Raw genomic sequence first — 70,671 nt, forward strand, 5'->3', positions numbered from 1 at the left:
CTCTTTTTGGGAGGGATAGGGAGCTTTACTGCCTTATTCCAGCTTTTAAAAAACAGTTCATAAAATAAAATAAAATGAAATATTTTTGGGCACTTGAGCCCAGGGAAGGATAACCTTTGCGCACGCGTAGTTGCGGTTGCTCCTGGTAGCACACGGGCACGCGTTTGGCGAGAGTCCTGAACGACGGTAAAGTTTTCAAAAAAGATCAAAGAGCTCACGTCATGACTTTCAAATTAAAATCACATTTCTGTTTGAACGTGTATTTGTGTTTTTCACAATGAGCTTTATTCTGACAGTCCCAGGCGGATGTTATACCTGTGACGGTTGTTAACGTGACAGCAATGCGAGACGCAGCAACGCAGAAACAGCGTCGCGGTCTTTCGGAGGCAGGGACCGATGAGGCCGGCGGGTAACGTTAACAACGGACAGCGGTTTGACGGGAATTTTTTTCCCCTTGTTTGCTTATAAAAACCAGTCAAATCGCATTATGGGGGGATAATGACGGAGGGAAAACATGGAGAATCTTCCAAGGCAGCGCTGGAACAGCAGCCGCGGACAACGCAGCTCTCTTGACGTCTTGAATCCGACAATATAACCATAGCTAAAGAAAACACATCAAGCCACTCTTTCTCCATCTCCACCATTTTGGTTGTCAGTGATGGAGCACATCCGGACGCCCAAGGTAGGAACATGAAACATTTTCACCACTCGACCCTTTCCGTCTTTATTTCGCGGTTGTGTTCGGTTCTTCTTCGCGTTTCTTTCTCCACGGTCATTTTGATCTCTGCAACATAAACCGACTCTGGTATTTGGAAACAGAAGACGTCATTTGATGTCTCTGACATCAGACATCTCGCGTGCTGTACACTTGTGCATGCAGGTCAACGTCTCCATAGCTTATAATGGTGCCCATCTGGGTTACCAGTAAGCAGCACACCAGTCTGTCCGATAATGGACTCAGGTGGCAAATCCCTCACATGCAGCCAGAAACGCAGCGCGTGTCGCCTCTGGGAAGCTCGTGCGCATCCTCTGCCATACACATCCATTTATGTTTTCACTACTGATGCAGTCTGGACTAATCTGTCCTACCATGACGCAGCATTGTGCTGGTAACCTCCATTTTCCTCCAGACTTCATCACCATGATCAAATTCTTTATGAAGTATCAGGGCTTAGAAAGCCATCTTAAATCTGTCAGACATGCCATTAACTAGCTCATATCCCTGGTAAATAACCTCTGAGTGTGTTTCCTGTTATGTGGTGACATTATGTGTGAGGATGTGTGTGTGTGTGCTCTTCTCAGGTAGAAAATGTGGGTCTCCTGGACTGGTCATCAGGCCAGAGAAAAGCCAGCATTGGGACTCTCTACCTTTCTGCCACGCACACTATCTTTGTGGAGAACAACCCTGAGACACGTAAGGAGACTTGGGTAAGCTATGAGCACTTCATTAATGTTTCTGTACAAGTTAAAGACTCCCATTTGATTGATTCTCACTCTATTTTATGGTGACTAAAGAAGGTAAACAGTGTTAGCGATGAAAGCAAAATACAAGCATACTGAGGATTTTATTGAAGCCAGTGCATTATCAAACTCAGCTAGAGCTAGTCATTTTCATGTGTACGTGTGTATGTGTGTGAGCTGTCACGTGGTTAAAGTGTACACAGAAACAACATCCACCACTGAAACCATTAGAATGAGGATGCACATGTAGTTTTTTTTCCTGTTGATCCAATCATGAAGAGGTTTAAACCACTTCTCTCCATCGGATTGAAATTCTTTCTGATCAAAGCCGATTGAATAAGCAGAGGTACTTTCATCGGAGCCCTGCAGTGGGACTTGGACCCTGTGGGGCAAGAGGTCCTGAATTTGCTAGTTGATGGCGAGTGCAACTGAGGTTCATAGCAAAATTATGGCTGGAGAAAATTAAACTGAAGAAAGGAAAAGTCAGATAGATTTATTCCTTCTGCTTTTGTTTAAATTTAATGTGATATTTGTTTAATAGATTTGCTTGATTAATAATTGCATATATTTAGTCTTCTTGTAGTTTTTGCTCTCAGTTTACATTCATTCTCTATACCGCTTAGTCCAATTAAGGGTAGCTGGGATGTTGGCGCTTAGCCCAGCAATAATCAGGCTGGACGCAGGGTACACCCTGGACAGGTCACCAGTCCCTCACTGGGCCAACACAGAGGGACAAACAACCACTCACTTCATTCCTATGGTGAATTTAGAGTGATTAGTTCATCTAACCTGAAGCCAGAGTACCCGGAGAGAACCCGGACATACACAGGGAGAACATGTAAACTCCACACCAAAAGGCCACTGTTTGAATCTCCCCAGCTGAGTCTCAAACCAGCGACTTTCTTGCTATGAGTGCTAACTGTTATCCCACCTTGCCACCCATGTTTACATTCATCCATTTGCCTAACAGCTTAATCTGATGAAGGGTCGCAGGGAAGCTGGAGCCTATTCCAGCAGTGTTTGGGTGAAAGGCAGGGTACACCCTGGACAGCTCGCCTGTCCATCATAGCCGTGTTTATTAGTGGTGGGAAAATTGAATTGAAAAATCGAAAATCTGGATTTTTTTTGTTGGACAATTTTAAAATCGTTAAAATCATTTCTATTGTTTTTATTGATCTTTTTACTTGTCTTCTTGGGCATTATAGCAGCAGAATGATGGTCTGGCTACTGTGATGTTTTTTCCTCATTTAAATCAAGAAAAATGACGTACAAAAAAAAAAAGTTTTATACATTTGTTTTTAATCTACAAAAACAAGCAATATCGAAGAATCATGAGAATCACAATTTAAATCGAATTGGCACCCAAAAAATTGTAATCAAATCTGGACAAAAGCATATCGTCACAACCCTACTGTTTATATGAACATTTTTATTCAAAGCAGAGACTTTTTGTAAAACATTTGATTTATTCTTGCTATATATGCCATTTACAAAAAGTTAGGAATATTCGGCTTGTTGAATGATGTCAGAATCCGTCTAAAATACATAATAACCTTTACAGATTAACTTAACTTTCTCCAAAGTTTTGAATGCAAGTGTTTAATATTTACAAACTAACTGCACAACATGATGTTCTTTAACAAGGTGATTAACCTAAAAAAAAAAAAAAAAAAACCAAACAAACAAAAAGCATAATTAGTGTCTAAACCAGCGTTTCTCAGTTGCGGTCCTCAGGACCCCTGGCCCTGCATGTTTTATAGACAACCCTACTTTAACACACCTGGATGAAATAAAGGGCTTGTTATCAGGCTGCAAAGAACTTGATGAGGAAGTTCAATAGCCTGACTCAGGTGCTTTGGAGGAGGAACGTGTCAGAAACATGCAGGGCAGGAGGCCTGAGGACTGGAATTGAGAAACACTGGGTTAAACCATGCATCAATTTCTAAATATTCTGGTTCAGTTACAGCTTGTAGCAAAACTTTTCTCTTCATCATAATGATCTCATTTAGGCATCATCACACCAACACGACACGTTTTATGTTGTGGCATACTCACTGCTCTTGTTTGTTTTTGTTTTGATGGTCTGAAATGAAGAAACTACCACAACGTTACTCTGCGGTGGGAGTCGGGGTCCCAACAACATTCTTTCAAAGTGTTTTACTCCAATTCAGCCTTGGTCCTTAATTTCCGCCGTTCCAACAGTGTGTGTAGTAAGCTGCTCTACTGAGAACGGATTGTTTCTGTGTGTGAACCTTTAGATCAGGGATGCCCAAAGTTGGTCCTCGCAGTTTTGCACAATGTTCTACACAATGACCGATTAGTTTGAGTCAGGTGGTGCTGGAACAGGGATACATGGAAAACCTGCAGGATTGTCACCAACGAGAACTGGAGCTGGGCATGCCTGCTGTTCATGAGCGATGCCTATCCACGCACAGTCCACACCCCTCTCGGGGAGAGGATTTCACTGTTGCCCACTCAAGGCAGTGCCGTGCACCATGTATTTTTGTTTTCTCCAGATGGATATAGAATTTTATGTTGACTTGTTGATCTTTGACTGCACCCGATTGAGATTTGCCATCAACTTAAGCTATCTGGTGGGTGGAAAGTTTTTCAGGAAGTGGCTTCATGATCATTTCCAGGTCAACATAGAGGTCTCTTAGCAACATAGCAGTGATAATGATCTTTTCGTCATGATGAAAATGTGATAAATAAATGCTGTTGTCATGAATCACACATGGATGACTGAGTTTAACACACTCAATGTGGCTGAATTGTAAATGTCCCGGAAAGAAGAGATGACCCTCGAGGGGCATCAGCTACCTAGCAGAGTTTTAAAGAATATTTTCTTTCATGTAAAAAGTAAAATGAAACAAAATTAATCAAGTTGTGTTTCCATCTCCAATTCTTTATACTTCTGCTGAACTCGTGATTCAGCAGAATTCATTGTTTTCAGGCTCTTTTGAGGAAGTTTTTGCTTTTTTCAAAAGAAACCTGTGGTTAATATTGAAACATCAGAATATTCTGTAATAGACTACTTGACGGATCACATGATTCACTGCAGATTCACAGATTATGTTCAAATGTGTAAGTAAAAGCTAAACAGGTGAAAAGAAGGAGCATGAAAATCGATTACATGCAGAGATAGATAAAAAGCTGAACTGACTCAGGAACAAATGAGTGTTTAAATCTGTTTAACATGCATGACTCATGACCATGACGTCCCCGAGCCTCCTGCTGACCACCCAACACACACCAGTTTACCGTAGATATCTGTTTGCTTCAGACTTGCCTCACTTCCAAATTTTAGAGACAAATAAGAAAAAAACTTGCTTTCGGAAGCTGGTTGTGAAGTGGAGGATGTGAAACCCTCAGGGTGCAATTATAGCCACTTTCTCCTTCTTCATCCTGGAAGCGATTGGGTGCAGATGTCAGCTCTCATTTATACTCTGATGCTACGTTTTCTCTCATTTATTCACCTCATCACATGTTGTCTCCTCCACTTCCATCTGATGTTAGATTGATCCGAGGTAAAGAAGGTGAGGAGAGAATTTGTGAAGGACAAACCGAAAGAAGAGAAGAGAAGTCTGCTTCCAGAAACAGGAAGGAAAGCTGCTGCACACCTCCTGTTTAATCTTTTACAGGAAGTGGAGGAAGAGGTCCGCCTCCCACCGTTAGATTAACTGGATGATGAAAGCATCCAGAGGTGTCGGTTTTCCCCTAGCTGGCATCAGCTGTGCGGACTGGATCAGCACGGATAAAGAAAACAGATTCTATAGACTTCCATCATCAGCGTTCCTTCAAAAACAACTCATACTCGTCTGATTGGTGGAATAATGCCTCTTTTAATTGATTAACATCATCAATGAGGATGTCACCATTTTAGATTTTGTTGGTATGATTATTGTCAAAGGAACAAAAACAATTTTACAGTTAGCACAAGTATTGTGCTTAAATTATATTCCCAACACTCTTAATGTGTAAAATCACAAGAACATGCCTTAAATCTATCTTTTCATGCCAACATAACAATATAATATTTTTTAAAAAAGTAAAGGAATCAAGAACTCTCATTCGATCTACATCCTCTCAGCTATATAAAATCAATTCTACTTAATAAAACATATTTTTTTCTCAGAGAAAGCAGATTGGCAAAGGAAAGGAGATGTGTACTTGGACTTTAAAGGCTTCTTACTGAAAATGACATGATAAAAATGGTTTTGAACCTTTCTTTAGAAAGCCAGGACAAGCATCTACAGTTGCTAGCTTTGATTTCCACGTGTCCTTTAGAAGAATAGCTGCTGTTTGACACATGAATAATAATTCAAAGGGAGAAATAAAAAGAATAAAGACCACATTTCAGGAATTAAACACACTTTCTACTACAGACCACTGCACACTGACCAATTAAAAAAAAAAATATATATATCAACCTCACACCATGTCAGTTCAGGGAAGGCTGCTGAACATGTCACATTGCTCTAAGTCCAACTAGATTCATATATGATTATAAAACTTCAGGGTCATGCTAGTTAAATATTAACATAATTTAATCCAGTTACTAAACATTAACCTTTGTGCTGCACAGCTGCTCGTTTCCTGCAGGAGGTGAAACATATTGGATGCATTTCCTTTTTTATGTCATGCTAACCAGGCTGGTGTTCTCCACAATGAGGCTTCGCTCATTTTTTTATAGAAGTAAAGAAATCCTACTGTGAGGATTTAATCCAACAGCTTGGAATGAATATCTCATTCATTGTCGTACTTTCCCAAGAAAACACTGAAGGAAAACAACAACACAAGCGGTAACCGCGGGTGTTGTTCAACTTTGTTCTGGGTGTGAGTTGCTCTGATCTGCTGATTTGATTCAGACGTGATCTTCTAGTGAAAATGATGATATTGAGGGAATTTTACCTTCAATCAATCCTTATATTCTAATCCTGTGATTACTGTTGAAATGAAGTAAACATGACTTCCCTATTCACCAAACATCTGTTACAGTAAAACATCTGTGTGTGTTACAGCTGTTGCACAGTATGGTGAGCAGTGTGGAGAGGACTCCCAACCCACCCTCAGGAAGTCAGCTGATCCTGTGTTGTAAGGACTTCCGGGCCTTTCAGATCCTTTTCCCACAAGAGAGAGACTGTTTGGATGTCCACGCCTCCTTGGTCCGCCTCTCACGACCAGGTGTGTGTCTGTGTCAAGTGGTACGTCTTTGTGTGAATACTTCATATAAAATACTAATTCACAGTTTGCTTGAATTCTCAGAGAAGTACAGCGAGCTGTACTGTCTGTTCTTCAACCTCAACATGAACAAAGAGGAGCGAGAAGAGTCGTGGAACTTCATCGATCTCATGGCCGACTACAAGAGGATGGGAGTTCCTAATAACCTGTGGATCACTACAGCTGCCAACAGTGAATACAGGGTCAGTCAGCTTCTATATGAAGTAAAAGAAATAGTTTTATGAACTTAAAAAAAACATCAGACCAGGTCAAATTGGTCCAATCAGATGCCCCAGTTGAGCTCTTACTGGGCTGATCATGACTGTCCAGATATGTTGCAGTAGGTCGAAACAAGGAGAAGACGAGGTTACTCTTCACCACAATCCTCTCCAGTATTTTCTTGTGCAGTTTTATATCAGGGCAGTAAAAATGTTTTAACTCCGATCAAATCTTTTATTTCTTATCAGCATTTCTGCTGCGATGTGCTTCATGCAAACCTGCAGCCAAGTTTTATATTTATATATATGCTGAATATGTTTCATACAAACAGATTTTTGTGCAGTAACTTCAGACTTTACACTTGTGATTCCTTAAAAAATGTTAACTTTTGTTCTTTGTTTACAAAACATATAAGAGATAGCAGTAAGCTTAAAAAAAGTTGCACTTGTACCTGATATGTAACAACTGCAGACATGACCACATGCAGCAAAAGGAGAGCGCAGACCTTTTCAGCCAGTAAAACTCTGATGTTTCATTGCACAAGTTGGTAGGTAGATGGATGTTTCTGAGTGCTGAGATGTGCTGCTTAGTGAACAACACGGATAATCGTGCAGCCCTGTTACTAAAAACAGCTGCGGTCATACAGAGATATCCATCTACATATCCTGCAGATTTTTTTGCTTTCTGTTCCAACATTTTGCTAGTTTGTTGCTAAAATTATTGGCACCATTAATCAGTGAACAAAAACATCACCAACAGAATCTAACTCTGTGTTCCTGATGCTTCATTTGCTGCTGGGTGATTACACCTGTCTGTTTTTGGATATACAAGGTCTCCATTTACCCCACTTTGTACCCCAACAGGGTTCTCGCCCAAAAGTCTTGGTTCACAGGCTCAGAGGAGCCTGGGGGGCACACTTGCTCACCCACTTCTGTCTCAGTAGTAAAAGCCTGTCTGCTTTACCAACAGGAAGCTAAAGGTTGTCCACCCAGCTTTATAAATGGGTGTGTGCACAGAAAGCAACGTCACAACGTCAGCTCTCCAGACTCCTGTATGCCCCACTGGGCATCTCCAGGTTCTGTAACCTGTACCACATGCTCTGTGGTGTGTATGTCAATTCAATTCAGTTCAATTCAATTCAATTCAACAGGAAGTTGCAAATAAAGTATATGAACTAGTTTATGCAGATTTATAAAAACATGAAAGATTTTCAGGTACAATCAGAGAGGCTAAAAGTGTGTGTGTGTGTGTGTGTGTGTGTGTGTGTGTGTGTGTGTGTGTGTGTGTGTGTGTGTGTGTGCGCGCGCGCGCGCATGTGTGTGTGTGTGTGTGAGTATCAGGTCTTTCTTGTATGACTTCCAAGTAAATCCCTGAGGTGTAACCGTGTCATTTTCATTGCAACACCCAGTGTAGTGTGTCCAAAGTGCTTCAAGCACACTCCAGTTATAAACTTTGACTCAGATAATACTGAAAATACAAGAGACCTTTTTTAAAATTAATATTATATTAATATATTATACCTCACTTGCTCACCTGTCTCTGTTTTGTCATGTCAGTAATTTCAGATTATAATATTACTCTATCCACTAAAGTCTCTGTTCACCCTGCATGGTGGACGCTGGTTGAAATATCTTCACAGCTTTCAGCCTTTTAACAACATTGACTCATGAAGTTTACACCCTTTTCTAGCCATCATCATGTCTTCTGCTGGGGACTCGTATCAGCTATGTGCAGTTTTTCTTTAGAAAACCATAACAGCATGGATGGGTTTTTTTATTAATAGCTTTGACTGAAATAACCATCATAGTAGGCTTATGTAGTAACTATCAGTCCACGCAACTTTCCGTGGCTTCAAAGACTCCAAACAAAGAGTGTTTTTTCCTGCAGCTAAAACCTAAATCCCAGCTGATGAGTATCAAGTTATTTAAATATATTTATTTGTCACAGACAGGTCTTTTTCTCTGGTTTTGTCTCAGTCAAGATTATCTCCTCTGAGCTGCAGTGTGTTGAGTTGTGGTTAGCACGGTGTTATGTGGTACATGGTAAACCAGATGGTTTCTCTCTGGCTGTGTCTGTCAGGCAGAGATCTGCTGCGGATGTTCAGAAGCCTGCTTCCTGACAGGCTGACTGAGACGAGCTGCTGAATGACTCAGCTGGTTCTGTTCTGGTTCCGCTTTGCCTCCTCTGACTACAGCTATAACCAAACTCTGTCCGCTCTGCAGAGTCCTTGTCTACTGTTCAGAGCAAGCTGAAGACTCAGCTCTTCAAAGAGCACTTTCTCACTTAGTTTAGCTATATTTGTCGGGAAGGTTGGAGAACTTAGCAACAAACATTATGGTATGAATTCTTTGTATTTTAACATAGGTAATATTGTGGGGTGGGAAGGGAGAAAAACCAAAAAAAATAACAAAACAAAAAAAAAACCCACAAAAAAAAAGCGCCTGTAGTCCTTCATGTTAGGACCTGCATCCAACTGGACGGTCCACTAGCACCTTCCTACGATGTTCTCTACTGTTTGATTTCATGCTTGTGTTGTTCTCACTCATATGTAAGTCAATTTGGATAAAAGCTTCTGCTGAATGACTGTAAAATAGAATAGAATAGAACACATTGTTTGTAACACTGATTACATGCTTGTACAGCTGCACTGTGTATCTTTTTTTTTTTTTTATTGTAACAACTTTCACAGACGCATCAGAAGAAGGTTCAACAATTAACCACAACTTAACCAGAGCCGTGTGTTTCCAATCAGCAGGAACAGCTGGGAGGAATGGCTGACTGATAAATGATCACTTGTGACACATTCTCACTCCTTTTTTTTTTCTTTCAAGTGTTTTTCCTTATATAGTTGAGTGTTAACCCCTAAAAATATACCAAGCCAGCTTTTACTAGTTTTTCTTTCCTTTTTTTCTTTTAATTTAAAACTGCCTGCAGAAGCTTAACCTTTTCAATCCCAGTAAACAGCCTGACACTATTTTCCGAGCAGCCTTGGTTTTCAGATTATGAGGCTAAAATGATGTACAATGGATCTATCAATAGTTGTGGCACAATAAAGGCCAACCAAAATAACTAAACAGAGTTTAAACATAATCCTTTCCAACAAGTCCAACTCAGCTGGTTTTTGGCACCACCGAGCATCAAACATGTCCTCTTGGCTTTATTCCAGCCATTAGAGAACCATTATTTCTCTTCTTTTCAGACAGAAATAGAACTTTCTGCTGACTTGTTTATGTTTTTCTGCTCCTAATTGGATATTACCATCGACTTAAGCTATCTGATTGCTGTTAAGCTTGGCAGGAAGTGGCTTCATAACCATTTCTAGGTCAGAATAGAGATTTCTTAGCAACACTGTAGTGATAGTGATCTTTTTTTAATGATTAAAATGTGACAAATAATGGTTTCATAAAAACTCAACATGGATTTACCTAACAGCCTTTGAACAAACACTACAGTTTGCAGCCTGATTGCAGACCTCCTGGATGGGATTTAAACATCCATAGATCAGGTAACGTGTAAAATATCATCACAGTTTACCCCACAGAGTTACACTTTACCGTTCCTGAGGAACTGCTGACGAAAAATGTAATAGCGCTAAGGGGCGCCCGTGATCTAGTGTAGTTTTTGAAGTGTTAACCTGGACTGAAGCATATGTTTTCAGTCTAAATGGACCCAGAGAAACTTCAGTGGCTCCACAGATGTGCAGTATTTAGTCTTGATTCTTACCTCATAAACGGGCTGTGCAGGTCAGACAATCAGTGTTTTCAGTCTTCAGCATCACTGTGGTCTCCTCACACATCATTAAAATATTAGTTGATAATATAAAACGTGGTGCTCACCTGAAAGCCGTGCCATATGTTTGTGTCTCTGCAGGTGTGTGACACGTATCCCTCGGAGCTGTTTGTTCCCAAATCGGCCACGCCCGCCACGATTGTGGGCAGCTCGAGGTTCCGGAGCAGAGGACGATTTCCTGCTCTGTCCTACTTCCACCAGGACACACTGGTTAGTGTCAGATACACACACAGTCGTACAAGACGATGATGAAGATGATGATGAGTGTGTTTTGTTGCCCTTTAGGCGGCCGTGTGTAGGTGCAGTCAGCCGCTGTCGGGCTTCAGCGGTCGCTGTCAGGAGGACGAGATGATGCTGCAGGCTGTGATGAAGTCCAATCCCGGCAGTGAATTCATCTACGTTGTGGACACCAGGCCCAAGGTAACACGTCAACACACATGCAGTGGAGGTACGGCCACGCTGAAGGACATCAGTACCTGATCTACGTGTGTGTGTGTCCAGCTGAACGCCATGGCAAACCGAGCCGCAGGGAAAGGCTACGAGAACGAGAACCACTACACCAACATCAAGCTGCAGTTCATCGGCATCGAAAACATCCATGTGATGCGGAGCAGCCAGCAGAAGATCATTGATGGTTGGTACAGGAAATGTGTGTGTGTGTGTTTGCGTGTGTTCGTATTGGTGTGTAACCTACCGTTCACCTCCACGCAGTGGGAGAGATGCGCTCTGCGTCCGTGACTGACTTCCTGTGGGGGCTGGAGGACTCTGGTTGGCTCAAACACATTAAAGCCATTCTGGACGCCGGAGTCTTCATCGCCAGGGTGTGTATCCATTCAGATTGACATGAAAACACACACACGGCCGCCACACGTGAACTGACACTGCTTCAGTGTGAGGATGATGAAGCAGAACTCAACCCCAAGCAGAAGGTGGCGATAAAGATGAAGAAAGGGTCAATTTTAACTCCTTTGAATTTTCAACTTCATGTAACTCTTAAATTGAACCCTTTTGTCCTCTCATCCTTCATGACTAGGACCATTTTTGTCAAATTTGGAAAATTGAGATGTCTGTGATACAAAATGAAGGGATTGTTATCATTTACACATAGAATTGACAAAGAGGGTCATTTTGACCCCGTAGAAAACAATGTAAAACACTGCGATCGGCTGTGGCACCACAGGGTCAGCGTTACCGCGTGGTGGTGATGATAAATGACTCATGACAAGCAGAGCTCTGATTTAGCCTGCTGATTTTTACCAGGAAGATAAATTATAGAGCGATTTCATTAAAGTCTTTCTGTAACTCGGTTGGGTTATCAACCCCCCTGAAACCTGACGCCAGCAGCGATCTATATTTGCTCAGATAATCCTTTTTTCACTAAAGATGATGAAACGGTTTTAAAATATTCCCAGATTTCAGGTGGTGGGAAGGGACCGCCGTGCTAACTTTATCAGAGCCAACAGTAGATAAACTGACCGCTCAGCTCAGTGTAAAACTTTTTGTGTTGTTTGACTTTTTTTGTGGAAACTTCACAACAAGATGAACTGAAGCTAAAAATTTATGTTCAGATTACTGAAGTGCAAGTCGACGGCTTCCACATTCTTTCACACAAACTGTTGTGTCCCACAAACTGACTCCTAAACTCCCGACTCTGCTGTCTGTGTGTGTTTCCAGGCTGTGGCAGATGAAGGTGTGAGTGTTGTGGTCCACTGCTCGGACGGCTGGGACAGAACCGCCCAGGCCTGCTCTGTGGCCAGTATACTGCTGGACCCGTTCTACAGGACCATCAGGGGACTCATGGTAACACACACATACACACACACACACAGGATGTATCACCTGTTCCCTGAAAACTGTTTAAATCCTGATATCTTTACATCCTCTTCCTCTCATAAGTGCATTGACAGCGATGCTGTATGATCCGGTTTAAATGAGTCCTGGTCTGGTTTCATGGGTATTATGGTATTTCATTGCCAGTTTAATTGGCAATCCTTGTGGCCAGCCCAGTTCTGATTGGTAGCTTGTCAAGTTTATTCACTTGGAAACTAAAATATCCTTTAATTTTTTTTTTATCAGTATCAATGTAAATAATAATGATTTTTTTTTTTTTATGATTCTCTTTTTTAATCTATATTGTTGAAATTGTTTTATTTAAACAGTTTCCTCGTAGTGTCCCTACATGCTGTTTTACTTTGCTCTGTAAAGAGCTTTGGATGGCTAATGCCTTTGATAAAGTGCATAAAAGTGAACCAATGAAGTTGAGTTAATTAATCTCAGAAAGTGATAACAAATGTTCCAGATGTGTTTGTTAATTACAGCCATGATTATTCCTGTGGGTAACCACTAGATGACATACAGGTGAACATGGGACTGAGGTAGAGGTCTGCTGGCCAGCCTCTGTTAGCGATTTCAGTCAGTAGCTACAAAAACTTAATGATTGTTTGATCATTGGTCTTTCTGTGTTTTACACATAAACTCACAGATGGCTATAAATTCTGTATAAACCGTCCTGCCAGATTGAGGACTTTTTGTATTTATAATACCAATAAGCTCCTTGTCAAACGTTGTATTTTATGTCATATCTTACCTTCTTCAAGCAGAGTTCTGTTTGTGACATTGGAAATAACTCTAAGCTGTTTTCCAATGGTTTTCCAGATGTCACTGTATTTCACAACTTACCAAAGTTAACAACATTTCTGCTGGTAATTTAGTAAATTCTGCCTATTGGCCATCCCACTGAAAACTTCCTGGATATGCGATTTAAAAACTGGGGTTCTTCGTTCCCTTGCAAGTGAATCCTGGTGTGTTTTGCTTGCAGTGTGAAAGCCAACCATACCAGGATAGTGTAAGAGCGGACGTAATGTAGGATGCATTGTGGATATCTGGCTGCCTCTCCTGCTCAAACTGGACAGATTCTGGTAAAAACCAGATCCGGTTCAAACACTGTTTTAGATCCCAGCCAATCAATGAGCTGGATTTTCTTCATCTTTCTTCTTGGTAAATGGTCATTTCATCTCCTCCCAGGGAGCAGCTGTTGCAACTGCATGATGTTTTCAGGTGGTGTGGTCTGACCGAGTAAAGTACAGCGAGAAAACAAACCAAAGGAAGATGTGAAAATGCTCAGTCCTCTTTTTGACACCTAATCTCCTGGACTATCCCACTGGGAATAAGCCCTAAATCACTTCTTTCTTCTCACTTTCTGCTTTTCTTGCTGTGCTTTACTTTTGTTCCTCCTCTATTCCAGGTGCTCATAGCGAGAGACTGGATTTCCTTTGGACACAAGTTCTCCCACAGGTCAGTAACAAAACATTCCCCCACACAGCAGGAGGATAAACATTTTCATATTTCAGTTTCAAGACGTTTATGGTGCTTGGATGTTTGATGTGGGGAAATGGAATAAAAGAAAAACAGTTGTGTTTTGTTGTGACTTCTTTGTGGAAACTAACAGAGAAAATGTTACAGATTGTGACTGACAGGACGACAAGTACCAGGAGGACATATTGGATCGGGAAAAAAATCCCTTTAATCTAATTCAAGTCCAAGTTGGTTATTGTTATAAAAAAAGATTCAACATAAGTCTGAAGAAGGGAAACATTTACAGCCAAATAATCCATTTCAGAATGTAAATATTTAATTACTCTTCATTTGTAATATTTTTCTCATTTTATAGTTATGTTAAATTGTTTAAAAACAAACAAAAAAATTTTATATAGGGGTAATGATTGAAAACGATTGAAAAGCAGTCCTTATTGGGACCAGATGTCCCATAGCAGGACATGCTGAATAAAAATTATGATTTAGTTTTACTCTGTTTGCTTTCAACGTACCTCCACATGTTCTTAAACAGCTGGAAAACCAAGAACTTTGAGATGTGGGTGTTATATTTGTGCACCATTCCAGGCTACAATCATAACCTTAGACTCAGTAAATGCTTATTTCAGACCAGTTGCAAATGCAATTTGTCTCTGAAGCCATACTGCACTGCAGTACCTTATGATACTGCAACAGAAACACTCCTGTTACACCAGCAAGGGTCCAGTAAAAAGAGTCCAACTAAACAGCAAAATAACCAGTGTGTCATAACAAGTTTCCATAAAATTTGGAGATTCTACTGAGAGTGATGCTGGGAAAATTGTGTAGTAGCCAAATGAAAAAGTTAGATGCACTAAAGTAACCCGTGCAGAAAGTTAGTCTGAAGCACCGCCTTTCATGTGTTGGTTTCTCCTCCTTCACAGGTATGCTCACCTCAACGGAGATCCCAAAGAGGTGTCGCCGGTCATCGATCAGTTCCTGGAGTGCGTGTGGCAGCTTTCGGAGCAGTTTCCATGTGCCTTCGAGTTCAACGAGAATTTCCTCATTGCCGTGCACACACACGTGTACTCCTGCCAGTACGGGACCTTCCTGGGAAACTGCGAGAAGGAACGCCGAGACATGAGGTACACAAGGGGAAGTCACATTAAAGATGCTTCAGGATCTTCATAAAGATAAATAAAACCGGTTTTTATCCCCACTGTGTTTCTCACCGTCGTCTGAACCTCACTTATGACTAAATCCCAAGACGTCAGAACAACAAGCCTCTTTTTTGTTCATATATGTTGTGAAATTTTTATAGTACAACAGCTGATAGACAAAAACCATCATTCCTCTGTTTTATTTAAAGTGGAACTATTATGTGCATTTCAGGCTAATTTATTTTTATTTCTGAGACCAGAAGGGCTGGGATTGATCGAGTTATTGTCACAAATCGCTTTATTTACTTCAGACCGACCCTCTCCGTAGGCTGTCAGATCAGCCTGTGGGCAAAACGAGTGGATTGAGACTCTTCCGCATTAAGCCCCGCCTCTCGCCACCGCGCTACATCGGGAGCGCGCACCGCACCTGCTTTCGCCGTCATTGTAACATCTCATAAACAGAGGGATTAGGCTAATATGAACTCAATAAAAAAAAAGAAAATACAATGTCAACAACAATAGCATACAGCCCTACATGTTGGAACCTGAATCAGACCCTGAAAACAAAGTGGAAAACAGCAACGAATGCAGCAGGATGTCTCTCTTTGGTAAACTCACCAGCCATCGTTGGAAATAACTTTATCCGACGTTTTCCACCCGCCTGATGTATTTGTACATGCCCTTGTTAACCAGTAGAAGGTAACCAATCACCAAACCTTATCACCCGGGACGTCACAAGGATTTCCAAGTAGAAAAAACTCTCTAAAACGATGCGTTTTTCGTCGCCATGGAAACCGAACAGAGAGAGTCCTGGAATTCAAACTCAAACTCAAACATGCGTTCAGGTGATAAAAAAGAGCACCTATTTTCATACGTTGCATTTATTACATCATGCAAAGTTACTTTATTTTGTTTTAAAATGACATGTTTCTGCCACTGCTTTAACTGTTCAATAAATACGGTTTTGATCAGTTTGCTTCGTTACAATTTCATCCTTTTGGCATGAATGTTTAAAATCAGCATATCTTAATGCAGTATGAACAATTATGTTTTAATGGAGACACAAAATCATCTTACTGATGTGATTGTATGCACCAAAGCATTCATTCAAGGCTGAGGTAAATATCGAGATATATATTGTATATCGTGACATGGCATAAAAATATTGGGATATTACTAAAAGGTCATATCGCCCAGCCCTAAGTAGATGCTTTACGGAAACACTGATTACACATTTCTTTCTTAACCCTCAGAAAGAGAAACCCCCTCCATTTCTCAGGGACAGTCTGGGTTTTTTTTTTGGTTTTTTTAAGATTTCCTCGTCCACTTAATTTTAAATTCAAAGGAGGAGATGTGATGTTAAACCCAATGCCTCACCAGTTCACAGGAAGCTTCGACACCACTGACATAGACTAAGATGATTATATGCCATGTGAAATGTCTACTTCCTGCTGGAATAGAGACAAACTCAGTTTTAAAAAAAAAAAAAAAACTAGGATACAAAGAAGGAAACAAGCTGATTGAAGGCCGGTGGAAAATCCACTCAGCAGGACTCAGTTTGTAAAACTAAACAGCAGCATCGCAGAGATGTGGATCCTCAGCAGGTTATACACCTTCTGTGACCGGTGTTTGTGTGTGTGTTTGTGTGTGTGTGTGTGTGTGTGTGTGTGTGTGTGTGTGTGTGTGTGTGTGTGTGTGTGTGTGTGTGTGTGCATGTGTGTATGGCTGTAGGTTTCGTGAACGCAGTCAGTCGGTGTGGCCTCAGCTGTGGAAGGACCGAGCCCAGTACACCAACCCGCTGCACAACGCCGAGCTGAGCCAGAGCCAGGGCATCCTCAGACCCAACACCTCTCCCTACTGCTTCAAGTGAGTCACTGACACACGCACACACACACACACAGAACTTGAGCTAAAATAAAGCAAAATTCATTTTCAGGGTGTTTTTTTTTTTTTTTTTTTAAATGCATCTGAAATGAAACCTGTGACTGAAAGGAAAATCTACATTTATATTTTTATTTCCAACAGAATGTGGAAGGGTCTCTACAACCACACCGCCAAGTCAGCGCTTCCTCGCCAGTCACCTGTCGACTACCTGTCTGCTGTGAGGGAGGAATCCCAGCAGCTGGAGGAGGAGCTGACCAACCACCAGGAGGTACCGCCCGGAGGACCCACCCACAAACCCCCGGGCTCCAGACAAGGCATACAGCACACAAGCACACTTCCTTTAACCCCCTCCACACAAGTCCTTTAACTCTCACATGCAGTGAAGCAGGGTTCCTGGTAGATAACAGATTTGTGGTTAACCTGTTTTAATGAGGTCAACTTGGAATAGAAACAGCCAGTCATGATGTTGTTTCTCCAGCAGGAAGCGCCATTACATTTACATTTTTTCTGATTTTTACCAGAAACTTTAATCCAGTCTGACTTTGTTCTGTTTACAGAACAAGTAGAACTGTGTGTGTGTGTGTGTGTGTGTGTGTGTTAACCCCTCTGGGCTCATTGGCTGTTTTTAACTTCACATTTCAGCTTTTGGCATAACTTCATGTGTGATTTTAAATTTACTTTTTCATTTTGACATTCTTTATTACACACCCCTCCCCCACCCCAAGAAAAAAAAAAACATTTTATACAAATAGAAATTGTTCATTAAAAAAAGCTGATATAGGAATTAGGTCAACAAAAAGATTATAAACAACCGTTTACATCAAATGCAGTAATCTGTCTGGTTTTTATACGTTTCTTTACAATCAGTTAAGACCAGAGGTCCTGTTGGTCCTCCTCTCCACCAGGAGGCAGGACTTGAACCTACTTTAGGTGAATTTTGGTCAAAATCACTTCCACAACTTTCCTTCTTCCTCAGCAACCAGCCGCATCATGTTGTTTTATCATTTTTGATGGATGTGGTGTATTTTCCACCAGTAGGGAAGAAGTTATGTTTTTGTTTTTATTGCTTGGTGGCATTTCTTTAGCCCTATTTTTCCTATTTTTCTTGCACCAAAAGGTAGCAGTAATGCACTGACAAAAGTATGTTGTAAATCATTTCTCATTATTTAGAACTCTGGTTTTAGTGGCTGTGGAAACGTAACAGAAACCAGAATTTACCAAACCAAACCATCATGTACTGGGTCAGAGTACCTGGGGGAAACAGCGTTATACGTGGCAGCTACCATATTTGTGGCACCAATTTTACCATACTGTCACTGAACGGACAAACACCTGTGTGTGAATCTGGCATTACAGAACTGCCGTGCTGGCATTGTTTGATGAGTACTAGAGCACCGTTTGGGATAAATAATTCCTTAAAAGGTTCCAAAAGTTACCTGTATCGCAGTCATCATCTCACCTGAAGCCGCTGGACAAAAACATGGTCACGTCCAGAAGAATTTTGGCCACTGATGGCCACTGTACATTTCACAGTCTTCTTTAGCACGGTACTTTTAAGGTGTGTGTGATGTCCTGTGTTGTGATGGGTCCTTCAGTTGTTGGCGTGTCGCGTGTCTCCTATGTCTCACATGTCTCGCATGTCTTATGTGTCTCTTTGTTTTTGCAGAGGATTGCAGCTCTGACAGGGAAACCAATCATGTGGGACAAAATCGAGGTTCCGAGGAAGAGGATTAGCCCCCTGCAGCAGGGACACAGCGGGCCGGACCCGCCCCCCACTGCAGACCAGATTACCAGCCCTGCACCTGAGAACGCTCACATACTCTGCTCTGAACCCACCAATCAGAAGGCTCGGACCCAGAACCACGCTCTCTCTATGCAGCTGGATCCCGAGGATACCTCTGCCTGCAGCGACCTGGAGTCGGGCGTAGCCGATCTCAGCAGCCGCTCCTCCAGCGGTGGGGATGACGGCTAGGACCCAGATCTGGAGTGAGACTGTCTTTGCTGCTGCCTGGCTGGAAAAAAGGGAATCCACAAGTATTTATTCAAACAGCTGCGAGTGGAAGCTGCTTAGTGACGGCAGCTGCAGCCATCCTTCGTGTTCTTGTAATGACTCTGACTTGTGAACGAGGGGAAAACCTCACTCACGTCTCTGTTTCAGACATTGTGACATTGATCCTTCTTTTAATTATTCGTTTCACTGGACCAGACCGGCTGCTTTTTATATATATTTAAATGCTGTTTTTAGGCTGTCTTTTTGAAATGCACTAAATCCCACAGCGAGATGGACGAATGTGACGGGGCTCGACAAAGAGGACCTGATCTGCAGGACGACGGGAGGTTGTTCAGGACAGGTTTCATCCAGTCTTCCAGGCAGAGACATGTTTTACTGTTGCTGCAGGTCAGGTCAGTGACGACTCGTTCGACAACATCAACCCAGGTAGATTTATCCTATTGGTCAGATATGTTCTGCAGACGTCGAATCACACATATTTTACATCACATGGAAATCTTTCCTGTGCCGTTTGATCCGTACTGGTGTGAGGCTGACACCAGTTTGGAGTCTCATTGTTCCATTTAAACATTCATTCACATAGAATCAGATGCACAAAATGCACTTATGTTTTGTCTTTAAGAAATATTATTTAAAGTATTTGTTACCAGTCCCATGTTTCCAGTTCCAACAGTTTCCTTTCCCAGTTCAGATTTTAGCATCAATGCAACGATTTTGGTCGTGTTTGCACCTACGACTCAGAGGAGCTGGTTTCACCTGTGAAGCTGCAGGACAGAAATGCGAGCGATCACTTCGTCACGGAGACCACGTTTCCATGACAACGTGAAGCAGCATGCTGATGAGGTCACTGCGTTTCCAACAAGAAGTAATTTCATGATTTGTGTGAAATAATATGGATGTAAATTAGAAGGTAAAATTATTTCTGACTCAGTCCTGAAGAGACACGAAGACTCAGTGAAGGAACACGTTCCACGCTAAATGCAAGCACGTCAGGATCGTTGACCATCTTGAACTGGTGTCTCTCAACCAAAAAAAACTCGTCTTTTACTGAAAAAAAACAAGAGCAGCTTAATATCTGGAGGAACCCGATGAAACTGGAAACAGTGGGACCGATTTTTAAGTCTGAGGAAGAAAATCAACACAAAGTAAATGTGAATTTTTACAACAAAGACTGGATTTAAGTTTGATCTTTTTTTTATACTTTGTTTTTATGTGTGTGCATTTTAATGTTTGTAAGGACCAGATTAGTTTCCTCGTTACAAAGTGCGTGAATCCTTGAGATGAGACTGTAACGGGAGTGCAGCAGCATCTGTATGGACAGAAAATCAACTCCACATCATTGTGTGTAGAAGATCATTTTCACTAAACCATGGAAACCAGTTTGTGCGTAACTTTGGGTTCTTGCAAATGTGTGTTGAAATGCACAAAAAATATCTACAAGTGATAAACGCACAAACAGTATTTTACACTCAAATTTTTTTTTTTTTTTATTTTAACCTGACAAATCTAATGTTTGGAAGTAAAAGCTTTTGTGGAGCACATAAAGACAACAAAACCTTTCCAGGAACAGGTGCAGCAAAAGTAACAAAGAAGTAGGTTTTCTCTCCATACACGTGTAGCATTTCTAACATTCCCACGCAGACGAGCGGCAGCAGGACATGCTTCTGCTGCATGTCTCCGTTTGCATTTAAAGTAACACACACTGGTTGTGTGTCCAGCTGCAGCTGATGATGGAAGCTTCCTGAATCGCCTCCACTAACCTGAGATATTCAGGTTTTTCACCTGGATTTGAACTTTCTGGTGTCGGTCAAAGTAACACACACTGCTGTTTCCTGTTGGGATGTAAACAAAAGTTCCCCACCGAGTCTGCTTAGCCTGCTCTTCCTCTAAGACTCTAATCTGATGAAGAAGAAGCCCTCAGACTTCCTCTTAACTTGTACTTTGTACACTGTAGCCTGTAGTGTGTTTGTACAGTAGCTGTGTGTGTGTGAGGGTGTGTATGTCATGTAAACATTGATGTAAATGATCAATAAATGCACTGTTAAAGGGAAGTGATGAAGAGAGCTCTTCTTGGTTGACAGTCACTGCTGATTTCTGGTGAAAACTCAGGGATCAGGTCAGGCTGCTCCGCCATGTTTCTTCAGCTCAGCTGAAGACGCGAACATGAACCCCAACAATCAGCAGCGACTTGCCGACTCGTACGCGCCGGTACGCGACCCAACACCCGCACGCGTTCTGCAGCCCTTTCATGCATTGTCTCCAATACAGTGGACACGCGTGGAAAGGATGTTTTCAGTAAGTGCATGCATGTGGATGATAGATTTATAAATGAACTACTTCAGGGGACATTACTGAGTCGTCTAATCCACCACCACACACTGGAAAATAAAGTATAAAATGTAGCATATATAGACACTGTAGTTACGGTGTTTGCCTCGGTGATAAACAAGAAAAAGGAAAATAAGTTGTTCGGAAGAAAAGACGTTTAAATATTACAGTATTTGATTATTTTATAGAACAGTTAAAACAGTTTATTTAATATTTAATATAAAAGGATCACTGCAAGTCTGTAGATGTAAATTGTTTTATGTGAAAAATTGTGGCTCTAAGGAATTCATGCATCAGAGGGTTAGAAAAGATCGATCAGACCTCAGAACATTAAGATCAGTTTATTGGTTCTTTAATAATAAAAGCAAATGGGTGTAAATAAAATACAAGGATGAATGCTGAAGCAAACCCAGATATGTCCTTAATCAGCTATAGCGAGTTCTTTTGGATAACAAGCAGGTTTGTCCTGCAGCTTGATGCATGCGGCCACGTGTACAAAGCTAGAACACAGATTAAAACCCAAACAGAGTGGAATGATGATTTCATCAAATAAACATTAGTTTACACAAGTTTATAGAGAGGTAAGGACATAATCATCTGGAGTTCGGAACAATATGACGACGATCGTTATTTAATTCTTGATGTAAAGAAGTAACAGTGAACAGCTTCCAAAGTGCAATTTGTAAAGCTGAAATAAAAGATGTGGTCAAACGAATGAAAACCAGTCATGTTTTCTGGTTTTGAAACAAACTTCCACCTTTCTGGGTCGATTAACAACTCTGGGGTGGTTTTTAAATAAGCTCTGCTGGGACGTTGTAAATGGAAAAGGAAGACCTTCTGTTTTTTGTTTTCCATCTTTTTAACTTGACCCAACATTACTCTGACTCACTTCACTTCATAGCTTTTTTTTTTTAAATTCTGTTTATTTCTATTTAATTGCTGTGCTGCTGGGTCCCCAAATTCCCACTGGGACCAGTCCGTCGATCCATCTACATCACAGGTATGTCTTCAAAACAACCATCATTGTAAGCAATAAAGCCGTCATCGCAATTATCGTTAAAACTCCAGCAGGTAAATGAATCTGCATTAAAATGAAAGAAATGAATTTTCATCTGTTACTTAAAGCAGATGTCTTTGAACGAAACTGGAAGTAATAGATATTTTCAGATGTGGACCACTCCCACTCTGCTGTGTGAAATTAATCCACGAGGGAGACGATAAGCATTTGATAAACAACACACCACTGATCCCTGATTCATCCCTTTTATTTCCCATAATTCACATCTGCTACAGTAAAGGTTTACAGCTTGCCCAGTGCTTTGTAACATGACTAAATACGTTTCTTCATCAGGCAGGATCATCAGCTTCCAGCTCAAAATATAAAAAGCTCATGTTGAGATTCTTCATTATCCATCACACTCCTCATGTCACATGTTTGATATACATTAGTGGTCCCCGCTTGCATAGACTGAACATCAACCAGTCGGAGCAAAAACAAATGGCAAAACAAATCCTCCGTCGTTTAGCGGAGGAAGATGCGAGACGTTCTCCGACTTGTTTAAAGGCAGAAGAGGACGGGAGGACGGACCAGAGACGTTTCACAACATAAACAGATCCCATTAATCAGTAACGTGACACTGAAACCCACATGAATAAAAAGTTATTCTGCTTTAGTCTGCAGCTTTTCGCTCTCTTTCATCAACATGACGCTCTGGGTTCCTTCAGAGCAGACAACTGTCGTCATGACAGCAGCTGGTGCAGCTTCAGGAGAAGAAGAGCTGCTGGCAGAGCTGCTGCGTGTCCTCGGGACACGACACCTCGTGGCCGATGGTCCGCGGGTCGCTGTAGATTTCGTAGTCGTTTCCTCCCTGAAACACCAGAAGAAACACTGAGATGAGTCGAGTCCTGGATCTCCGACACCAACATCAGTCTCAGGAAACCAGATTCTTCAGTCCTCAGAAGCCCCCTACACCCCTACACACCATCTTGTATCTCGTCTGCAGTTTCCCAGGAACAGTAGTGTGTTTAATTCTAATTGTGATTTTGCTTTTTGTGCTTTATTTCTGTAATGCTTTTAATGTTTCATGTAAAGCACTTTGAATTGTCTTGTACATGAAAGGTGCTTTACAAATAAACTTGCCATCACTAACTGGGGGTAAATTGTGATGATAGCTCACTCTTTAAGCCTAAATTTGTGTGTGTGTGTGAATTGTTTGTCTTGTCTTGTCGTCTTCCCAGCATTTCCTCAACAGATTGAATTTAAAAAAAAAAAAAAAAAGGAAAATGTTTGTGAAAGCTCCCTCTGGACGTCCTGCCACCCGCTGCTCCACCGCTTCATCAGCTCAGCGTGCAGCAGACTGGTTTCCAGGAATCTCACGCTGGGGAAAACTGAATTTAACCGGAGAGTCAGGGAGCCCCTTTTCTAGACCTCATTTGTAGTCCTGATATTTTATGAAAGGTTAAAGATGTTGGATGTAAAATATTAATGGTCGCTGCCGTAAATCTGCACACAGTGAGAAAATTTTTAACATCTGAAGCTCTGAGATCAACGAAATGCTTTCACTGGAAAAATGTTCTGAACAAGTGGGAGAGTACAAAGCTGATCCGCATCACTTGCTTTTTCTCAGGTGGAGCAACAGACTGTGTTAGGAGGCACTATTTCCTTAAGTTTTGAAGTGCTTCCTCTGTTTATACTTATGTTTACCAAACATTCTCTTTTTATGTTTGTATTTTCAGTAATGTCAGTCATTCCTTTCCTAAGACAGTTTTTCTTCACTGACAGGGCCTGCCTACAGTTAGGGCTGTTGCAGAGTGTGAATGGGCGGGTCTTGTTCTTCATTGAATAATTAATGGGGAGTGATTAGGGGTATAAAGATGTACACTGAATAGCATATGTTAAAATGAATTTTTTTTTTCTTTTATTATGAATTTGTGTGCTGAATTATGGAAAGTGGGCTGTTTTCAAAATCATGTTTTGTGATTAATTTTCTTGATTGATTCTTTGCAGACATGTGTGGTGATTGGATTATTGGGCTATATCTATATCTATCTATATCTATAGATATAGATAGATATCTATCTATCTATAGATATAGATAGATAGATATCTAGATATCTATCTATCGATATATATCTATATATAGATATCTATATCTATATAGATATCTATATCTATATAGATATCTATATATATATATATAGATATAGATATATATCTATATATATATAGGAGGTGCTGCCTTCCAGGCTGGTTGGTCTGTCCAGGGAAAGCTTGGCAGTTGTGCAGTGATCAATGTTAAAATAAATGAAATTGTGAATTTCTAACACCCCTTGGTTGGATAATGGTCATATTCTTCCTTGTGGATATGTCGTCGTACAACAGACTGAGAAAACTAACCAACAAGAACCTTCATATTTCACTCAGTTATATAATAGAATTGTTTTTAGAAATTATTGTATAATAAAATATCTTAAAAAATATAAATGATTATTAATTTGTTCACTTTTTACACCATTTAATCCAATTCAGGGTGAAGCAGAAGTCTGTCTGTCCCAATGAGCAGGAAAAGGAACGGTTCTCCAGTCCATCGCACAACTATTAGTAATACTACTAACTACTACTACTGGAGTTTATAAAAAGATTTTAAAATTTTAATTTTTTTTCTTTTTTTATTTAAAATGATCTGAAATTACTCTTAATATTTTTAAGAAAAAAAATACATTTATTGTTTTTTTTAAAACAAAAAGTTCGACATATAATGTGTGCATGAAAGCACCACTTGTTCACGCTGCCCCACTGTGACCTCCAAATCTGACTTTTTACGAGAGTTACATGAATCCCAACTTTTACTCACAATCCAGTCTGGCAGCCCAATATTCACATTTTCCTTCTGACTGGTTCCAGCTGGTTTCATTCTGTTGACATTCCAGCTCACTTGGAAGTCACTGGTGTTTGTGTTGAACGCAGCGATTAGCATCCATGTTTAGCATACTTACAGGTTTGGTTTTGTCTCCAAAGAAGTGGATGGTGGAGTAGTGGTCCTTCTCTACGATGGCCAGACAGTACCTCTTGTCCCAGCCGTCAGGAAACACGTCGAAGCTGATCTGCCCTCCTGCAGAGCAACAAAGAAACACGACGACTCCAATTATCATCTCAAGTTCCTTCTGAGCCACTTTGTTCCAGACACACTTTAAAAAACAGCCTTGTTCTTCTCCCAGACACGATTTTGAAATACTTAAAGATCCAAGGATTCATTTGATTTTATAGATAAAGTGTGGGATATTACTAAAGTTTTATTCTTTTTGAAGATGCTGTGTCAGTGAATGAAAAGATTGACATGAATGCAGCGACTCACCGATTGAAAACGACAAGCCTTTCCCTTTGAATTCTTCCTTCAGCACAGAAACAAACTTTTCTCTGATTTTTTCTTTCTGCAAGAAGAAAAACAGGAAATGTCCAATTTTCAAGATTCTGATTTTGGTTTTTAAGGCTCAGTCCAGAGTATTTATCTGCTCGGCTTTTACTCGATGAGTCTATAAGAACCATTTGCTTTCCAGGACCGGAGTTTTTAGTAATTCCTGCAGTTAAAATCTGAATTCCCGAGGAGAGACCATTCTCTTCCCGTGTTTGTGGGAAAACCTCCCTGCAGACAGTACAAACTGTTCATGTCTTTAAAACAAATATAGTTGCTTTTTTCTTTACCTAGCTTATATGTCCATTTTGGTTATTAATTTTTATTTAATATTAAATTAGAATCTATTTTTAAATTATTACTCTGATTTCACGCCTTTTATTTGATGCAAATCTGGCTGTAAAAATACTGCCCTTCCCTCCTTTTCATCACATATTCATTTAAGAGATAGAAGACTTCATTTTACACCTGAAAGTATTTTGATTAGCATTTTACTCCATTTTTGTTGTATTTTATGCTTTGTCAATTTTATCTGCTATATTTAATCTAGTATTTATTTTAATTTATTTATGTCAAGATTGATTTATTTTACCTTCCAGTGGAGTTTAAACATTCACTATTTTAGTTTTGCTCTGTTTCTATTTCACTTTATATGTTTTATTATAATAAGCAAATTTATTTATGTATAAATAAACCATACAAAAACTTGCATTTAACCTAATTTTATTTTGTGTGATTTTTAATCCTTCTCTGCCCCTGCTGTCATGTTTTATGTAAAACAATGAACTTTCTTGCACATGAAATGTGTGCTTTGCACATTTTCCTATTTTAGTCCGTTCTTATTTGCATTTTATTGATCTCATTTTTAGTTTTTCCTGACTGACTGAACATCCTCAGCTCAGTTTTCTACTGAGCTCCAAAATCAGATGATTTCTGTGATTAAAAATACCTATATAATAATATAGGTAATATAATAATATTTTGTGCTGCATAAACAAAGTCTTAATGACTGGTTCTCACCATTTTATTTCACTAATATTTAACTTTGGGTTTTATTTATCTGCGGCTACACATCTGACGAATGCGAGGTTGTGGGGTTTTTGTCGTGTGGGACTCACCTGATCCAGCTCGTAGAACTCCTTTCTTTCTTCTTGTGTGCAGCTGCGTCCAATAGGGGAGATGTTCAACATACCGTTACGAAATTCAACAAACGTCCCCCTGAGAAATGACACGTTGTTATTTGGTCTCCAGATAAACCAAGTTACCAGTAATTTCTATTTAACTCTGTTTTCAGCATCCCAGCACACCTCTACACCTCCACGTCAATGACACACCTCTTCTTGGGGAGTTTGATCTTGGCCATGTAGTTAAGACAAAAGTTGATGAAATCCTGCAGCAGCTCTTCTCCCATGTGAGCCTGGATGGACTGATACCAGCAAGCAGACAATGTCAACTTCCTGTGGCCTTTTACATGAGCTAGAGACCGCAGATAAGGTGGGGAAATAGTCTGATAGGTGAAGAAAAGTCTGGACACACCTGAATAGAGTGTAGTTGTCCATTCTTATAGGCCACCAGTCCGTTCTCAGCGAACACGTAGTCCACTTTCTGGATCACTGCAGACAAACCAGCAGCTCACTAAGACACTCACAAATATCACACACGTGTGTTGGGTGTTACTTCAGCATCTGGAGAGAGAGTTCTCTCTCCAAGCTCCAGCGTGTGCTTGTATTACTTTATAATAAAATGTTCATTGTAAGAAGACAGTTGACTCTTAGATGTATTACAACTTCTCAAGACCAGAGTATTTTCCACCACAGTTACGGCTCCACTGGCTCACCGTCGTCTCCCAGCTGCTCCTTGATCTTGCTGAGGTCTGAACCACCAACAACTCCGACTCGAACGCGAGTCCGCAACTTGTCCAGGAACTCTGCCATGTCTGGAGTCACACACTGAAAACACACACAACATTAATTCTAGTTTATTTACAGATATCACCAAGCGCTTCACAGGTACTGAAACGTCAAACAATGGACATGAAAACAGAAAAACTGTACGTGATAAAACCAGTTGCTCTGCAGTGACTACACGTTAAGTTACACATGATGTCTGTTGCACAACAACACACTGTTATTGGACCTCCATCGGTCACAGTGTCCTCATGTCCTTGGACAATCACTGTGCAAACAATGGCAGGACACAAATGTCCCAGATGGCACACAGTCATTGGCGATGCAATCATCCATAGTCCATGACTGCTTCTCTTCAGTCCGTTGAGCTATTTGTGGTGGGTTGCTTGGCTCTCCAGGATGGAAACATCAACTCCTGTTTTTCTCCATTTATTCATTTCTTCGCTGGACATTTTTAAGTTTCAGTCAAGTTGTTATGAGTCTTCCTCAGTCCACCAGTTTGTTCCCATCATGTTTAATTAGGTTAGTATTTATCTAAGGTAACAAAACTTTTTAAAGGACGAGGTAATTTGATAACAAAAAGTCATTTTCATTTTCATTATTATTATTATTATTATTATTATTATCAACAACAACAACAACAACAACATATTTTTAATATTTATTTAAATGATATCTAAATATGCAAAACCTCTCGAAACAAAAGACGGTGGAGTTTCTTTGTCACAGTGGATAAAGTATGTATGGAAAACGGATTTATGGGTGGATGACGTGTTTTTCCAGTCGGACAGGTTTTACAGGCGGCAGCTAGTTAGCAGGATGCTAGCAGATTTCAACGGAAACATCGCGAGCATCACCATAGTCTGAGTCGGCTGTTTGATGTCTGCAAACTAAAATTTTACATTTAAATTATGAAACCAAGCTCAATTTATGCAATTTAATGAAAGAGTTTTTTAAATAATGAAATTAAACATTTCCACTAAAAGAATGTCAGTCTTTAAAAACTACAAGTGTTCACGTTTTTATTCCGTCACACACTTCCAGTCGCGAGCAGAAGGAACACATCGTATTTTTCTAAATGTAATTTCTAATTAACAATAAGATAATTTTTTGCAAATTTTACATACATAAAAGCCGGTTCACAAATCTCCCCCAACATGGAATGCCTTGAAACATGAACTCAGTCTATTTTAATATAACTTAAATTTGCTTAAAAATGCCCAAGCTACCAAACTTTATTTTCTTATTGATTAATATGACCTAAGTTAAGTCCCTACCCCTTACAAAGTTATCATTTGATTAATTATCTTTCTTTTTACTTTTTTTTTTTTATCATTCACACATGAAACTTTTTTTTAAACAAATGCCTTGTTTAAAAGGCATTTAAACAAATGCCTTTTAAACAAGGCATTTGTTTAAAAGAAAAAAACTTGTTATCTAGATCTTCTCTAAGATATGTTCACACAGAATTGTATTTTGTGAAAAGGTTCAATTGTGAATGGACTTGTTTGTTTCCACATAAATTATTTTCATGGATTCCGAAGAAAATATCTCAAAAGACACTTAAGAAGAGGTGTGATTTACAAAGATTTGATACCATAATTTTTATTGAATGTGAATTTGTTATTTACTTTGCATTCTTTATATGTATATATGTATTGTCACAATAAAATCTTCAAAGAAAAAAAAACAACAACATATTTTTCTGTTCTAAATTAGCTAACAAAATAAGTACCTACTGCAGAATGATAAATAGTCTATCAGTTATCATAATTGTATCAGTAATTATTAAACCAATGACAGTCTGACAGCAATGGTTTTTGTTAAACGGAACCAATCTTCTTTTGTTTCTATGGAGCATTTTATTTCTTCGGAATCTACGTGGAGTCGGAAGTTGCTTCATATCTCCATCAGCAAGTACAATCATATGTTTGTATGAATGAAGTTTAGTCTTGGGATTAATTTTACACACTCAAGCACACAATCATTACCTGTCTCGCGGCTGTCAGCGTGCCATCGACATCAAAGAGGCAGAGCGTTCTCGTGTCCACAGAAGCTTCACTCATCTTGTTTTTCGGCTGTCAAAAGGAGGAAAAACTTTTCCTGGTTGTGTTTACACTCCTCTGTTCTGGGGTTAGCGTGTAGCTGTCGCGTCTCCCGGCTCGCTTGTGGGTCCTGTCCAGCGGCAGAGCTGCTCAGGACTACAAGTCCAGTCGGAGAGAGCAGCTTCTTTCTGTCTCTACTGAACCACAGAAACAAGGCGCGTGGCGCCACCTGCTGGACCGGAGAGCGGAGTCACATTAAACCGATCCCTCTCCGCGTGCAAAGCGGTGTCACATGAGAGTGAGTGGAACTTTGGGACTCTATTTAAAGCTGTTTACAGATGGAGACTATGTAAGAGGGTCATGAGACTGCTCTCTGAGCGGCCTACAGTTTATCTATAACCCACAATTAGGTAAGAATTTCTAGCAGATTGGTTTACAGATAATCTAATTCCACTGTCTCCCAGTTTCCCCCCTTTATCAGTCATCCATTTCCTCCAGTTCAGAAGGTATCTTGGTTTCAAAAACTCTCCCCTTAAAGCATGGTTAGTGCACACTAGCCATTATTTCCGAAGTGTGGTTGACAACTAGGCTGTTAGTAAACAAAGTTTGTGGCAAAATGCTGTTTAATAGTTAGTAAACAAAGTTTGTGGCAAAATTCTGGAGAATTTTTCGGCCTACATTTGGTTTGTGAGTTTTCTGTCAAACTCAGCCTTATACCCTTCACACATTTGCTTTCAGTCTTGCCCTGCCCTTGAACCACTCACTATGACCTAAATCAAGGCTGGATTCTCATATTTTGGCCACATATGACCCATGCAACGCTGTGCCATAAATTAGTCACAAGTGCCAAATTTAGCCCACATTTGGCCCACATTTGTCTATTATATGATTCTCCCTGGAATTAATAGTCTTTCTTTTCCATTTAAGGAGGTCAGAGGAACTCAAAAGAATTAACCTGGACCACTCAGACAACACTTTGAGGATCATGTTCTTTGATTTCTAGAGAGCTTTTAACACAGTTCTGCTGTTCTGTTTTGTGAGAAGGTCTAGAAGAGGGGTGTCCAGCTCCAATCCTCAAGGGCCACAATCCTGCAGGTTTTCCATGTACCCCTGTTTCAACACACCTATACATAGAAAACCTGTAGGACAGCAGCCCAAAGCAGTACCAACTTTGGACACCCCTGGTGTAGAATATTCAAAGTAGATGCCTTCACAACCCCATATATTTATAACTATCCACCAAACAGAACCCAGTTTGTGAGGCTGTTAGTTATTTGTCAGATGCAGTTGCAGACTTTTACACGTGCAAGGCTTTATAAGGGGGTGGGGTGTGTGTGGGGGGGTGGAGGGGGGTATAGGAATAAAGGTAATTATTGAGTTTTTCTCTTTCACACTACTATGATGACTTCCGTCACATTACAGAGACATCAACAACTGAACATCTTGATATCAATAATCTGGATCACCAAATGGAAATACCTGTAAAATAATGGTCCATAAGACGGTAAGGTGGTTGTTTTGGTGTGCAGGATGTGGAGCTTAATGTGGTTGTAGGGGGGATCAGTTTTGTTATACTGTCTGGTGGGGCTGGTAAGCTGGAGCCTTGCATGAATAACTCCACATTGGAAACTGTGGGGATGCTGATACTGAGGCATGATTCTGTCTCTGCCTGATGTTTGCCCTCCTTTACTAAAAAGTTAGAAATATCTCCCTTTCTCTCAATTCTCGTATCTTCTTCTCCAAAGTTGTACTGGTTATATAATATATTTATTCTTATTTTCATGCTGTAGATATATTAAAATCAACTAGAAACCTTGCTAGCCTCCTGTTTAAATTAAACTGGATCATGCAGCACTCGTCTAGTCAGCACCAGCTAACGTAGATACAGAGGTAGTTTTTCAGTATCTTTGTTGTGTGTTTAAGGTCCAGTGTGAATATCTTGACTAACTAAGCTGATGTGTAGTTCTTAAATACACTCACTGAAGACTAAGGCTGTGTTTCCAGTAAAATGTTTCCAAACAAAATAAACTTTTTCCTTTTTCTTATTTGAATCAAAAGTGCATTCATACGGCAGCAGAATTAGAACTACCTCCGTGCAGCACAGTGGACCGGAAGCAGTTTGTCCATGCCATTTCTGTATGGGCAGTGAAACATTGCAGTGACATACCTAGGTGTACGATGGATTCTCACAAGACCAGAAAGCACAACACACACACACAACACTAGAAGTGTTGCATCTTGCATGCCAACTGCTCATTATCTGGCCATGGAAATTATTGCTTTGAAAGCTCTGAATACACAAGTGCAAGATAATGTGAAAGATGTCATCTTCATCAAAAGATTCCAGTTCCAGTTTATCCTGACAAGATTCACCTTCTGTTGTATGAAAATTTCACTCTGGAGGCTTTTGTCAAACATTTGCAGTTTTGTCCACCGTAAACTGTGTTATCATGTTAACAAGAGGCCAGAATACAACAAAGGCTAAACTGGAGACGGTTTCCACACATTATCTCAAAATTGATCTAGTCTGAGCATATAACTAGAGTAGCACTGGTACGTAGCTTCACGCGAACATTAAGTTGTACAGGATCAAAATCTCTTCTAGAAATGTGTAGCCACTTGTTGATATTTTTAAAGGATGACGAGTTGGGAAACTACTTTAAAATATACTTCAAACTGGTAAAGTGATACTGACAATCCATTTAGCTCTGAAAATATGTTTCCGTCCTGTTTCTCTACCAAACTGTCAATCACCGGAGGTTGCACCTGGTGGGTCAAATCAGATTTAATAAGTGCCCCTTGCCCGCTTGGCCACCCCTCTGCCCCTGGGAAAAGGTAGTCAACTTGACAGGAGCACTAAAAGGGATTCAACTCTCAGAATTTCTTATCCCACTGTACACCTCAGACCCCCAAAACAACTATGAATCCTGTCATCTGCAGAAATATTGTAATTACTTTGCAGTTGTGAAGAGTGTCAGTGATGAACTAGAAGCTGAGTAACAATCACCTCATCTTACACACACAAAGAGATACTTGTTGACTTCAGGAGGAACTGGAGTGAAAAAAAGCATAGTTTTTATGTGGGCAATTCAATCTGCTTTGCAACATCTATTTGGGCAGAAGAACCGGAACCAGTGAATCTGAACCACCTGATCCACAAGTTCTGGTTCTGTAGTGGGAACTGATGTGGAGCTTCTGGAGATGATTATCCAGAGAAGAATGCTGCAAAAACTGCTGAACCTGATGGGCAATTCTTCACACCCTACATAACACAGTGAAGAAACAACACAGCCAGAGGCTTCTTCAGGTCTGCCTTAACACAAAACAAGGGCAGGAGGTCATTTATGTAAACAGCCAACATTGGAAATAACACGGACTGCTCATTAATTATTTCAAACGGAAATTTTTTAACTATAAAACAATCATTTCCATCAGGATATAAAGTATTTTTTTCATTAATTTCATTATTTTTTCCATGTTTTTTTAAGAACATGCAGCAGTTATGTATGAATAGAAAACTGGCATGGATTTTGGATGTAGGTCAAATTTGGGTTTGTACAAAAAGAGGTTGAAGTGTTATCCTTTAAGTTTTCTCTTTACCCCACCCACCTTTTGAGTGTTCGTTGGTCGACCTCCCTTCTTTGTTATCAATGATTCAGACCAGGCTTTTTTTTTTTTAATGTGGACACTCATGCTAATATCAGGGCTAAATTTCTCTTCATACATCTGGAAATTAAGATATGATGTGCTTCCTGTTATCACATTATGGGTCATGAATGAGGGCTGGTATGTAGGCACAGAAAAATCTTCATGACAAGAAAAAGCTTTATATTAAAATAATTTTATGTAGACCTACTGTTTCTGGAGCACATATTTGCATTCCAGTACATTTATTTTGGTTAATGAAGTTCTTGTGCTCATAGGAGCTCTGAGATTCCTCCACATATCAGCATCAGGTTAGTGGTCTGTGATGGTTAATAGAGGTTTTATCTGAGTATTCTGGAGAGATTTTAGGATGTGTTTAAGTAATATCACTGTTTCTGGTTTCACTTCTTGAAACAGTCCAAGATATTTGCATCTAAAGCCAACTGAATATTTAGAGGAACCCTTTTGCTGTGCAGTATTTTCTTCACTGTTTTCAGACAGAAAACTACATACCAGCTTCATTCTAAACACTTTAGGATCACAACATATGTTCATAAAATAAGAACATTTGCACTGACTGTCCTTTTTCCTCTCTGGTGCTGCTGACAAATGGGGACATGCATTTAGATTAAGTAGTGACAACTAAATTAGCAAGAAACTATTTGTTCCAACAAGAGGGAAAAGTTGTGCAGAGATTTTCTTTGATGTGGAGTACTTCCCCCATCATCCCATCAGTTTAGACCTGATCATCCCCCACTCAAACTGCTTAACATAAATATTCACATGGGACATCACTACTTTGTTGTGATGGTTTGCCTTTATTAAAAACTTCCCAAGTCTTTGAATTCTCACAGTTTATCCAAAAACTAGAACATTGTTCAGATTACCATACGAAACAAAACAATAGCCAAATCTTCTAAGATGTATCATTTGCTTTGTAGTAACTGAATGTTTCTTTCACAAAACCGTATGCTATCAACAGATAAAAAATGTCTACCTGTAACAGACAAAAACAAACTATTTAATGCCATCATTGCTTATAAAGCGCGTGATAAATTTGCAAAAATGGCGTTATATAATCATTTCATGATTTATAGTCTAATAAAATAAAAAGTTGCATATGTTTATATTAAGTTTTAATTTGATTTCCAACTTTGAAAACCTTAGATCGTGGTTTGAACGTGCTGAAGTTTACGCTACACCCGGAAGTGTTTTTTTTATTTTTTATGAAGCAGCAGCCCTTGCTTGTCAAAACTAATGAGTATTTTCATCTTTGACTTGCTTTAAATTAAAGACCAGTTGTTGTCCTCTTAATTCAGACGTCTAACTGTTATGTCGCTTCATGTTTCATTACAATACAAACGGGTAAGCTAAAATGATCAGACCTCTGGCTGCACAGCCACAGATGACCATATTTTGACTGCGGCAAACAATGGAGTCTTTTCGCGCCGTAGGTTTAAAAGTCCAGCGCAACCAATCAGCGCGCACTAGAGACACACTAACCCCGGGGTCCGAGCTCATCAAAACCAGCCAATCGCATTAGAGAATCCGTCTCAAGCGCTGTGTTTAAATTTAAATGCTTGATTTCAACCAATCGGCTAAAGGCGAGGAGGAGTTGCGAATCAAGTTAGTTCAGCCTCGCAGACGCTGACAAAACAGTTGCGCGTCCTTCCTCATTCACTAGTCACAGCTTGTCTCGCAGAGATCAGGTAAGCAGTCGATGATTCCTCTTTAAAACTGGATATTTTCTTTTATTTCTCCACTTAAAACTGTTCATGTTCACTGCGTTAAAGGTTTTTTACTGCGTACCAGTATGTAAGTGTTCGTTATTTTACAAGCTATATCGCCATTGGAAACTTTTAAATGTTTTTAGCGCTCGTATTAAATCACAGTGTTAACGAAATAAACCCCGTGAAGGAAAGTGTCTGAATCTAAATGGAAGTATTAAATAATGCATGTCTGGATTATTTTGTCGCGGTTAACTGGGCTTTGTGGCCTGTGTGTGGTGAGTGAGTGCGCAACATGCAGCTGAAACGCCATTTGGTCTGGTAGCTTAGCGGCTACGGAGCGGAAGCTCTGCTCGAAAGTTTGAATGAAGTCGGGGTTTCGTACCGACCCACGCTCAGTTCTGGCTGCGGTGGAGCCGAGATCGGGACAGGGTCCGCGGTTGTGTGGGAAAACATCAGCGTTTTGTTTCAGGCTACTTTTTTAGGGAAGTTTTGGGCGCAGTTTGTTTAGGCGGGAAGATACAAAATGGAGTCGCGTCTTTTTGTCCCAGAGAGGCAGAAATCCGATTAGAGTCTGAAAACACCCCGGGGCGTCTACTTGCCCTGTTTGTGCCACTCAAACGCAACACGACGGCGAATATTAGTTGGAATTCGTACTTTTATTCATATTTTTAAATTTAATTTTTTGGGGGGCAACTTGTTGTAATTTTAAGTTGGTCGAGTTAAATTATGAACTTAAAACATGTCCTTGTTTCTTTAGTTAGTAGCCATGACGAAAGACCCCAACAAGCCCAGAGGGAAGACCTCCGCTTACGCCTTCTTTGTGGCGACGTGCCGCGAGGAGCACAAGAAGAAACACCCGGGCACCAGTGTCAACTTTGCAGAGTTCTCCAAGAAATGCTCTGAGAGATGGAAGGTGAGTACAAATGCACATTAAGTCACTGTTTTTCTGTGATATTTGCCAATTAAAAAAAAAAAGTTTGAATTATTATTGGATTTGAATTGATATCATAATTTTTTCTGTGTATTTCCTCCACAAAGACTATGTCAGCTAAGGAGAAAGTGAAGTTTGATGAGATGGCAAAGAATGATAAGGTCCGGTATGACAGGGAGATGAAGTCATATGTTCCACCTAAAGGCGCCAAGAAGGGCAAGAAGAAGAAGGACCCCAATGCCCCAAAAAGGCCACCGTAAGTTTGGGAAGGAGAAAAATAAATAGTACTGTTGGGGTTTTTGTGTGCTCTTCTGGATTTTAATCTTTTTTTTTTTTTTTTTTTTCCCCTCTCCAGATCTGCTTTCTTTGTCTTCTGCTCAGACCACCGTCCCCGCATCAAGGAGGAGAACCCTGGCATCTCCATTGGCGACATTGCCAAGAAGCTCGGCGAGCTGTGGGCCACACAGAGCTCCAAAGACAAGGCTCCATACGAGGCCAAGGCTGCCAAACTTAAGGAGAAATACGAGAAGGTACGTTCTCATTGCTCTGAGCTGGTGATGTCGATGATGAGCAAAGTTTTCAGTTTGTTTTACTTCTTCAGGATGTTGCAGCCTACAAAGCCAAGGGAGGTTCAGGAAAGAGCGATGCCGGGAAGAAGAGTGGTCCTGGCCGGCCCTCTGCAAAGAAGGCAGAGCCAGTTGACGATGACGACGACGACGAGGAAGAGGACGATGAGGAGGATGAAGACGAAGAGGATGAGGATGATGACTAAGCAGTTTCTATGTTAAAGGATGTGAAGTTTGCGATACAATGTTCGGCTTAATTACTGTTTATTTTGAGTGGATGATTGCAACTCTAAAGTCTGCTGTCCCTATTGGTCTGCCAGACATCTCCCCACCCACCTCCCCTCAGTTCAGGGATTTAGTTTTATATTCACTTAGTTTGCTTCTGACGCGTGTTTGAACCTGGATTTGTTACTTTAGATCCGTTGCTATTTAAGGGTCGATGAAATGGACTGAAGCTCCTGTGAAGATGGCAGGAGTAAGTCATGATTTTTTTTCTTCTTTTTTTTCCCCTTAGTTTCCGAAAGCACTGCTTCTGTTTCTGTTGTAGTGGTGCTGTTTCTTCACTGTCATTTTACTACCAGAATTATCTGTAGTTTGATTAAAATGTTGGCAGCCATTTTTAATGTGGAACTTGAACTTGTAGAATGATTTTTTTTTTTTTTTTTTAAATAAAGTTTTGTATTTTATGTGCTGACTTGTGAGTATACTCTAGCTGTCAATGGGTATGTTTAAACTACACAGGCTCTCAAGTTAAAATGTTAAATCGACCTTTTTAAAGTGAAACATTTTTTAACATGTTGAAACACAAACCTGCCCTGCAGCAATATCCTGACGAAAGGCTTGGTGTGCAACAGTCCTGAATTTCAAGATTGGTTTGTCAAGTCATTTAATGTTTGCATGCAGATCACAACTAGTTTCTAGTTGTATTTATTCAAACTGAATTATAAATTAACATGTAATGTCAAACATGATCCTCGAATCACACATATCTGGTACTAAAAAAACAAAGCTGAAAGCTTGACATCAGTTTAACACTGGAAGTAAAGGAAGTGGGCACCTGACATGGTGCCGAACCAGAGCTCTGTCCATAACTTTGCAAAGAAGCTGTTTAAACTGGGTCTTTAGGCTTTCAATGGTTAACTTTTTATTTAGCTTCATCTGAAACATTAGGACAGTTTGAATTGATGTATTAGTAACAAGATGATTCCCAAACATCTGTTGGCTGGAAACCTTGCAAATCAGCATGCTGTATCTGGACAAGTGAAGAACCAAAGAAGAGTGGACATGATAATCCTAAAACTGAAGAGGAGGACCTTAAAGTAATGTCAGTTTGACAGAGGGTCAAATGTCTTGACGGCTCCAGAATGGTGCATAGAAGCTGGTAGGAAGTGCAACTAAGATGGAGCAATAATCAAGGAATTATGTACACAATGTGAGATGAAAGATCCATTATCTGTGCAAGTGGAAAGTTAAATGTCATAGTTGGATGAGTGTGCTATTTGACTGCTCATTCTTAGTCTTACAGCAGAGGCTTGTGATGGATATCAGCTTGGCCGCCATCCTCTTGCTCATCTACACTGAGTTTAAAGGACAGGGCTTGTCCTCCATCCATATTTGTCCACCTTTCCAACAGATCCAGTTGTAGAAGATGGCAAAAACAGGAGCTAATCAAGCAAAGACCTGAATTATGACCCGGATGATGCATCTGGACCGTAAATTGATAAAAGCAATGATAAATACAACCACAGTGCTCCCCATGAAGGCCTTCCATGATAGAGCAGTAAAATAAGTTATGCTTCCGTATTGACCTCATTCCCAGCCAATTAAAGATTACCTGCTGAGGGCTCTACAGTCTCAAAAACAAAAAACCTAAATAAATACTTTAAATTATAACATTTAAAAGCTCTAAAGACAAATAACTTTAAAAGCTATTTGGAAGTACACAGGAGATAAACAAAGAGAACTGGTGTAAAATATGCTTTTATTTCTGATCTTTATAAAGGAGAGACTGGACCGATCTGTCCTCATTCAATTCACATCTTAAAACACTTTTTAATGTTTGACAATTACTAACATGCTATTGTTTTACCTCGATCTCCATTTAACTTTTTGTTTTTATTACCTAGTAATAACCTGAAACTGGTTAGTATGTAAAGGGTCTTTGTCTGTAGAAATATGGCTAGATAATGGGACCTACTTATTTTTTTAATGAGTGACATTTTGGTGTTTTAAAGTTTACTTTTTGTTTTTTCACATTTGAAAACCAGTGAATGGATCAGATCCAATTCAGGAATTGATAAAGTAAGTTTTTATTTAAATAATATGTCTCATTTGCATTTTTTTCTCAGTACACAACACACATGAGTTATGTACTGTCTGTTATCTCATCTGTTGTTCGACATAATGGATTTATTTTACTTCACATTTGTGGAATTATTATAAACTGATGTTTAATGTGAAGTTTAAAAAAAAAAGATTATTACAAACTTTTCCTCAATTTGAATATTTGTGACCTTTAAGTCCTTTACTGATGAGTCCAAGTAAAGGATACAAAAAAGGACATCTAAAGGCATTACTACTATAACTTACAGATAGAGCTTCACCAGAAATGTAAAAATAAAATTCTGTGGGTAAGTGCTTTAGAGCTTAAGAGGTGGATGTCTAAACATACTTTGTTTCAAAACAACAACTATTAAAACCATAAACAGTGGTTTTGTCGTAATATTATTAGCAATATCCTTTTAAAAAATGTTTCTTCTTTTGGGCCAGAGAAAAAGTTCTGAAGTTAAAACATCGTTTATTTTATTTTATTTTATTTTATTTTATTCTACTTTAGACTACATTCTGAGCGGAACCGTTCATCTTTGACTGACACTGCAATCAGCCAATTGCTGAAGAAAACACGTCAGCCTTGTAGCCCAATCACCGCTGCCTTTCTAGTCCCGCCCCGCGCGGACGTCGGTGAGCAGCAGGACAAAATTTCAGCACCTGGGAGCTGTCCGCTGCGCACGAGCCTGCACGCGACTCACGGTAAGACAGCTATAAAAAGAAAAAAATGGAGACCCATTTGGCTGCACATTACCATTAACACCGTGGAAATAGAAACTGACCGCAGGTGTGTCCGCGCGCAGCGATCTGGCGCCGCGCTTGAGCACGTCAGCATCACGCAGGTGCATCCCTACCGTTTCTGTTGGATTAGTTTGTGCTGCTGAAACCTGTTGATGGTATACATGTTCCTGAGATGTACGCGAGCACGCGCGCGCGCGTGTGGTTGTGTCTTCCTGTTACTGTATTTGGACCGTGAATGTCCCGGATCCGGTGCTGATCTGCATGTGGAAATCTTTGTTCCTGACAGCAGAGCGTGCCGCCGACACGCGCATCACATGTAGGCTGATGTCTCTGACTGACCAACAGCGGGTCATTTCCAGCCAGAACCGGGCCTGGTGGTGCCGTGTCACTGCGTGTCGGTCAGTGTGGTGTGAACACATTTTATTTCTGTGAAGATTTGTCGCGGCAGACATATTGAGACACATCAGGAAAGGATAGAACCTTCAACGAAGGAGAGTTTTGTTGGTTATTTGTGTTTTATTTTTCTTTCCTCCCAGACTCATTGTGGTTCTGGTGGCTCGCCTGATGGACCAGAACCACCAATGATGACACTTGGTTCCCCGGCAGTGACAAAGACCTACAACTTAAAACCAGAAAAGAATGAATCCAACGTGGAGTTTTACATCTTAGACCTGCAATACATCCCATTAAAAATTGATTCCATAAATCTTCCCACTTCGCTTCGTTTCCAGTCCTCCCAACTTCAAAGCATTCTGACTGAGGAAACTAAGCAATGAACAGTTTCAGGTTCATTTTGTCCCCTTCCTCAAGTCTCCATACATAGTCCTGGTTGTCTCAGATCAGGACTGCAGGCAGACCAGTCCACTTCCCAATCCCCGCTTTTAGGGATGGAAGACCTTGGCTGTTAATTTGGGCACCCAAAGCAAGATGCAGTTTGGGGGGGCGTAGTTTGCCCAACTCTAATGGAGAGATGCCTGACTCCCATTGTGACCTATGGACATTTTTATTGCACTTCACAAGTTAAAGAGGCTATCCTCAGAGCAATTATCCATAATAGTCCAAAATGATCAACAATAATTCAATTCAATTCAACTTTATTTGTATAGCACCACTTCACAACAATGTTGTCACAGGGCACTTTACATACACGAATCAACATACAAATCATTTCAAGCCAATTCATACATATCCTATAATAGAAACTAACTGATTGCATCAAGTCATGACTTTGATCCAATCCCCCATCCTGAGCATGCACATGGCGACAGTGGGAAGGAAAAAACTCTCCTTTAACAGTAAGAAAACCTCTGGCAGAACCCGGCTCAGGGAGGGCAGCCGTTTCCCTCGACTGGTTGGGGTGGAGACAACAGGAAAGACAGATCAACATGTACAACTGCACTTAATCAGGAAGACCTGCGGAAAAAAGGAGAAATAAGTTACAGACGGCAATATTGGCATATATTTATACATTAATATATTCGAGAAACAGAGCGAGGTACTTCTCAGTGCATCTGGTAACATCCCATTCCATAAGTAACCATAAGTAATGGTTGGCTAGACTACCCATAACTATAAGAGTAATGAGCATAACCTGGATAGTTGGGTCCCATACATGCAGACTCCAACTTAGGAGATGCTCACATCCTAAATATAAGAATCATGAAAAAGGAGGGTTTTCAGCTCGATCTTAAATAGACCTCATATTTATGAAGAAATGTACCACAGTTTTATTGATCATGATCCCAAAGTCTAAACTTTTTTTAAAATTCCAGCTGAACTAGACAGTAAATATGCAAAGTTACCAGCCAATCACAATTCTCACCACCATTTTCTGATTGTTTTTTATGATATAGTACATGTTTCTATAAATAGTTTTTTTAAAATTGAGTTTAAATTTGTTCATCCCATCCCCACTGCATTGTTTTTCTTAACATTTAACTTCATTTGAATTTCTCTCTTCATTTGGCCCCCAATTTTAAAGGAAGTAGCATATAAACAACACTACACACACAAAGTAAACACTGTAAGTGTGATACATTGTTGAACTGTTTTGTTAGGAAATGTAGGGATTTTCTCCATTAGCCACGGAAGATCTGACTTTATTTCATAGATTCAGTTCCCTTAAGCCAGCAATCCCCAACACTGGTCCTCGAGGACCAGTGTCCTGCATGTTTTCCAAGTGTTCCTACTGGAACACACCTGACTCAGACTCAGACAAGCTCTGCACATGTCTGCTAAATACACATAGATTTGAATCAGGTATGTTGCAGTGGGGACACATGAAAAACCTGCAGGACACCAGTCCTAAAAAACCAGGAGTGGGATCCCTGGCTTAGGCAAGCGGAAACTGGTTATTCATTTAAAATAACTCTTAGTTTTGTTGCATTAGCTTTGTTTTTAACTGATATTAATGTCGAACCTGATGGGGCAAACATAAGAAAAAAAGAATGAAAATAAAGGTAAAAGGGGTGAAGAAACTAAAGAACTGAACTGAAATGTGGAACAGAAATCAGACCAGGCTGCCATAATTACAACAGTTAGTATGTTAGAAAAAGGAAGACATGAAGAAAGAGAGTTAGAAGATAAGAACGGGCACAACTCAGCATCCAGCTTCTATGTCTAGACATGAAAGAAACAGAAAGCGCCATACAACAAAAGTGCAATGAGCAATCATCAATAGTACAGAGAGATGCACAAACTCACAACAACCTGCAGAAAGCAGATGGAAACTGGAGCACCTCAGTGTGTCAGCACATGTGAGCATATAAAAGTTTTCTTCATCATCTTCCATCCAACCATTTTCTTAACCGCTTGTTCCAAATCAGGGTCGCAGGAAGCTGAAGTCTATCCGGACAAGAGGCTGTTCATTGTCTTGATGAAAATTATTTTCTCACATTTGAAGACAAAGTGGAGATCTTCTGAACATCTTCGATCCTCAGAGACGTTGATGGATGCTGCCTTTGGAATTTGCTTCGGGTCTGAAATGTAAAAACTGGATGTTACTCTAATTTATGTTTCTGTGTAGAATATCAGCCGTCATCTCCCCATCTTACAGTGAATTTAGCCATTTTCTGGTCTCAGGCTGCTTCCTGTAGGCGTCTGTGAACTCATCATGGGGCGTTAAAAAGCTGAGCGCTGAAATCTGTTGCCTCTTCAGTGCTTTGTCTTCACTAAAGTTGTTTTTGTAGCAGAAAATTAATTATTATTTCATCATTCAAAGAGTCATTCCTGGTGCAAATCCAATTAGTATGATTGTGATGATGCTGTTGGGGCTATAGAGTAGGAGAAATCAGTATTTGCTGGATTACTGACTGTATGGAGAGCTGGGAATATCAGTGCTGTTTCCTGTTTGTTTTCATTCATTCATTCATTCATTCATTCATTCATTCATTTTCTTTAATGCTTAGTTCAATTAAAGGTAGTGGGGAAGCTGGAGCTGGAGCCTGTCCCAGGAATAATTGAGCAAGAGGTAGGGTACATCCTGGAAATGTCTCCAGTCCATCACAGGGCTAGTATTTTATTTATTTATTTATTTATTAACTTGTTTTGTTTTGTTAGAAAACAAAATATATCCTTCCTGTATGAAGTTCAAAGCTAGAGAATCCTGTGGGATTTTTTAGTTTTTGCTTCCAGGATGTGCTATGAGAGTTTAAAGTGAAAACAACCCACAGGTTTATCGGTCTAATAAAAGATGAAAACCAAACCATCCAAAAGACTTGACATGAAATGAAATGGTTTCAGAGCGGGTCAGAACCTCTTGGGCTCGTGGGACCCTGGGCCCTAGGCTCTGTCCGCCTCTGGTTGGCCACTGCCCGGCAGAGTGGGCTTGTTTCTGGCATCTTGTGGCGCTCTTGCCAGGGGGTTTTCTCTGCTGCCTTCCAAGCAGATGCATGGCTGTCTCTGAAGGAGCAACTGGTCTCCCTGGTTGTCCTCTGACATTTGCAGAGGCCTAGTTGTATTTGCACAATCTCCGATCACCTTTAATGGCTGACATTTTGCCACATTTACTGACCTGCATGCTAAGACGTTCACTGTGTCATCCTGAGGGTTTAATCACTCATCACTACTGTTATGTTCTTGTTTTTTGTTGTTGTGATTCATGATTGTTTTTCCAGTTTTTTCTATCTTTTTATAGGTGCTCCCCATTATTGTCAGCTTTGTTTTTCCTGCACATGTTGCAGGTGGTTTTCTGTTTCCTTACAGGTGTAGTCACCGCTTGTCTGGTTTTTGTCGCTTTTTGCCTGGTGTATCCATGTGTCCTTTTTCTTCTTTTTGCTCTTTTTTCTGCCATTTACTTTCTCCTTTCTTTTGCCCCAACCCCTCTTGTCAGGGCCAGTATTATAATGTAAATTCAGCAATAACTTATTTAAACATGTAGAATGATTTTTAAATTATCAAGACAGACCTTTTTTCCATAAAACTAATATTGGAAAAACACATTTGCTGGGCACAGTGCAGCAGTCAGACCACCATTCTGTTGCCATAATGCAAAAAACCCTCTAAACTAAACAACCTTATAAAATGTATCCAACCAAATTCCTTATCTGAAGTCGGATAAATAATTTAAAATGTTTTTTTTTTTTAAATGTACATGTTGATGAAAACAATTTTAGATAAAATGGAAACCTGATGACTGGACCAGGATTGAAGCATATTTCTATATAGAATAAAAGAAAAACTGTAAATAAGCTTGTTTCCCATCCGACTGTAAGAAATTCACAAAAACGTGAAGACTGGATCTGGTCTGCTGCGCAGCATTTAAAACAAAAAACACACAGTAATTCTCCACCTGCAGCCTGATGGGTTCCTCTATCAAAGTGTAGTCATTACTGAAATCATCCTCACCATTATGTATTTAAAAAGAGAAGATGACGGATTTACATGTAAATCAGTCTATTTGCACCTTACAGGATGAGGCCACAGGTTAACGACTCAATGGGGGGGGTTTGATGATCACCTTTGATGGCGACTCCTTGTGCTTCCCCGTCTTCCACCTTCATGATGTTAACACAACCCTTTTGTTATTCATGCCCCCCTAATTAAATAAAAAGCTATATGAATACAGAGGAAACTTAAAAAGAAATAAATGGGAAAAGAGATGAATAAATTAAACTCTGTAACTCCATTTCAAATTCACCAGTAATAAAAATTACAATAAATAATATATAATTAATATGAAATTGAGTATTTAAATAAAATTGATACTTATCTGAAAACAATTCAAATCATAAATAAAGTGAAAGCTGCTCGACCCCCCCCCCCCCCCCCCCCAAAAAAAAACAACCCAAAAAACAAAAGAATTTAATGAATGACTGGAATGTTTTCTTTTGTTTAATCATATCCTCCCCTCCTCATATATATGTATATATATATATATATATATATATATATATATATATATATATATATATATATATATATATATATATATACATATACATATATATGAGAATTTAAAAAATAGTTTTCATTTAATTTTATTCTGTATTACAGACTAAATGTTTATTTTATTTTATTAATCTAAAAAAATGAATACATTTAATAAGTTTATTGGATAATAAACTACACTGATTGGATTTCCAGGAGCACAGATAAAGGTTTGTGGGATTTATTTGTTTTAAAGTTGCAGAAAAAAAGCAGCATTTCCTGCAGATGTGTGATTAACAATCTAAATGCAAGATGTGTGTGAGGGTGGGTGTGTGTGAGAACGTGTAAGAGTGTGTGTGAGGATGCATGTCATTCCTACAGATAAGCAGCAGTGTCAGCCAATCACAGCTCAGATTAAGTCAATCCCCTCTTTAATCACGTTGCCCTTTTCAACCTGTTGCTGGACGCAGCAGAAACGCTCTGCGTCTCCTACTGGTGGAACTGTGTACTGTTAACCCCTCAGATATTCTGCATGGAAACACAACTGGACAGAAAACAGAAACACTTGACTAAAAACTCACACAATTGTGTGTGTGTGTGTTTGTGTGTGTCTGCAGGTGAGGATGGCCAAAGTGAAGCAAGTGGGTCTGCTGGCAGCAGGCTGTCAGCCTTGGAATAAAGATGTGTGTGCAGCGAGTGGAGACCGCTTTGCCTACTGCGCGACTTTGGCCATATACATCTACCAGGTGACCATGTGTGAGTGTGTGTGCATGCTGGGGCTGCTTATCAGTTCCACCTGTTGATAGTTATCCATCCTGCCTTAGATCAAATGCTTTAGCCTGCTGCTGCTGGTGGTCGGATGTTGTGGAGGGATATTTTCTTGGCTCATTTTGGGCACTTTAGCATCAACGTGGCATGACTTAAAACTCCAGTGGATTCCCCGATTGCTACTTCTTATCAGCAGGAACACCTGTGTGTAACTGTGGGGTAGATTGTGATGGATAGCTCACCTTTTAGGTGATCAACAGAAGTTTTCCAGGCTTTTATATCCTGTCCTGGAGGTTTACAATTCAGCCACATAATGTAGTGTTTATTCAGAAACTGTATGGTAAATCCACAATGAGTAATCCTTTATAACACCATTATTTGTCACATTTTCATCATAAAAAGATAGCTCTATCACTACTATGTTACGCAGAAAGTCTGTTTTGACCTGGAAACAATGATGATGGATCCACTTCCATAGGTGAATGGTTCTTGTTTGATGCTGCTTTCGGGGATTTGGAAGCCGTTTATTTTGGTCACATTTACTGGCTGACATCTATTTTCCCTTTTCTTTCTGGCTCCAGTTGGACCAGCAGTACAATGAGTTCAAGTTGAGGTCCATCATGTCAGAGCACAAAAAGACCATCACCGCCATCAGCTGGTGTCCCGACAACCCAGATCTGTTTGCGTCTGCCTCTGCGGACAACCTGCTCATCATCTGGAACGTGGCAGAAAAAAAGGCCGTGGCCAGGCTGGACAACACTAAAGGTGAGATGATGATGTACATCAGCAGGATTTAGTCCGTTCTTCTGTCCAGAAAGTTTCATGGCTTTCTCTCGTCTTCCTCAGGAATTCCTGTGTCCGTCAGCTGGTGCTGGAACTCAGCTGATGGAGTGGCGTTTGTCTCCCAACGCGGTCCGCTCTACATCTGGGTGTATCGAGGTCCTGACCCGGGTGTCACGGTGCATAAAGAAGCCCACTCCTTCCTGTCTGATATCTGTCTCTTCAGGTGGCATCCCACTAAGAAGGGCAAGCTGGTGTTTGGACACACGGATGGAAGCTTGTCTGTTTTTCAGCCAGGTACCGACCCATGTTTGCTCCTGATGGGGTTTCAGCACTGATGATTGAACATAAAGCTTCACCGACTTCTCGGTTCTCCTGTTCAGGAAGTAAAAGCCAGAAGCACGTGTTGCGTCCAGAGTCTTTAGAAGGGACGGATGAAGAGGATCCAGTCAGCGCTCTGGAGTGGGATCTTTTGTCAACCGACTATCTGCTAGGTTGAACGAATATTTACTCTTCATGAGATGCAGGATACATTCCCATTGTGTTTGTGTTGCACTTTTGCATCATGCTCCTGCCACGATCTGACGTCAGGGCTGGCCCAGAGTCTTTACAGGGCCCAGAGCAGGGCCGGACAAAAAGTGAACAGGCCTCTGGGCCCAGAGTGTTCCAGGTGCCCCCTTCACAGCAACATTGTAAAAATTGTAAATGATACACCACGAAACGACATTTTTAACATCTCTCAGCCAGTGGTGCCAATATAGCAATACACTAGACACTGTGGTGTAACTATGTGGCTTTTGTGTATATTTTGTTTTATGTCCAAACTGCTGGTGTATCGTGGGCTCCACATGGGCCCCAAGTGGGCATGGGCCCCTGGACCCGCGCCCTTAATGCCCATTGGATAATCCAGCCTTGGCCCAGAGTCTTTACAGGGCCCTATACAGAATTTTACACAAGATTAGGCTGATATAGCAGCAAGATAGCCAAGTGTTCTCATTCCAATTTCTGCTGACAATGGAGACTTCAAACTACAACTATATGGATACATAGTTGGAATCAACATCGATCAATACTAGTGTGATAACATCATAATTTAATTATAAGGCTCAAATCTCCAAAAATAAGAGGATATGTTGTTCTTTGTTGGATTTGGTGTGACAAGGCATCTACCTGCCCAAAATAAGCCCTTCTCACCGACACAATGCTAAATTCTGATTTTCATGGTGTGAGTAATAACTCTGCTGTTTATCTGTTACTGTGAATTTCCTGTCCATTAATCTCACAGATTACCGTTTTACATTAACAGGTAAACTTTGACGGCCCTGTTGAAAGTGATCGGTGTCAATGATTCTAGCTATGACTTGGAACTGGATTAATACTAAATATAGTATTATAACACACATCCTGCTGTTAATACTGATTTGTTCATGGCACCATATTGCAGGCTGTTTGATGGCTTTACCAGCCTTTATGGCTTTATCATACTAACTTATTTTTAATGAGCTTTCATTCCAGCCTCCGTTAAACCATTGTCTATCAAGCACATCAACAACAGTGTTTTTATAATCCTGATAAAATGGTCTCTGATGACGACATCGTCCTCTCACAGTGTCTAACCTCCATAATGGGATCCGGCTGGTGGACAGTGAGGCCTTGGTTTGCATCACGTCCTTCTGCTTCCCTTCGGCTGCTGCATCAGTTCAGTGTCTGGCATGGGTCCCATCTGCACCCGGCATGTTCATCACTGGAGGTAAAGCCTACATTTTTTTACAGTAGCCAGCTGGTGTGTGGGACATGTTATCAGTATCTTCTGTGTTCAGAAGGATTTTCATTTGCATATTAACAAGAACTCTGATTTTAGGAGGATGTGAGATGATGGATGGAGGTTACAGAGTTTTGTTTCTATCTGTCAGACTCCCAGGTAGGCGTGTTGAGAGTTTGGAACGTCTCTCGCTCCACTCCTCTGGACAGCTTTAAGCTGAAAAAGACTGGATTTCATGCTCTGCATGTCCTAAACTCCCCTCTTGCAAAGAAAGGTAACATCATTTAGTTTAAATAAAGTATGAAAATGTAAATGAGATACATGACAGAAGTTGTGATTGATGCATGAGACCCTTTAACAAAACACAGCGTTAAGCAATTTTTAAAGAAAGATTTATTTAGTGGAATGGGAAAATCCTTATTAATAAACATACAACGCATTGTTGTAAATATTTAGCAAGATGTTAATTTCCATCCCCTTTGTGCCACCTTTGTTTTTTTTTTTTTTTTGGAATAAAAAGTGCTTGATTGATTGATTTTAAACAACCTTCTCTCTGTAGCCCAGAGCTCCAGTTCTCCCAGTAAAAGTCAATACACCAGCTCCACCAGTGAGGCAGTTCCTCCCCCGACCCTGTCTCAGAACCGGTCCTTTTCTCTACCCCCTGGCCATGCAGTCTGCTGCTTCATGGATGGAGGAGTAGGACTCTACGACATGGGTGCCAAAAAGTGGGACTTCCTACGAGACTTGGTACCCCGCAGGAGCCCTGCACACATTTAAAAGCTCCCCTTGCTCCCTGTTGTTGTCTCATGATTCTTCCTCTGTTTTCAGGGTCATGTAGAAACTATCTTTGACTGTAAGTTTAAACCAGATGATCCCAACCTGTTATCTACGGCTAGTTTTGATGGAACCATCAAAATCTGGGACACAAACACACTAACAGCTGTTTATACGTCTCCTGGCAATGAGGGAGTGGTCTACTCCCTGTCGTGGGCTCCAGGTAGGTTAATTACATCTATAATCAAACATTAATGATTAAATTACCCATGTATTCACAGTCCAACAGGGTTAAATAAGCTTACTGCTGGTGCAAAAATGTTGTAATTACTGTTCAATAAATGACAAGAATCTGGAACTCAGAAATGCAAAAACATGAACACTTTGATTATAACTTAATATTTGATCGTACAAAAGTGCAATTGGAAATATGAACTTGGACTCTGTCACATAGAAAAATGTCAACCATCCAGCCAAACACAGCGGGGTTCACAGAAGTGTCCGTCCGCTCACTAACAGAAGATGGATGTGTGGTCAATAAACTGACAGGAGTCGGGTTATCAGCTTACTAGTGTGGAGTAAATAGGAAAAATACAAATGTAGGTTTAATAAGCTAACTGAAGATAGTGGGTAGTAGGGTAATAAGCTAGTGAAAGGCAGCTGTAAGAATGAGATAATGGAAGCTAGGTATTGATAACAAGCCAACGGCAAACAGGTTAAGGGATAAAAGCTAACTAGTGTGAGGGTAGCCAGACAGAAGCCAGGTGTCGGCAATAAGCTAACAAAAGACATGAGTAGCATTATCAGGTGACTAGCGTGGGGTAATAGGCTAACTGAAGACAATTACAGGGTAAATAAGCTAACAGAAGACAGGAGTAGCATTATCGTGTGAATAGTATGAGGTAATAAGCGACCTGAAGAAAATTACAGGGTAAAAAGCTAACAGCAGACAGGAGTAGCATTAGCAGGTGACTAGCATGGGGTAATAAGCTAACAGAAGACAGGAGTAGCATTATCAGGTGAATAGTATGAGGTAATAAGCGACCTGAAGAAAATTACAGGGTAAAAAGCTAACAGCAGACAGGAGTAGCATTATCAGGTGACTAGCATGGGTAATAAGCTAACTGAAGACAGGAGTAGCATTATCAGGTGACTAGCATGGGGTGATTAGCCAAATGCAGCTGTTAAACACAAGAAAAAAGAAACTAAAAGTAACCACCTTAAATGAATGTGCTGCATTTTAGACTGAGGAGGAGGAAAGAAAATGAAAGCAGTACACAAATGCAATGCTGACTGGCATCATAGTTGTAAATAGTTTTGATTATGATACTGTTGCATAATGAGTCCGTGGGTGACAATTTGATGTGAGCTAAAATCACAAATTCTTGCATGATTACAATTTGGATTGACTGGATTCAATAGACCAGAGGTTGATCTAAAAAGATGTAACATTCGAACTTAAAACAATAATTTGCATATGTATGATAAAAAGCAACTAAAATATCAAAATCTAATTTTTTCCTGTCAGACGTTTAACTAAAAAACAACTCATTGCATTTATTTTGATTTATTTGTTTGTATTTATGTTGTTTCGTAGGTCTACTGCTGTTTGTGTTTGTTGAATATGTTGTGTCATGAAAGTTGTTGACATTTCTTTGTGTTTTGAAGGAGACCTGAACTGTATTGCAGGAGCGACGTCTCGTAATGGAGCGTTTATTTGGGATGTGAGGAAAGGAAAAATCATCACTCGCTTTAACGAGGTTCCTTAAAAATGCTGTTAAATATGAAATTAGTCAGGAAACGATTCACAGCCTGAAATCTGGCTGATTTATGTGATATCAGTTATCTGAAAAGTCTTCATTTTCGTTGGTTATCGTGTCTACACTGATTACTTCTGTCTTCTTCCAGCATGGAAAGAATGGTATCTTCTGTATATCATGGAGCCACAAAGACTCAAAAAGAATTGCCACATGCAGCGGAGACGGGTTCTGGTGAGAATCCACATATGTTCAGACAGCTGTTTTGTTGTTGTGGCCCACAGATATTCACTGTATTTTATCTATGTTTTGACAACAGCATCATCCGGACCATCGATGGTAAAATCCTCCATAAGTACAAACATCCAGCGGCTGTGTTTGGTTGTGACTGGAGTCAGAACAACAAGTAAGATCTCCAGTCTCCTCACAGCATCAACACTCCTTCACCATTTGAACCTTCTTTACCTGGTCACTTTTATACCCATTGCTATTGTATAAGCCTAAAATGTTAATAATTCACATAATGAGTTAACCATTTATGAAGACTTAAGGAAGTTAATATAATTTGTACACAAAGTCCGAGTACAAAGGAATTCACAAAGGAATTCTTTCAGTAGAGCAAAAAGACTTTAAGACTTTAAGATTTATATATATGTGTGTGTGTGTGTGTGTATACATATATATATACATACACATACATATACACACGCACACACAGACACACACACACACACACACACACATATATATATATATATATATATATATATATATATATATATATATATATATACATATATATATATATATATATATATATATATATATATATATATATATATATATACATATATATATATATATATATATATATATATATATATATATATATATATATATATATATATATATATATATATATATATATATATAGATATAAGACACTGTTTTTTCATTTAATTGAGTTGAAGAAAGAAAAAAACAAACAAACACACAAATTGGTCTTGGACAAATTAGAGTACTTTTCTGTTGAACAGTGGGACAAAATACCTGTCAACAGGTGCAGAAGTCTGACTGAGAGGAACAGAAAACACCTGACTATAGCGGAAACATTAAAGGATTGTTCAACAAAATAAGTGATGTAATACTGTATGTAATAAATTGTCTTATTTGTTTACTTTTAAAAAAAAAATATTTCTATTGAACCAGAATTAGAAAATAATGTGATGATTTTTATAAAATTTTTATTTATCATTACTTTCGTCACTTTCAGCTTATTTTACAGGCAGCTGTTTTTTTCCTTCTTTAATGAAAGGGTATGAATAAATATGAGCACAACAAATATATATATACATATATATATATATATATGTATATATATATAAAAAAAAAAAAATATATATATATATATATATATACACGTGTGTGTGTGTGTGTGTGTGTGTGTGAAGATGTGGGTCTTTAGCAAGGACATAAAACCAGAAACAGTCAGCTCTAATGTGGCAAACTGTTCCACAACTTCAGAGCAGAAACCATTAAAGCTCTGAACCAAAAACAGAATAATAGAATAGAAGTACTTTATTAATCCCAACTTGGGAAATTTAGTTGCTGCAGCCTCCATGCACAATTGTGTTTATAACACAAACAAACAGAACAGTATAAAATTAAAAAATATCTGCGAAACAATTACAAGAGGAGGTAAATAACATTGTACGATGTAAGAGTAATAGCCTGTCATACATATTAAGATATGGTAACAGTCGTGATGTCATCTAAGACACAAGGAAGAAGGATTGAACAGCCTTATTGAGGTGGATAAAAATGACAATTTTTCACATCATTTGAGTGGATACAAATTTAAAAACTGACCCAATCATACACACATCAGGGTGAATTAATCTTTTTAAGCAGTAAGAGAGTTCTTCCCCTTCTGTCTTTTCTAAGGGACATGATAGCGACAGGATGCGAGGATAAGAATGTCCGCGTGTACTACCTGGCCACCAGCTCTGACCAGCCTCTCAAAGTCTTCACTGGACACCTGGCCAAGGTTTTCCATGTTCGATGGTCTCCTCTCAGAGAAGGAATACTGTGCTCCGGCTCAGATGATGGGTGAGTGCAGAAACACACGGCCAGGGGTTAAAAGCACTGTCGAAATATGTCGCAGAAAAACCAGGAGCAGAAATATGAGGAATATAACAACATGATCATACAAGTCTGAGCGGTGTAGGAGTTACATTATTGACACTGATAAATGGGAACTTTAATTGAAGATGAATTCTCAAAGCAATCAGCATTTCTGTCTATGTGTGCAGCACGGTTCGTATTTGGGATTACACACAGGATGCATGTATCAATGTGCTGAGTGGACACACAGCTCCTGTCAGAGGCCTGATGTGGAACACTGAGGTCCCTTACCTCCTCATCTCAGGTAAACCATTAACACCAGAGCTCTGTCAGTGTCAGAAACATCCACAGGAACATCTGCTGGATGGATGGATGGATGGATGGATGGATGGATGGATGGATGGATGGATGGACGGATGAATGGATGGACGGATGAATGGATGGATGTAATATGGGTTTGTTCATCTGTCTCATTCATCATTCACTATTCTTCACCTCAGTTGTCAGTGCTTTTCAAGTTGTGGCTGATTAATTTGTAGATTTCATAGAAAATTAAGTTCATATAAAATTCCCAGAAACTTGTAACATATTTTTCATATTGAAGAATATTTTCTTAACTCTTTCCTCATGATGCATACTTTGTTGTATTTATATTTAATATTTGTATTTTATATTTTTCTTAATATGTTTTTCTGTAGTTGAGCTGTAGTAAGACACAAATTTCCCCATTGTAGGATGAATATCATCTTATCTTATCTTATCTTATCTTATCTTGTTTTATCAATCAGATATTTTAACTTACGTCTTGTTTTTATGTTTTCCCCACAGTTCTGTATGAAATCTTTGTCATAAACGCCGCTATGATCCGCAAAGCTGTGCAGCTTGTTTCTGTATTTCAACCTGAACTGTATCTAAACAAGGTGGAAATTTGTTTAGTTTAAGCCATAAATTGTGTTGTTTTGTAGGTTCTTGGGATTATACCATCAAAGTGTGGGACACCAGGGACGGCACGTGTCTAGATACGGTCTATGACCACGGAGCTGATGTCTATGGTGAGAAAGTCCCATGTGAACAGGAAAATTATACAAAATTGTACCTCTTTCCTCCATACAATTTCTTTTCTTAGAGGTCCTGCACAAAATTAAGGTCTGAAAATGATAAATGACCAATTTAAGTCGAACATTTTAAGTTTAATTCCCATCCCATATTAACAATCTGAGCTTCCAACCCATCAATATGTTGGATTCCAACTAAGATCCTTTGTCTCATATCAATGTATCTCTTCTTAATCAGATCAATCAGTCTCTTTTAATTTGATGTACTTTCAAGTTCATTGATAGATAAGCAGTCATTAACAAATATCATGGTTTGTTATCCTGTTACAGAACTGTATTCAGTCTTCTTTTTATTTCTATTGTAATTAGAAATGCAAAAGAAGTTTATTTATACGGCACATTTAATGTAGCCCACAAAACAAATCAATGAGTTTTACAGTAAACATTAAAATCATTACAGTGGGGTGCAGGAAGCACTGAAGAAAGTTACAGTGTGAGGAATCAACAATTAAAGATTTTATCCTTGTTTTAAAACAGCTGATAGTTTCAGCAGACCTGCAGTTTTCTGATTTTTTCAACCACATTTGAGGAGCGTATAAACCGATCGCCGCCTCTCTATGTTCAATTGTCAAATAGAAAGTGGAGCTGCTCCTGATGACCCAAGGAATCTGGTTGATTCATAACAAACCAGAAGATCCTGAATGGATTTAGGCCCTCAACCATTTAGTCCTCATAAACTAACCGCAGGATTTACAAGTCATTTCTTCAACAAACAGGAAGCCGGTGTGAAGATATGAAGACTGGAGTTATATGATCCACTTTCATGATCTTAGTGAGGACTGGAGCAGCAGCGTTCTGGACTAACTGCAGCTGTCTGATGGACTTTTTAAGGAGACCTGTAGCTACAGCGTAGTAGTTCTTTTAAGCCTTTGAGCGACATTATCAGGAAACATGGCATAAGCTTCACTGTTACGCTGATGACATACAGCTTTACTGATCCCTTAACTAAAGCTGTACGTCTATAACTAACCAGTTACTGAAGCTGCAGGATGTAATAAAGACATAAACATCTAAATGATCTGGGACTGAATGTTGATAAAATTGCTTTTGTTTGTAAAAACCTTAAACAGCCATGTCTCTAAACATGTAGTTACTCTGCAAAGCTTTGCTTGTAGCGTCTGGTTCAACTGGGAGGATGCTAGGAGCAGTTTTCATTAAGAAAATCATCCTCCTAAAAACTGATGCTGAAAAACTGCAGCATGTATTCATTCAGCTACTGCAGCACCACGTTGGCTATGTGTCCAAGGAACTCCCTGAAGAGTTTTCATTTAATCCAGAACCATTTCTCCAGTTCTGACCTCTAAATTTGGACCCCTGTTGGATTTAGAATAGATTTTAAAATCCTTTTTTAAATTATAAACGAAGCCCTTAAATTACCGGTGTGGGCTTTTAGTTTTCACTGCTTTAGAACCAGCTGCCTTTGTGTGTTTGGTTTTTGTTATTTAAAGGTGCAATTTAAATAAAGTTGAGGTTAATTGTTGTTGAGGAGTTTCATTGTCCTGTCTCGGCATGACTGTATTTCCTGTGTTTACCTGTGTGTGTGAAGGCTTGACGTGCCATCAGAGCCGTCCCTTCACCATGGCAAGCTGCAGTAGAGACAGCACGGTGAGGCTGTGGTCCCTCACCCCGCTCATCTCTCCTCTGCTGCTCAACATTCTCAGCGAGCAGCCGTGGGAGAAGATCATCGGGAACACAGGTGGGAGCAGATCCCAGGTTTGCAGATTTGCTGTGAGAAACGGTCAGACCGAGCAGCTTTTTTCTCTGCAGACACAGCGATGGTTCCTGGCTCGCCGCCGCTGCTCTGTGGGAAAGTTTCCAGAGACATTAAACAGGAGCTGGACAAGCTGAGCGGAGACATCCGGGCCAAGAAGCTGCGATGGTTCTCTGAATGCTTCTCGGTAAGAAACTCTAGATGTTATGAAACATCCCGATCGCGTATCCTCTGAATCAGAAAACGTCAGACGGACCGTGCAGGTGGAAAGAGAGACCTGAGGTGTGGAGCAGAGCAGCTGCTTCTCTGGTTTAGAACAGGCTGAGTTTGGCTGGGAAGCATCCTCTACAGAGTCTCTGTTAAAAGACACCTGAGCTACTTTGCTGCCTCCAGCATCTGATTCTGGATTTTTAACAAAAAAATCAATAATGGTTAAAATAAGTTAGCTTCACAGCCCTGACAAACCTTCAAAGTCACCAAATTTCATTTACTTGCTGCATTTGAAGCTGTGAATCTTTCAGAGGGAGGATGAACTGCTTTCAGGAATCCTGCAGCACTTCACTCCGTTACTGGTTTTAACTGGAAGAGCAGCTTTGTTGCTTCTGCATGAAGCTCTTTTAAACTGCGAATCAGCAAAAAGCTTCTTGCTCCACCGCTCCCCAAATTTAATATTTACAGATAGAAAATACAAATCAAACAGAGAGGTTAGGAAAGAAATGACCTTTAACTTGTTTTCTCCGCACCAAGTAGACGTGTCATCACAAATAGATGGAAAGAAATGTTTGTTTAGTGACGTTTCAGGTTGTTTAGTTCGATTGTGTAAAGCTTTATTCTTTATTGTGTTGCATAATGCTTTCACAGGAAGAACAGAAGAAAGGAATGATATGCAAACAAGTGAACTGAGTTTGTTTTTTCACTGACAGCTCTATGTTGCGTTTCTGAACTTGTGTGTGTCCTGTTGAGCAGCCTCCAGGGGGCAGCAGCAACCTGTGGGACCTGGTGTCCGTCATCAACGGGCAGGACGACTCACTGCTGCCGGCCAGCTACAGCAAAGGAGTGATGCACATGAAACATTTGCTCAAGTTTAAAACTGTAAGTCAGTCTGACACACAGCAGGAGTTACCTAACGGCAGGAAACTGTTTTCACAGCATTTAGGATGGGAAATGGAAAAGTATTTGAGTTCTTTCATTCCTGTATGTTGTTGTTTCAGTCTGAAGCACAGGAGCTGACCATCGTAAAGATGTCAAAATTTGGGGGAGGCATCGGAGCTCCCAGCAAAGAGGAGAGGCTGAAAGAAGCAGCAGATATACACCTGAGACTGGGACAGATCCAGAGATACTGTGAGCTGATGGTGGAGCTGGGACAGGTGTGTGTCTGCATGTGTTGTGTGAGGTGATCGCTAACATGGTCTGACACTGGTGAGCTGATCATGTAGAAACTACAAGGATGAACTCTAGATGGTCAACATGGTTACTCTGATCTGAACACAAGATTTTTACAAATAAAAAGCAGATCTGATTTTCCTCTCTTGACCTCGTCCAATCAGGGCTTCAGGCTCAATTCAGGAAAAAAAATGTCTGGTGGTAAATTTATCTTTGCAAATAACATCAGAGTTTGTATTTGTACATGAAGTTTTGTTACCCTGGGAGAAAATCTTCCTGGGAAACGTATGTTCGTGCACGTGTAGAAACGAATTTGGGCCTGAAATGTTCCTCAGTCAACCAGCATGAAATGTTAGTCTAATTAATTCCAGAAAGGCTGTGGATTGATTATGATTTATCACACTTCAAAATGTAAACACCCAGCTTGTAGTTTGCCAGCTCTCAAACCTGAAATTGCAACCTCAAGAAATGCATGCTGGGAGTTAAAGAGAGGTGCTTCAGCGAAACTAAAATTCCTTTCTGCTCCATTTGTAAAGGAAAGCATTTTTGTTGATTGTTCCATCTTTGAGATTTTGTTCTCTAACTCCCTGATTTTTTCCATCCTACTCTGGTCACAATCAGACATTATGCAGATGAAACAACCTGTTTTCTTGGTGGTGAGCATGCAGCAATTAGGTGCTTTACTACCACCAGCTGGTCAACGAGTGTCCACAAGAATGTCAGATGGGACGGCTAAGTGGTTAGCTGTGTGATAAATGAAATAAGTAGCTGCTGTTTCATCCAGCCTCATCCAGCTTTGCCCTGAGAGCAACACCTCAGGGCTGAAGGTTACACATCTGGGGAGGAGAGAGAAGTGGATGTTAAAGAACATAATCATCTCCTGGGCTTCCTCTCTCAAGAGGAATGTATTTTAAAGACAAACTACAAAACTTTTGCCATTTTCCCCGTCATGCGCCTCCTATCGACGGCTAATTCGGCATCCATCTTGCATCCTACCTGGCCTGTTAACCCTCACCAGCCAGCAAAAGATCCTACAATGACTCTTATTTTATCCCGTTCTCTCTTTTAATCTTCTTACGTTTCTTTGCTGAATTAGAGATGTTTGGTTGTCCAAAACAGCCAGTGTGTTTTCAAGTGTGAAGCAAAACTCTGCTGCAACAGCGTCCCGGATGAAAAAGTTGTATAGTGCAGTTTCTCTGCTTTGGAGCGATGCTGGGATCAGCAGCAGCTTCAGGAATACACAATAGATGTCATTGTGTCGTCAAACAAGTCTGAAACGCACAGTTTACATTGTAGATCACAGAATCCTTTCTAAGTGGCTGGAAAACTGGAGTGGACTCTGGAGTGGTCCTTAACTGGTTCAGGTCATATTTAGAAGGCCAGAGATATTTTGTTGCAATTGGCTGCTATGAATCTGAGCGAGTAGCCATGACTTGTGGGGTACCTCAGGGGCCAGTCCCTGGACCTACTTTGATCAACCTGTATGTGTTCCCGTTGGGTCAAATACTACAGAACTTTAACATCGATTATCACAGTTATGCAGATAATACACAACTTTATGTGTCTAATAGACTTACTGTGTCAGTGTTTGGAGCAGAGAGGAGGGTCAACATCGGTAGACATCCTTCAAAACCACCAACCAAGTTTGCAGCCTTGGAGTGTTGATAGACTGAGATCTGACTTTCAGCAGCCACATGAAAGCTTCACTAAGATGCTTTTTACCAACTCAGGAACATCAACAGTTTGGTCTCCCAGAAAGATCAGAGGAAACTCATCCATGCATTCATCTGCAGTCGACTGGATTACGGTAATGGTCCATTACAAGAATTCCTAAAGAGCATTAAACATCTGCAGCTCATCCAGAATGCTGCAGCTGGAGCTCTAACTAGGACTAAGAGGTCTGAACACATCACACCAGTTTTAAACTCTTTTCACTGGCTTCCAGTCAGTCACAGGATAGATTTTAAAACCCTGCTGATTGTTTACAAACCCCAGAACGTCTGTGATATGTTCAGAGAATATGAACCAAGCAGAGCTCTCAGATCCAGAGACTCAAGTCCACTAGTCCAGACCAGAGTCCAGACTAAACATGGAGAAGCAGCATTTAGCTGTTATGTTGCAAACAAGTAGAATAAACTACCAGCAGAGATTAAACTTTCCCCAAATGTAGATACGTTTAAATCCAGGTTAAAAACATTTATTTTCTCATGCTCCTGCATGAAATCTGCACAGTAACTATTAAATGATCTTCCTTCAAATTATTTCAATTTAATTTAGGATTTTATTGTGATATTTGCTATTTGTTGTTGTCTTTTATGCTTCCTTACACCAACTGTAAAGCTTTTATCTGAAGCACTTTGGATAGTATTGTACACAAACAGTGCTATACAAGTAATCCTAACTTGCCTATTGTGGAATTCTGCATAGACAGATTAATTTATGTTCATTACTATCAATGCTAATTTACCAATAAACTTGATGTTTAGTCAAATATTTTCAAGCAACAAAAATGTGTCCTTGATCAAACACACACAGCTCTCTGGTAAAACAATGACTTTAAGAAGTCGTTTCAGAACCTCAGTAGGAAGAAAAACATACTTTAGAGAAGTGGATTCACTTCTTTTTGTTTTGCCATGACACATAAGAGCTAAATAATAACAGCTTTGTTTATTGTAAGGTACGTTCAGTGAAATAGTTGACTGCAAAATATGTTTAGTTGGTGAAAATAGTTGTTTTATTAGTAAACACTGCAGAAACGCTGAGCTGGGGAGAGCTATAGTGAGCCTCTTAATGCACCAGCAGCTACCCTGGAATCACAGCGGCATGGAGGTATGGATCGCAGCACACGTACACCATTAGGAGAGGAGGGGGCAAGCAGACTCTTTCTGAAAACTGCCCCTGTTGCTTTTACAGTTTTCAGAGACTCTGGTGAAATAATATCAGTTTATCACATTCACTCTGAGACACAGCTACCGCACCATCAGTCTTCAAAATGTATGTACTCCTCTTTAGGATCGTGCACTAGTGCAGAAAGATTGGAGGCTGTCTGTTTTTTTATTGGACAGTTTTATTTTCCATCATCCAATCAGAGAAAAGTGTAAAAACGGGGCCAAAAATCTTTTTCATCTGAGTATTCCATCGCTTTGCATTTATGAACTTTGTATTTAAAATGCAAATCAATTTTTACAACCCTGTAGATCCTCCTCTACACACACAAACCGGATTTTCTCTGGCAGACGTGTCTTTTTTTGTGTGGTTCTTTTTTTTCTGAACAGGCCAAAAAAAAACTTGATTTACAAAAGCAAATTTGGAAATTACTTGCAAATATTCATCTAAATCCAAAAAAATCTTTATGACTAAGCTTCTCTCAGAGAGATAGGACCAAGTTCTGATTTTTATTACAGATAATAATAGGTTATTATAAAAGAACAAAACAAGAACATGGTGTGATACTCCCTCCACTCACAGCTCGGTCTCTCTGCTCCGCCTCCTGCTCTGCAGCTGCATGTTCAGATTTGTTTTTCCTAGAAGAACATGTGTGCTTTTCTGTCTGCGGTTCTTCCTGAATAAATCCTCAAAGTTTAAGGTGTTCTGTGTGAGGAAATCCTCCCAGAATGAAATGGACAGGTTGTGACAGCTGATCAGAGATTTATAAACCACAGGCATGAACATCACGAATGTTTATACTCAGAGTCTCTCTGCAGCAGCTCTGAAATCATCTGAGCTTTAAATCTGAGGGTATTTCAGGTGAGATGTGGAGACATCGGCTTAACGCTCAAAGCCTCAGTTGTGGTTCTATTAACAGAAAATTAAAGTTGGGTCTTGACAGTTTGGCTTATGTCTGTTTCAGTGGGAGAAAGCTTTATCTGTGGCACCTGGAGTCTCCATGAAGTACTGGAAGAAACTCATGCAGAGGTAAATCATCTTTCAGTTTCTAATCTAGAATCCCAGAACTTTACACCACGATGAAAGTTGGTCTGCGTCCCACTTCTGTAACATTTCATCCTAACTCAATAAAACCTCCTGTTTTATTCTGAACCAAAGATGTGAGATAGTAACAGTGATTTTTAAAACCGTATGTCTATTTCAGATTGTCCAAAAACAACAAATAAAGTTTTACAGTGGAAAAGTTTTCACTGTTTCCAGGAAAAAGCACGGTGCAGCACTAACTCTGAGAAGTTAGTGGTAAAATTGTCTTTGGTTTTCGTTGATAGTGATGACAAACACACATTGTAAACATTCACATTTGCTGTTACTGTAATAAATGTTACTGTTAACGTTTATTTCCATTCCTTACGTCCAAAGGAACTGAATCATGCTGCAGACAGAGTTACCATGTTTTTAGTGAAGTTTGGGTTTGTGTGTAAATTAGTTTGAACCTTTATGTACTAAGTTTTTGTTTTTAGAAAAAAATAGAAAAAAACTGGTGCATTGCTTTGGTCCAAACATCCAAAGCTCAACTAGTATTTGTCAGTGATGATTTATAAATAACTTTGGTCTTTCAACATTTGCAGAACAAAATGTTGGGTAAAGATTCAGAAAGTCTGCAAAACACTTATAGTGGAATGGACAGGGACAAAATCCCTGTTGGTTGGTCTTCTCTTCCTCCCAGCTGTATTTTATTTATATTCAACTATGAAGTTGGTCATTAAAGAGACTAAAAATAGTTCATTTAGATTTCCGTTTTAAGTAAAGTTTAAAATACACTAATAAACTAATAAAGATTTCAGCTTTTGTTGTTTGCGAAGAAACTTTCTAACTTTTCTGGAAATAGGATTTGCTCTGATCCAACCAGTGTTTAAACACGGTTTTTATTTATTTATTTGCTTTTTGTCTAAGCTTTTCTCACACTGCCAAACTTTACATATAAGTCTCATAAAAACACGTGAAGGTGTCTTGTCACCTGCGTTACAGGCGAGCCGATCAGCTGATGGCCGAGGACAATGATGACGCCATCCCGTACTGCATCGCCACCGGGGACGTTAAAAAACTAGTGACCTTCTTCACTGGTAGAGGACAGCTACTGGAGGCCTTATTGATCGCGCAGGTCCGGATGAGATGTGAAGGGTTTGGAAATATTGATCGGAGCTGATAATAAAGAATTATTCTGTTGTTTTAGGGAGCTTGTGAAGGCAACATCAGCACGCCACAAAGTTCCTCAGTCAACCACACAACTAATGATGTGGACAACAGACAACAATACCAGAGGTATCACACCGACTGTCGGCCGACTCTGAACTTTGTCAGTTTGTTCTTCGTTCTACAAACGATACTTTTCTGTTTGTTTGCTTTTCTCCTGCTGGTGCGAAAGAAAAAGAACCAGGATTTAGATTTCAGTCTCATATACTTGAGAGAACTGTTTTGGACAGATGAAAAAATCAAAACAAAAACACATTTAATTACATTTTCATCTTTTTCAAATGATGCAGTTTATAGATTAGAGTTCATATAATAATATAAAAGAAGTTAAATACTAAAGACACTGTTAACCAGAACTATTTAAATATGATTTCTCCAGTTCCCACAGAATAACTTGAAATTCCGGTAATGGGATAAAGGTGGGCAGCTTTAGATCCAGCTGTATCCTGTCCCAGGTTGAAGGAGCAGTTAGAAAACACCACTTTTCAAGCTCCGTAAACAGGGAACACTAAACTAAATGTACCAAACTCCTGGAAGAGTTAAGTCGAAATGGCATGTAGGAGGATAAATATGAGGGTAGGAGCCCAGGACTGGATTTGGAATTAAAATATACCAGTGCAACAGTGTGAGGACGCATAATGCTGACCAGTTGATCAGAGTACCGTGCAATGGTGAGTGAGGTGTTTAGAGTATGATTATAAACCACACCTGACATCTTTTAGACCAGGGGGGTCTGAAATCAGTCCCTAAGGCCATCTGTCCTGCAGGTTTTAGATGTATTCCTGCTTCAACACATCTGACTCGAATTACATGGTTCTAATAGCCTATGAACTTCTGCACAATGACTCGTTAGAGTCAGGTGTGTTGGAGCAGGAATACATGGAAAACCTGCTGGATTGTGGCCCTTAAGGAATGGAGGTGGACACCTCTGTTCAGTGTCACCATTGTGTGGGTGAGGTTAGAAATGTGGAAACAACAAACCTCTGCAGGGCGTTAAATGTAAAACAAGATTTATAGAAAATACATTTTTTAGTTTTGTAAATGACATAATTTGAAAGGAAGATTCCCGTCAATAACAACACACATATTTAAAGGAGGCCACAAATTCAGTGGATATTGTTAATACTGACGTTATAAAAGGGAAACAGATGACGCCTCATTATTGTTTGACACCAGCATTCAGTTCCAGTCGAGGATCAGACAGAAACTGAATTATGTCCAATAAGGAGCTAAAGTCTCAGAGAATACCCTGACAGAGGCAAAACTACGGTTGCCCTGAAGTGCAAACCACAACAATAAAAGAAAAAACACAAACTACAAAACAAAAAAACACAACAACAAATTAAGAAACAGCAACAAATTGAAAATGACACCAACAATTAAAAAAAACACGATGACAAATTAAAAAACACGACAAATTGAATGAACACTACAAAAAATTCTAAAAAACACAAAAAAAAAAAAAAAAAAAAAAAAAATTATAAAACACAATGACAAATAAAAAATTACAACAAACTTAGAAAAAGCACAACGACATTAACATACCATAAGAGGTAGGTATCTACGGGGAACAAGAGAAATCACTGATTGGACGATGGTGCCAGACGGCTTTTGAACCGGAAGTTGTAGTTTGGTACCTCATTCAGTGTGAAGTAGAGGAAAGGCTGAAGTAGTACTAAATTTGTTGTGTTAAATACTACAGAAGTGTTCAAAATAGTTTTAGTGTGCTGATTGAGACACATTTTATGTAAAGTGTGTAATAATCAAAATATTCTTGGATCGCAGCAGCTATGTTTGGGCTCCGGGTTACGTTCATGTTTTGAAAACTGCGCTACATACACAACAACTTCCGGTTCAAAAGCCGTCTGGCACCATCGCCCAATCAGTGATTTCTCTTGTTGCCCGCTGGTACCTACCTCTTCCGGTATGTTAATGTCGTTGTGCTTTTTCTAAGTTTGTTGTCGTTTTTTGTTTGTCATTGTGTTTTATCATTTTCTTCATGTTTTTTTATTTGTTGTGCTTTTTTAGAATGTTTTGGTAGTGCTAATTTAATTGATTGTGTTTTTTAATTTGTCATTGTGTATTTTTTAAATTTTGTTGTCATTTTCAATTTGTTGCTGTTTTTGAATTTTGTGTTGCGTTTTTTGTTTTGTAATTGTGGTTTGCACTTCAGGGCCACCGTACAAAACGGTGTAGCATGGCATAAAGAAGGAATGAACCTGCGATGTTATTTAACCTCTTCATTACCACTGGATAAAGAGTTGGTTTACTAATGGATCGCTGACGGCCTGGTGGTAACGAAGAGGTTAAAAGACATAATATAGAAATCCAGCAGTTCATGTTAAACCTTTTTTAAAGCTTTATTTCACAGCTCAATGTGAATTTATAACTCTGTACATGTTTCCTCTTTTCATGTCCAGCCTCCTCCATAAGGTCTGTAAGGAACTGGCCGAGTGGTATTTCCAAGATGGGTGTTCAGTTCTGGCTGCGTGCTGCCACCTGGCTGTGGACAACGTCCAGGTGTGTATGTGTGTCTGCGTGTTGCCGTTCACACCTTACTGAGAGTAACTGAAATGTAGGTAAACACATGCGGTGTGTTTCCAGCTAGCCATGTCCAGTCTGATCCGAGGCAATGAGCTGGAGCTGGCGGCGTGTGTGGGTCTGGTCCTCGGAGAGGCAGCCAATCAGAGCACAGCCTACTGCCTTGAGCTGCTGGCGAGGAAGTACATGACCACCTCTACATGGTACAGCGGCACACATCACTGCATATAAATTCTTATCAAAACAAGTTTGTGCTGAATTTTTTTAAACTTTAAGATGTTCAGATGGTGTTTATATGTCAGAAATCAGATAAGGATAAGAACTTTCCTCCTCAGACCTGCAGCACAGCAACCTGCAGGGTGGAGCTTCTGCCGTTTAGCATAACAAGCGCTGCATAGTTCATTTGAAGGGGCATATTATCTGCAGGCCCTTTGGCAGCCTCTCCCACTGTTTTGCTCGTCCTTTTGCTGATTTTGTTTCATTTGTGCATGCCGGCTAATGAAGGGTCATCTCAGCTCATGGTTCTGGTCAGTCCAAAACAACAATCAGTGAACTGAATGAGCCAAAGAAGACACAAGCTGCCCTCATTGGCTTTGAAAGCTTCCTTCTTTCTGTGAAAGATGCCGATGAGTTAAAGACTCGTCACATAATGTTTGTCTGCAACATCCTGATGTGCAAAGTCTTTCCTGAAAGAAGAAAACAATGGGAACAGTGTGTTGATGATGTGTTTGGTAGTGTTTTAAGTTGTTGCATGTTTATGCTGCCGACTGACGTACTGCAGGACCATCTGCAAACTTGTGAATCTTCAACGTTTCTTATTGACGTTTATCCACTGCTTTCATCCAGACAAACCGTTTTTCTTGTCATTAACGTGATGAACCGCTCCTACTGCTGCTGCCTGTTTTGTTTATCACCACAGTTTTTATGTTTTCATCAGCTGCTTTTAGACATCCCATATATCAGAGATGATCCTTGTCTTTTTAAAAGACCGATAACCATGATGCCCTGCACGTTTGTGATAGTCATCAGTTTATTTCTTATTATTATCTTCATTATTATTGGCACTCCTTACAAACTGAGCTGAAGATGTCCGAGCTCATTTCGTTTCAGGCTTCTCTTTTCTTGCTTTTCTCTTTGCTTTGCTGACAGCGACAATCTTTTAGTTTCTTTCTGAAGGCGAAAGCATGACTCCTCCATCAGCTGTTTGTGAAGCATCCAGGAGTATCGTTGGAGCTTAACTGATGCTGCTTATTTTATTTGGTGTGAAGTTAATCGTCATAACTTTCTGACTTTGAATCCTACTGGAAGAGTTGCAGCTCCACTCGGTACTGATTCGTTTCTCCCCCAGACTTTATATCTGTCTTCTTTTTCATGCAGGGAGTTTTCAGCCGGTCTGCTGCAGATGATTCCCGACAACCACGTCCTGTTGGCGAAGCTGTGTGCGTTTTACCCAGGAACTGCTGCAGAAATCAACCAACTACACGAGAGGGTGAGTCAGCTAAAGTTTGGAGATGGATTAAAAGTCCATGTACGATGATGTTAAAGCACGTTGTTTGTCTTAAAAGTGCGGCCTCCCTTCGCTGGAGGAGTGTAAGGATTTGGCAGAAGCAGCCGTGAGTGAAGGAGATTTGTTTTCTGCAGTTAAATTCCACCTTCTGAGCTCCGAGCCGGAAAACGCTCTACAGATCGGGATAAATCACGTTAAAGGTACTGAAAATATATCTAGATGTTAGACGTTCCTTAAGATCTAAAGAAGCTTTATAAGTTTAAACTGATAACATCATTGCTTTTATCCATCAGTAATAATATTCTGTATTTATTTAGTTATGATGCAACAATAAGTTTTAAATCCAGTCATTAGGAAATAAAATCTATTTGATCTTGAATCATTTATCGGTTCTGATGGATAAAAATCTGTCCTCATCCTCTGGAAACTGGTTTCTTACCAGAACAGCTGTCTGGATCTGACTGGACGTTGGACAGCGTCTACCCGATCCTGGATCTGATGAGCTACATCCGGACGGACCGCCTTGTCCTGACCAAGCTGACGGAGTGAGAACATTTCTTACAGCTACAGTGGTTTAATACATTTGGTCTGACAAGGAAATTTCCACCTATGGTGTCAAAGTTAATGAACATCCAGGTGTGTGTGTGTGTGTGTGTGTGTGTGTGTTCAGAGCCCGCAGTGAGCTGCTGATCCTGTGTGGTTACATCGGAGGACTGCTGGCCATCAGAAGAAACTACTCCAGCATTGTACCTGCGCTCTACGAATACACCAGGTAGGTTTAAGTTTACTATAGATGGTTAATATTTAATTAAAGCTTGTTTTATGATGGATGCTGAAGGAGTTTGGCTCAGCTGGATTTGCTGAGATTCAGATCCATGTAGCAGATTTTACATTCCCAAGTTAAAAAAAAAAAAAAACCTCTGAAAATAACTTCAGCATTATTTTATGTTTTACCTCAGTTTAATTTGATTTGTTTAGATTCCTCCATTTTTCCAATGCAAAACTGCAACACTCCAAAAAAGTTGGTTCAGAGAATTTTCTTCCACTTTGTATCGTTCCTTCTAGTCTCCCAACACTTCTAGATGTTCGAACATTTCAGTGATGGAGAGTTTCAGGTTTTATTTTGTCTCATTATTCCTACAAACACATCTTCAGGTGTTCAGCAGTACAGGAACATGCTGGTTTCTAAATTCTCCAAACTTATCTGTTGGAGGCGAGTCAGGACCAGAGGCGGTCCAGCACCCTCCTCTTCCTCAGCAATGCTGCTGTAATGTAGCAGAATGTCCCTCCCCATCATGTTCACTGCATGGACGTCCCTGAAAAAGAAGGCGGCAAATGTTCTCTGATCCTCATCCCATCACAGACCTTTTAGACTCGACGCTGACAACAGTCAGGATGCTTCTCCTGCTCTTTGCTCCAATTATTCCAACAAAGATCTGGAGTACGGATTGGTCTGACCACAATCCAGGTCTCCACTGTGTGATGGTTGATCCCAGACGCCTCCCAGTCCACTGTCGACTGAGGAACTCTGGACCAGGTTAACAATGCAGCTTCTTCGTGGCTCAGTAAAGTATTAAGTGACATCTGTGAACATAACTCTGGATTTCACAGCTTGAAGGTTTCCACAGTGTTCATGTGGTTTTATCAGCTGGTGATGATGATGTGGGAGATCCCCATTATTAGTTTAAACTTTGACTCTAAATGACATATCATCCCAACAGATGTTGGACTGTGTTGGACATACAAATGAGTGTATATGAGCCAATAAATTCAAGTGGAAATAAAAAAAGAACCAATTTGACTTCATTCTGTCTGATAATAAAGTCAAAGAAAGTTATAAACCCTGTTTTTTCTCATTTCTCATCCCATTCAATTTTCTTATGATGTGAAATTGTAAATAATTTGTCTCGTCAAGGTTTGTCTTTACAAAGATTAAAGTGATGTTTTTTCCAGAACTGGACTGTGCTGCAGGTCCTTCTCGTCTGGCCTGCAGAATAGATGGATGGAGAACTTTTATATCCTCCTCTCTTTTCACCCATTTCTGGTACTTCTTGTCTCCATGATCTTTGTTTTAACTTGTGATCAGTGATCATTTCTTTTAAGGAGAATCCTTCTGTTTTCCCTGATCCGCTTGATTTGAAGCTTCTTTGTGTTTCCTCTCAGAGGATCAACCCACTCTGGGTGGAACTGATGAGTGTGTGAAGGTCTTCTTTGTGCTTTTCAGTCAGCTGTTGAAGAGGAGGGAGGTGTGTGTTCCCCTGAAGATTGAGCAGCTGTCTGTGGAGCTGGATGCCTGGAGGTCTTGCACACAAACCAATAGCATGTAGGTTACACACACACACACACACACACACATACACATAGTTGACCCTTAAAACTCTATAACCATCTTTTAAGATGTAAAAATACATGTAGAAGCTGAACTCTTTAAACCTCAGTCAGCATTCGAGCACTATTTGTTTAGAAAAGCCTCAGTTGTCAGATTATGAGGCTAAAATGATGTGAAATAAACGTATCAATAGATTTTGCGCCATAAAGGCCAACCAACAGAAAAATACACACAGATCAACAGTGACCAAGCCTTTTCTCATCTGAGTATCATTCACTCAGGTCTTGGCTTTCAGGAGAAGGAAATACTGGCCATGACAGAAACCTTTTACAAATTTATACTTTCCCTCATTTACTGTTATTTATGCTGCTATTTATGTATTTTCCTCACAAAACCAACGATTACTCGGCTGTTTTTTTATGACACATCATTTCCAGGTTAAAACAGAGATCTCTTAATGGTGACATGGTGCAGCAAATGTTAGGATCCAGTTGCAAAACAATAAGACAGAAGACAAACAGAATGTAGAAAATAAAGTTTATTAACAGACCTCATGGAGACAAACGCTGGGAAAACATGGCAGATGATCTGACAAACAGCGACTGACACCAACGGGTAAATGAGAAGCAGTTCAAGTGAGTTAACAAACAAAACTACAGCAGGTGAGATAATGTTCAGAAAATAAAACGGAATGCAAAAATCAAGGGAGAAGAAGTGCAAAATTAAAAAGGAAAGATAATTCAGAATGATAAGACTAAAAAGCAAAACCCACAGACCCTGACACAAAGTAGTGATAGCGATCACTTTTTTATTAGAATCATGGATCACTTCTTGTGGATTTACTATAAGGAGTCTCTGAATAAACATCAACATTATTCCTGCAAACAGGAATAATGTACTGGATTGTAAACTTCCTGATTTAAAGGTTAGAAACACACAAAAAAACACATAATTTAAACAAAACAGAAATTACAAAACACTATGAGATTGGCCACAGTGAAGATGATGCTCCTGAGCTTCATCCTCAACTGATGCTGAGGGACTAAGATGGGGTCAGTTACCACGGAAACCAAGAATTAGAGAGAAAGCTTCACGGAGATGTGAAGAGCAGCTTGTCTGGGATGTGTTGCTCTGACTGATTGCAAAGAGGGCTGTGATGAATTTGAAGAGATTTGATGACTAAGGATCAAAACATTCTTCAGGACTTCCAGATGAGGATGGCTGGCAGCGAGGAGACTACAGGGAAGAGGACCACTTTATAATCAGAATGTTGATGTCTGTCGAGTAGTTAACCAACTCTTAATGCATTTCCCCCCCTCTTTGTGTGTGTGTGTGTGTGTAGGAGGATCTTTATTTCTGGGCATGCACTTATCATAATAACAAGTCACATCCACACATATTATTGCACATTAACACAGTCAAAAACATGGATTCTGACAAAACATTCAGCTTGTATTGCATCTGACTCGGTGAGAAACATCACATGTACAGGTGGAGAGTCTGTAAGCAATAATAAAAACTAGCAGTTGAGGTGGTCGTGTGTTGGACGGCTTACTGCACATAACAGACTTCCACCAAGCAGCTCATTTCCACCCTTATTGTGAAGAATCTTTTTAATAATTCATGTGTCCACATTTGCTTCCAGATCACTTCCGAAATTAAATCTAATTTAGACCAAGACCCATTTTCAGAAAATAATTATAAAAGTCCGCCCAGCAGTTTTTTGTGTAAAGATGCTAACAAAGAGATTAATGCAGGCAAAAACATAACTACCTAGGAGGAGCCACGGTAACGTTGCTACTGTCCTCGGTGATGAAAGAAAAGGAACAGATCCTCTGCATCTTTGAGTGAATTCAATTAAATAAGTTAAATAAAAGAATAAACACAATGATGACAAGGTAAAGTCACTCTTTTATCAAACATCAGAAACCTTTTTATTTGTAGAA

The 70,671-nt window shown here is 39.9% G+C and overlaps 4 protein-coding genes across 5 annotated transcripts in view; 3 read left to right on the forward strand and 1 right to left on the reverse strand.

Moving 5' to 3' along the window:
- The first annotated feature begins 397 nt into the window (after window positions 1–397).
- Window positions 398–19,571, forward strand: mtmr7b (myotubularin related protein 7b). Its single transcript, XM_079238401.1, has 14 exons — window positions 398–682; window positions 1,303–1,428; window positions 6,483–6,645; window positions 6,727–6,884; window positions 10,771–10,899; window positions 10,975–11,109; window positions 11,191–11,323; window positions 11,401–11,510; window positions 12,364–12,489; window positions 13,934–13,983; window positions 14,925–15,125; window positions 16,872–17,006; window positions 17,166–17,292; window positions 18,691–19,571. Exons 1-14 carry the CDS (start codon window positions 659–661, stop codon window positions 18,994–18,996), a joined length of 1,923 nt encoding a protein of 640 aa, XP_079094527.1. The 5' UTR covers window positions 398–658; the 3' UTR covers window positions 18,997–19,571.
- Window positions 19,572–22,301: 2,730 nt separating this feature from the next.
- Window positions 22,302–29,902, reverse strand: pmm2 (phosphomannomutase 2). Its single transcript, XM_079265053.1, has 8 exons — window positions 29,674–29,902; window positions 27,613–27,724; window positions 27,312–27,388; window positions 27,110–27,201; window positions 26,894–26,993; window positions 25,719–25,794; window positions 25,360–25,475; window positions 22,302–23,231 (listed from the first exon to the last, which is right to left on the reverse strand). The coding sequence occupies exons 1-8, from the start codon at window positions 29,746–29,748 to the stop codon at window positions 23,127–23,129; spliced, it is 753 nt and encodes a 250-aa protein (XP_079121179.1). The 5' UTR covers window positions 29,749–29,902; the 3' UTR covers window positions 22,302–23,126.
- Window positions 29,903–35,023: 5,121 nt separating this feature from the next.
- On the forward strand, window positions 35,024–37,292 carry LOC306774975 (high mobility group protein B2-like). Its single transcript, XM_079265176.1, has 5 exons — window positions 35,024–35,081; window positions 35,860–36,015; window positions 36,141–36,289; window positions 36,389–36,563; window positions 36,635–37,292. Exons 2-5 carry the CDS (start codon window positions 35,869–35,871, stop codon window positions 36,803–36,805), a joined length of 642 nt encoding a protein of 213 aa, XP_079121302.1. The 5' UTR covers window positions 35,024–35,081; window positions 35,860–35,868; the 3' UTR covers window positions 36,806–37,292.
- An 8,360-nt stretch (window positions 37,293–45,652) lies between these two features.
- wdr17 (WD repeat domain 17) overlaps window positions 45,653–70,671 on the forward strand; it is a gene marked incomplete at both ends in the record, with an annotated part of 26,532 nt that continues 1,513 nt past the window's right edge. Inside the window, 28 exons of one of the 2 annotated variants that reach the window (XM_079264445.1) lie at window positions 45,653–45,781; window positions 46,385–46,568; window positions 46,650–46,880; window positions 46,967–47,077; window positions 48,193–48,333; window positions 48,497–48,619; window positions 48,905–49,092; window positions 49,174–49,342; window positions 50,788–50,879; window positions 51,028–51,110; window positions 51,196–51,282; window positions 52,821–52,985; window positions 53,189–53,304; window positions 53,966–54,052; window positions 55,662–55,811; window positions 55,883–56,013; window positions 56,793–56,918; window positions 57,038–57,193; window positions 61,060–61,124; window positions 62,124–62,256; window positions 62,329–62,417; window positions 64,769–64,868; window positions 64,953–65,092; window positions 66,267–66,378; window positions 66,455–66,596; window positions 66,839–66,941; window positions 67,067–67,168; window positions 68,621–68,719. In XM_079264445.1, coding sequence (XP_079120571.1) covers window positions 45,659–45,781; window positions 46,385–46,568; window positions 46,650–46,880; window positions 46,967–47,077; window positions 48,193–48,333; window positions 48,497–48,619; window positions 48,905–49,092; window positions 49,174–49,342; window positions 50,788–50,879; window positions 51,028–51,110; window positions 51,196–51,282; window positions 52,821–52,985; window positions 53,189–53,304; window positions 53,966–54,052; window positions 55,662–55,811; window positions 55,883–56,013; window positions 56,793–56,918; window positions 57,038–57,193; window positions 61,060–61,124; window positions 62,124–62,256; window positions 62,329–62,417; window positions 64,769–64,868; window positions 64,953–65,092; window positions 66,267–66,378; window positions 66,455–66,596; window positions 66,839–66,941; window positions 67,067–67,168; window positions 68,621–68,719 — 3,548 coding nt within the window. The remainder of the gene's footprint in view (window positions 45,782–46,384; window positions 46,569–46,649; window positions 46,881–46,966; window positions 47,078–48,192; window positions 48,334–48,496; window positions 48,620–48,904; window positions 49,093–49,173; window positions 49,343–50,787; window positions 50,880–51,027; window positions 51,111–51,195; window positions 51,283–52,820; window positions 52,986–53,188; window positions 53,305–53,965; window positions 54,053–55,661; window positions 55,812–55,882; window positions 56,014–56,792; window positions 56,919–57,037; window positions 57,194–61,059; window positions 61,125–62,123; window positions 62,257–62,328; window positions 62,418–64,768; window positions 64,869–64,952; window positions 65,093–66,266; window positions 66,379–66,454; window positions 66,597–66,838; window positions 66,942–67,066; window positions 67,169–68,620; window positions 68,720–70,671) is intronic. The other variant, XM_079264444.1, reaches the window with a different exon arrangement.

The sequence above is a fragment of the Telmatherina bonti genome (genome assembly GCF_933228915.1).
Source record: "Telmatherina bonti genome assembly, chromosome: 3".
NCBI lineage: Eukaryota > Metazoa > Chordata > Actinopteri > Atheriniformes > Telmatherinidae > Telmatherina > Telmatherina bonti.

What these genes read in the sequence shown, in the direction of transcription:
- LOC306774975 (XM_079265176.1), top strand. Translation starts at nt 35,869, where the DNA reads ATGACGAAAGACCCCAACAAGCCCAGAGGGAAGACCTCCGCTTACGCC. An exon ending in AATGCTCTGAGAGATGGAAG is followed by an intron (nt 36,016 to 36,140) that starts GTGAGTACAAAT and finishes TCCTCCACAAAG; the next exon opens with ACTATGTCAGCTAAGGAGAA. An exon ending in TTAAGGAGAAATACGAGAAG is followed by an intron (nt 36,564 to 36,634) that starts GTACGTTCTCAT and finishes TTACTTCTTCAG; the next exon opens with GATGTTGCAGCCTACAAAGC.
- pmm2 (XM_079265053.1), bottom strand. Translation starts at nt 29,748, where the DNA reads ATGAGTGAAGCTTCTGTGGACACGAGAACGCTCTGCCTCTTTGATGTC. An exon ending in AGTTCTACGAGCTGGATCAG is followed by an intron (nt 25,795 to 26,893) that starts GTGAGTCCCACA and finishes TTCTTCTTGCAG; the next exon opens with AAAGAAAAAATCAGAGAAAA. An exon ending in AGGCTTGTCGTTTTCAATCG is followed by an intron (nt 25,476 to 25,718) that starts GTGAGTCGCTGC and finishes GTTGCTCTGCAG; the next exon opens with GAGGGCAGATCAGCTTCGAC.
- mtmr7b (XM_079238401.1), top strand. Translation starts at nt 659, where the DNA reads ATGGAGCACATCCGGACGCCCAAG. An exon ending in GGTCCGCCTCTCACGACCAG is followed by an intron (nt 6,646 to 6,726) that starts GTGTGTGTCTGT and finishes TTGAATTCTCAG; the next exon opens with AGAAGTACAGCGAGCTGTAC. An exon ending in GGACCATCAGGGGACTCATG is followed by an intron (nt 12,490 to 13,933) that starts GTAACACACACA and finishes CCTCTATTCCAG; the next exon opens with GTGCTCATAGCGAGAGACTG.